At 48.6% G+C, this 62,245-nt stretch overlaps 1 protein-coding gene across 1 annotated transcript; it reads right to left on the reverse strand.

The window, feature by feature from the left end:
- Nucleotides 1-15,603: 15,603 nt before the first annotated feature.
- On the reverse strand, nucleotides 15,604-60,370 carry LOC132389971 (NACHT, LRR and PYD domains-containing protein 3-like). The gene is made up of 15 exons (XM_059962549.1): nucleotides 60,235-60,370; nucleotides 41,282-41,449; nucleotides 39,184-39,285; nucleotides 35,364-35,651; nucleotides 34,619-34,785; nucleotides 32,899-33,070; nucleotides 32,734-32,799; nucleotides 28,002-29,736; nucleotides 20,891-20,977; nucleotides 20,565-20,735; nucleotides 20,239-20,409; nucleotides 19,913-20,083; nucleotides 19,443-19,613; nucleotides 18,832-18,999; nucleotides 15,604-18,667 (listed from the first exon to the last, which is right to left on the reverse strand). The coding sequence occupies exons 3-15, from the start codon at nucleotides 39,191-39,193 to the stop codon at nucleotides 18,580-18,582; spliced, it is 3,465 nt and encodes a 1,154-aa protein (XP_059818532.1). The 5' UTR covers nucleotides 39,194-39,285; nucleotides 41,282-41,449; nucleotides 60,235-60,370; the 3' UTR covers nucleotides 15,604-18,579.
- Between the last annotated feature and the right edge of the window lie 1,875 nt (nucleotides 60,371-62,245).

A 62,245-nucleotide genomic window follows, 5' to 3' on the forward strand; every position in this document is an offset into this window, starting at 1 on the left:
AATACTTGTTCATTTTAAACTTAAATATGGAATGTAATGGATTACCGGAACTGTAGCGGTTGCAAACAGAATATTGAAATGAACAATGTTTAACTTTAATATCGAAAACAGCATTCAGCAATTAAATGTATTTCCCGAATAAACGATAATGTTAAGCAATGCCCACGCTGTCGTATCTTCTAGATGCCCAGCCTACTAATCCTCCTCTTCATTGATATGATATCTGTTTTGTAAATGATCCCTGAAAGGAAGATCTGTGAATGAGAGAGAGAATCCCGGATGTCTTCTCAACTCCAAGATGACAGATTGCGGGGTATTCCGGATCGAGTCCTCTGAATTTTAAGCTGAAGGGTGAACAGTCACGGGCTGTGGTACATTTGGCTACGAGTGACGTAGATATGAAGTGTGACGAAGCTCTGCAACATTGGTTCAGAGAGTTAGGGACTACCTTTGAAGAACAGGCCGTCCAGGGTTGTGATCTCAGGATTGCTACCACATGACAGTAGGGACATGCAATACGAAGAATATACAATTTAACACGGGAATAAGAAACTGGTGTAAGCGGCTTGGTCTCTTCGAGGGAAGGTGAGCCCTGTACCTAGGAGAGGGATTACAACTGAACTAGAGGGGGACAAATATTCTGCTGGGGAGAGCTGCTTTGCAGGGGACAGAGTGACAGAGTTAAACGAGAGTGCAAGGGATGGTAATCCGACTGTCAGAAAATATTTAAAAATGGATTGTGGAGACAGATGATGCTGAGACCTCAAGCATAAATCAAATATTTGAACATGTGCGACTAATATTCTTTCTCCCTTAATTGTTCACAAGCTCGAAAGTGGCGAGTAGGCCATCGATATCTCTGATCTCCATCGTCCATTTGGGGTTGGCCGTCTGGTTGGAAGTCATCAGCGCTCCATCAACTGTGCAGGGAATGGGCGTAAAGAGCTTTACCAGAGCCCCTTTGGCCTGTCTTATCCGTTTCAACTGTGGCTGCGGAGACATAGGCTTGGTCTGTGAGGCAAATGTGCATAGCAGCGCATGTTCCAATGCCGGAAATGTCGTAGGAAAGGCAGATGAGTTAAAGCCACCTGGAATTAAAATATAATAACGCAGTGATTAGTGAGAGTTGCTTGCAGGAGGGGCAGAAAGTTCTGGCAACTTAATATTCCCTTTCTTTGGACGTGACAGAGCGGGAGGGAGAAACGTGGGAGGGGCGGTGTTGTTAGTCACGGAAAATGTCATCTCACTGCTCAGTCAGCACAGATTGGAAAATTCGTCTAGTGAGGCGCTAACGGTGGAACCGGGGAAGAAAGTGGAGATGGCCACTATAATGGGGCCCTATTACAAATCACGTATCAGTCCTCGGGATTCAGAGGAACACACTCGCAGATAGACTGTAGCAAGAAACATAAAGTTGCTAGAGTAGGCGCATTTAACTTTCCATACATTTACTGAGATCCTCATACACTGCTATCTGTTTATATATTTATTTGCACAGTTTGTTGTTCATTAATCCTGTTTAGAGTTACGTTTCAATAGATGTTCTCAGGTGTGCCTCACAAGAAAACTACATTGGTATGCAGAAGTTTGAGTATCTCTGGTTTAAATTTCTGTTGATGTGAATAGCTAAGTGAGTAAAAGATGACCTGATTTTCAAAAGGTGTATAGTTAAAGATGTGATATTTCTTTAATTTTTTTAAGCAAGATTATTATTTTATTTTGTTTCAAACTTTGACAGGTTTCAAAATAACAAAAAAACGGAAAAGGCCCAAAGCAAAATTTGTGCATCCTGCATGGTCAGTACTTAGAACCACGCCCTTTGGCAAGTATCACAACTTGCAAACTCTTTCTGTCGCCAGCTAAATGTCTTTCAATTCTTGTTTGGGGGATTTCGCCTATTTTTCCTTTCAAAAGGCTTCTAGTTCTGTAAGATTCTCGGGTCGTCCTGCATGCACTGTTTTTGTTTTGAGGTATATGCACAAATTTTCGATGATAGGTCGGGAGACTGTGAGGGCCATGGCCAAACCTTCAGCTTGTACCCCGTGAGGTAGTCCATGGTGGATTTTGACGTGTGCTTCGGATCATTATCCTGTTGTAGAAGCCATCTTCGTCTCAACTTCAGCTTTTTTTCTTTTTTTACTGGCAGTGTGATATTTATTTCCAGAATTTGCTGGGATTAAATTGAATTCATTCTTCCCTCTACCAGGAAAGCGTTCACCGTGCCACTGGCTGCAACACAAGCCCAAAGCATGATCGATCCACCCCGGTGCTTAACAGTTGGAGAGGTGTTCTTTTCATGAAATTCAGTACCCGTTTTTCTCCAAATATACCTTTTCTCATTGCGGCCAAAAACTTATATTTTAACTTTTGCAGTCCACAGAACTTGCCAAAATGCATCAGACTTGTTTAGATGCTGCTTCGCAAACTTCCGACTCTGAATTTTTTGGACGCACTAAAAGTTTTCTTCTGATGACTTTTTCATGAAGGTCATACCTGTGCAGGTGTTGCTGCCGCACAGTAGAACAGTGCGCCAACGCTCCACAGTCTGCTAAATCTTCCTGGAAGGATTGATTTGCATTTTTAGAAATCTGTCGGAAAGTTTTCTTGGTCTTATAGACCTCAACTTGACCTTCGCCATTGCTGTTAACTACCATTTCTTAATTACATTACGAACTCAAGAAACGGCTACCTGAAAATGCTTTGCTGTCTTCTTATAGCCTTCTCCTGCTTTGGGGGCATTATTTACTTTAATTTTCAGAGTGCTAGGCAGCTGCGTAGAGGAGCCCATGGCTGATGATTGTTGGGACAAGGTTTGACAAGTCAGGGTATTCATTCAACTTTGAAATTTGTATTACCTGGCCGTTCCTAACTATTGCTTTGAACAAGCCCTAGCCTAAGAAGCTAATTAATGTCTGAGCCTTTGGTAAAAGTTATCTGAGAGCTCAAATCTCTTGGAGTGCGCAAACCTCTGCATGGTGTTCCTTTCCTTATTTACACTCTAAAAATGTAGAAAACAAAAATAATACACTACTATCACTTAAAATGTTGAAAAAATGTTTTATCTTTAACTTTAAGACTTTTGGAGATCAGGTCATCTTCTGGTTACTTAGCTATTCTCAGTAACAGAAATCTTGACTAGCGGTGCCCAAACTTTTACATGCCACTGTTGACATTCCTATGACATTTTCCAACATTCAGCTTGCATCGTTGAATATTGGGGAATGAGTTCACAACCGAACAAAGTTTCGGAAAATTTGAATTCAATTAAACAAATGAATACAACAAAACAATCCGCCCACTTTCTTAGAAAGTTAGTTACATAAGGACAAATAGTTGTTCATTTCATTTGGTTCACTAGGAAAGAACAGCCGTGTAACCTGTTCCAGGCCAAAGTCAACGTGACGACTTTCACTGCCTGCTGTATACAAGCAGATTATTCAGTTCGTTTCCCATTGGGATTTGAGATCATTGCAGAGCGTGTTAGCGATAACTCCCCCGTAACTGGAGAGAATTCACTGAGAGGCTGAACAACGTCACTGGAGAGCAAGGAACGGGAAACGTAAGTGCTCGACAGCGAACAACTCCGGAACACCTGGATTGAGTTCAATTTAACTGTTTTCAATGCCGCCTGTCAGGTCAGAATTCCATTGGTAATTATGATTCTCACACATTGTCCAGCTTTACTTGTCAGTTTTGATCTCGGAAAACAGTCTGATGGAATGTGTTTCTATATATTGCTCCTCACTGAGTCTCCCTAATTACAAAATTAAATAAAATTACAAAATTGTATAAAATTATTGTAGGGGTCTATATTTCCACTGGAGGATCTTTTGCCCAAACTGTTTAGTTTACAATGAGCATGTTTCACTCGATGGCCTTTAGCCTAATTTTCCCATGATGCAGCGCCATAATAGAACGAGTCCCCGCGTATCTTGGGAGCAGAATTTTAAAATGCGCAGCGGGAGACGCAGCAGATTCCAATAGATTCAACTTTTCAGATGTATTAGCCTGCATAGCTGCCTACACCAATGCATTCCACAGATTCACCGCTCTCTGGTTAAAGAAATAACTTCGGCCTCTGTGTTTTAATTGGATGTTCTCAATACTGAGATTCAGCACCTTGGTCCTAGCCTCAGTCACAATAGGAAATATTGTCTCCCCATATTCTTAATCTGGACTTTCCACTGTCCGATAGGTTGCAATGTGTTCTTCCCCAATTCTTCCAAACTCCAGCAAGCACAGACCCAGAGCTATTAAATTATCGTCATACATTACGATCCAACTCCTTGCGACACACGACATGACAAACCAGGTCACAGTTCAATGTCATTAAAGCAAAACAGCCCTGGGGTAAAAAAAGAAAGGAATCCCGGATTGCTTAATATTGGAATATAGATTGAATGACTGGGATATTAATAACTCGCACTTGAGTAAGAATTTTGAAGATAAGCATTTTAAAATAAGTGTAACGTATAAAGCGTAAGGTATTTTAATTTGCTTGAGTTCATCTTATTCGACATCCTAACTCTAAAAGAACTGTGTGTAAATCCGCTGTAGCAAGATCCACTTGTATTTACTGTGGAAAATACTGTTCGGCCAGTAGGGAAACTGTACCGAGGTGTTGTAGAATTCGAGTGAAACTGGACCAAGGCAAAGTTATATCTCATTTGTTCCGTGATTTTCAACATGTGCTGACGCTAGAAATTAATAGCCAGACAAAATAAGGGCAATAGATCAAACAGCAGCCGGTACAGAAGGCAAACTGAAACATTAAACAATGAAACACCACTGAAAGATAATTGATGTCCGGATCAGTAGACACGGACAGTTCACTCCAAAGATTTATGAAATGCAATCTTCGAGAATGGATCGATGAGTTTTCAGTACTGGATATTATGGTGATTTAATGTGGAAGGTAAAACACATCTTACAGAAGGAAATTAAGCAGACAATTTAATCTACAACAGAGTAAAGTAGTCTTTAAGTTAAAGGAAAGGAAAGACAGACTTGCTGGGAGCAAACAGATTGATTGAGAACTGCAACGTTTTCAGGGAGTTAAACTTTTCAATATGTTCGCAGCGCAGATGTGTCTTTATTTCCAAAAATTAGAAAATTACTGCAAAGACCCTCCTGCACCGTCGCAGCACACCCTACCGGAGTCAGCAAAATTACGAAACCCTCTCACTCCTCCGTTACCCAGCTTTTCGGGAGGAGAGAGGAGGCCAGGGACAGGGTGGTGAGTTTGCAGACACTGATGCAAGCCGTGCGGAAGCACATGACCGGCCTGTGCATGCAGATTTGTGGAGAGTTTCAGATCCTGGAGATCGATATCCACGGTACGGGGGGAGGTGAAACACCAGCCATTATCTCTTCCTCAAACTCGGCGCAATTGCCTGTGTCACAGAGTGGGAGGAGAGTGGAGGGATGACGTAGATGGGGAGCGTTTAGCGGGAGGAGAGTATCACGGAGACGGGGCGGGGCGTATGGATCGTATGCGATGACGGAGACGGCGAAGTGCGCAGGAGAGGATGTGGGTCACCGTGACGGGGCTGCTTGTGGGCGACGGTTGGGTGACGGAGACGGGAGTGGTGCACTGCAGTGTGTGTGACTGTGACTGGGAATGCTGTAGGAGCAGGGTGACGGAGTCGGGGAGAGAGTAATGCATACGGGGAGGACTGTATTCGAGTTACAGTGCAGGGCCTGACTCTGTGTTGGTATCGTTGAGTGGTGAGATCCTGCTGTGGTGCAGAGCCTGTCAGTGTGTCAGTGTCACGATGAGGGGCGTGTTCATGTCAGATGTGGTTTGTGGCAGTGACACCGAAACACTTTCAGTGTTTCATTGAAGAACATCTCCGTGTCACAGTGAGAGTTGTCCGTCCCGTTCATAGCTTATGCAAACGGTTCTGTCCCGCCTGCAATTTCGTCTCACTACTGTCTGCTGTGTCAGGCTGAGAGGCGTTGACCCCTGACCTGAGCGCAACGGCCCTTCAAACAATTCTTCCTGCATTGAAACGTACGCAGCTCAGAACATGAGTCCCGACAGGCTCGATTTTTTCCTTCTTGACTTTTTCAGAAGTCCTCACAACATCTGTCCCAACATCCATTCAACTAACTGAAATGGCGTTCTTATTTACATGTGCCTGCAACTCTAGTTTATACCAGCCCTCACCCCTTCTAATGGCAAACCTTACGGCTGGGATATTAGTTCGATTCCAGTTCAGGTGTAAATTCAGAGAGTTGCTCACGGGAGAGGCGCGTCCTCCAGGCAGGCGTCTGTGCTGTCCCCTAGTGTTCGCTCGGCAGAATGCAATCTGCTTTGTGAATAATTGTCGATTGCAATGGCATTCAAAATGCCCGGTGTGCTTCAAGCTGCATAAATGTGTGTGTGTGTGTGTGTGTGTGTGTGTGTGTGTGTGTGTGTGTGTGTACATAATACGTGATTGTACTTATATAAGTTTGCTATCTTTATCTTTTATATATATTATGTGCGTTTCAACCTGAACTCTTCAGCTACATTTTAAACTGAATGTTATTTATAATTTTGGTCCCACATGCAGATAAATAAGTTTGGAGAACCGGCTCCCTTTTCCTACCGATATCCCGGTGACGATAACGACCGCATACCATCGAGGAATCTCGGTATCGTCCACAGTACCGCTTTTCCGTTCCCCGAACAAAGACAACCCTATCGACACAGCTCGTCAAATTTCACCACTTATTCCCTGCAGAGCCACAGAACCATAGTCAGTGCCAGAGACCTGACCGGTGAGACTTTCCCCACTTGATCATTTGCACCTCTCTCCTCCCATCCAGAAAATCCGAAGTGGTCTACCTGTTATTGAGCGGGTTGGCCTCAAGGTGTCTCTGCATTGTTTCTGGCTGTTTATTCCTTTTCACCTTCCTGTCTGTCACCCAGATTCCAGTACCCTACACCGTGGGTGTAAATACCTCTCTATATGTCTTCACTATCTTACCTCAGTTTACCGAAAGATCCCGAGTTCATCCAGTTCGAGTTCCAGCGCTGTTCCGCAGAGTCTCACGGCGAGATGCGTGTGGGTGTCACGGTATGGGGTCGTTTAGAGTCCGGTCGGTGTTGTGTCCATGTCATGGTGAGGGGTGTGTAGGTGTCACAGTGACAGCTGTCTGTCTCGCTCACTACCTATGCTGTCTGGGAAGTGGTTGTTCTCGGTGTTTCGCAATCTATCGCCAAAGTCCTTGATCTACCCCACGGCCCTTCTCTGCCCACTCGATGAGTTTAAGTCTTTCTTTTTGCCCCTCTTTCAGAGCAGTGAATGCAAGTCACCGAACAGAACACACCCTTCGGCCCACAATGTTGTGATATACCAACTGGCCTAAATCTCTACTCACTGCACAACAACCATCCCCCTGCAATCCCTGCACGTTAACATCCCTGTCAAAGAGGAACATGAACACCTCTCTCCCTGAGTTTGTCAACGAACTTCATGTGACCAGCAAATCCGCCCCTCAACTTGGAATACTTCCCGCTTCATCACGAATAATGCACCCGAAACCGGGAACGTTGAGCTGACGCTCCTGCCCGCCCTGCAACGGCGTCTCACTAATGTCTACAATATCACAATTCCAGCCGTTGACCCCTATCCTGAGCTCATTGGTCTCTCGTACAAAACTCCCTGCATTGAACTGAAGGCAGCTCAGAACATGTGTCCCTGCAGGCACAATTTTTTTATTTCCTTGAATTTGTCGGTGTTCTGAAAACATCTGTCCTAACGGTCACCCAACTATCTGTAATAGAGTTCTTGTTTACATCCCCCTGCAACTTTAGTTTATACCACCACTCTCCCCTTTTAATGGCGAACTTACCCCTGGGATATTAGTTCCAATCTAGTTCAGGTGTAAACTTAAATGATTGCTCAGGGGAGACGAAATGAAGCAGCTGAGCAAGGTTGAGGCGGTCAGGCGCGGCCACCGCAGGAGTCTGTGCTGCCCCCTATTGTTCACTCGGCAGAAGAAAGCTCAGTTGTGAACAATTGTAGATTGCAGTGGCATGCAAAATACTCAGGGGCTCAAGTGCAGAGATGTGTGAGTGAGTGAGTGAGTGAGTGAGTGAGTGAGTGAGTGAGTGTGTGTGTGTGTGTGTGTGTGTGTGTGTGTGTGTGTGTGTGTGTGTCTGTGTGTGTGTGTGTGTGAGAGAGTGTGTGTCTGTTTGTGTGTGTGTGTGTGTGTGTGTGTGTGTGTGTGTGTGTCTGTGTGTGTGTGTGTGTGTGTGAGTGTGTGTCTGTTTGTGTGTGTGTGAGAGAGTGAGTGAGTGAGTGAGTGTGTGTGTGTGTGTGTGTGTGTGTGTGTGTGTGAGAGTGTGTGTCTGTTTGTGTGTGTGTGTGTGTGTGTGTGAGAGTGTGTGTCTGTTTGTGTGTGTGTGTGTGTGTGTGTGCGCGCGCGCGCTGGCTGTTCCCATCCAGAATACGTTTCTCCAGATATTCATAAATTCGCTCTCTAAGAATCTTCTCCATTTGCTTACCCACTACTGATTGAAGACTCACTGGCTTGTAATTCTCAGCACTATCCCTATTGCATTTCTTGAACAAAAATATAGCATTCGCTGTCCTTCAATCCCCTGGCGCCCAGTGATGACGCACATATCATGTCCAAAAGGGCAGTAATATCTTTGTCCGCTTTCTCTAATTACATGGGGGTATATACCTTCTATCACTGGTGAAAGGTTTATTTTAGTGTTTAACAAATTTCCAACGCATAAATCTTTACGTAAGTATGTCCCACTATACCCGCCTTTTTACGCTGGATGCACGTTCATCAAGGTCTCGCTTGCTGGTGAATACCGAAACAAAGTATCATTAAAGACCTTCAAAGCCTCCTTGCAATCCAGAGATATGTCCCACCCTTTCTCTCGTTACCCTTCTGTTCTTCATGTACCTTAATGCGACTCTCCAAGGCATTCTCATGTCCCTTTCTAATTCTTCTAATTCCTACTACTTTCCTTTCTGGCTACATTGTGACTTTCCAGAGCCTTGTCTGATTATTTCTTCCTGAAACTGAAGTATCTTTCTCTCTTCTTCTTCTTGACGATGTGATCCATATCTCTTGTCAACCAGGGGTTACTTCAGACTCGCTTCCGTTCCTAGCCACGATGAAACAAGCCGACACTGAACCGCAATCAACTTTTCCATCAGCAGCCATTCGTTGTGCATTTCAGGCAGCAAACAATTTTACAAATTGGACTCCATGTGCCTACCTGATAGCACCAATTAACTACATTCCATAGTATCATCTACTATCCAGTGTAAGGTTATATTACATATCGAATAGTTGACCCGCGAGAGGACTGTTAAAGTTTCTGATACTAGACTCTGAATGGACTGTTCTGTCGTTCGCCTGCAGACTTATGGAGAAATTTCTATCACATCTGAACCTTTTAACCTCAGGAAGTGCCAATGAATATTTGGAAAGTTTAAGTTGCCTGCGACAGGAACCACGTTAATATGACACACTGGCCAAAATCTATCTCCTGATCAGGACCTCGCTGTCTCCGGACTTTTTGTTCTTTTGAGATAGTCTGCGGGGTGTGCGGTCTCCCAAGCGAGTGATTGGTCAGTTTCTGCCTCTGCGTTCTACTCACAGTCCACCGGTAGACAATCTCTCCGCTGTTTCTTCCCTTTCAGCAGCTGTGTTACTATCACACTCTCTGTGTGATACTCTAATCACAGTCTCCCGATAGACAATCTCTCCGCTGTTTCTTCCCTTTCTGCAGCTGTGTTACTATCACTCTCTCCATGTGATACTCTAGTCACAGTCTACCGATAGACAACCTCTCCGCTGTTTCTTCCCTTTCTGCAGCTGTCTGACTATCACTCTCCCCGTGTGATACTCTACTCACAGTCTACCGATAGACAATCTCTCCGCTGTTTCTTCCCTTTCTGCAGCTGTGTTACTATCACTCTCTCCGTGTGATACTCTAATCACAGTCTACCGATAGACAACCTCTCCGCTGTTCCTTCCCTTTCTGCAGCTGTGTTACTATCACTCTCTCCGTGTGATAATCTAATCACAGTCTCCCGATAGACCATCTCTCCGCTGTTTCTTCCCTTTCTGCAGCTGTGTTACTATCACTCTCTCCGTGTGATACTCTACTCACAGTCTACCGATAGACAACCTCTCCGCTGTTTCTTCCCTTTCAGCAGCTGTGTTACTATCACACTCTCCGTGTGATACTCTAATCACAGTCTACCGATAGACAATCTCTCCGCTGTTTCTTCCCTTTCTGCAGCTGTTTTACTATCACTCTCTCCGTGTGTTTCAACGACACTCCCTTTACTCTCTTTTACCCGACTCTGTCAGTTTTGAAACATCTGGACCCGGGTAAGTACAGAAGCTATTCCCGCCCTTCTGTTTGTCAAGTCTCTGTGATAGTTTGGAGTGATTCACACAAAGTAACAATCACGCCAGTTTATTGAGCGTTTCCCGAATTTCCTACCTAAACTGTATAAAGTATGTCACCTTCCTTAATTTTGCAATTTCAGGGTTACCAGGCTGATAGTAGTCTGAATTCATGACCTACTCATTTTGTAAAACTGTTTGATTAGAAATTTCCGCTGAATTGCAATTGTAGCGGGCGTTATCTACATAGATGGTCATTTAATGTAAACACTTACTTCATTCCATTCTTCAGTTCCTTTCCGAATTTCCTCTGTGTCAGTGTGTAGATACTAGTATTGGTGCACATATTCAGAATTTGCAACATGAACCCAAGTTGTTGTAGTGTATATACCGGGGAATTCAAATATCTGTCCTGATACAAATAGTTTTCCGTTTGCTATTTCAAGGAATGACCTGCATAGGGTATCCAAAATAAAATGAATTTAGCTGATACAGCAAACAACAAAATCATCGATTTTCTGCGGTTTTCTCTCTCGGTATCCTGCTGATTTTCACTGCTGTTCCGAAGACCTCTGCGGACTCTATTTGCCACAATGATAGGTCTCACTGTTAACGCATTGAACACCAGAATTAAGCCGATAGGTAGCAACAGTGTTAAAATGCGGTCCAACACTTCGTATCCTCTCAACACGGGGGCGCACCGCCACGACGTGTTGTCAGTGATGACGTAAGGTTCAACAGCAAAGTTAAACGGGACACATCTCCCGCAGCTCACTATAACAACAGTCACCATGACGACTCTTGCTGTTCTCTCAGTGCAGTATCGTTCCCGAGGATTCCGGTTTATCGCGATGAAACGATCGAAAGTAAAACTGACTGTAAACCAAACAGAACAGTCCCCGGTGACAACGTGAAATACAAGAGCCAGAGGGCATACAGGAGTGAGGAGCAGGGATCTGGAATAAATGCAGATTTTGTTGGTCTGATCCACCAAAGCGAAACGGAGAACCACCATCAGATCCGCTGTCGCCATTCCAGCATGGTAACGGGTGATGCATTTGGAGAGTCCGCATTTTCCCCCGAGATAGGATCACGATCGCCGTTAAATTGACTGTAAGAAGTTTTCAGGGAAAAAAAAAGCATCAACACAGAATTATCTTCAGTTGCAACTATCTGAATACCCACCATTCTTCCAACGCTATGCAGGGGTTGTGATGGAAAATAACTGGTTCTTTGAGTCTCAACAGTAGAGGCCTGGACACACACAGTTTTAATAATAAGGGATTTATTTACAAGGGGAAGTCGGGTCAAGACAAGCAACTACAATACACAGGAAGTGGTGTGGGGACAGGGTACGGTTACACAAAGAACAAGGGAAAAACACTACGATAGCTATCCCCCTTGACCTTGGATAGCCGCGGCTCCCTTACCAGGACAAACGATAGACCTTCCCAAACATAAATCAATGCTCTTACCTGCAATGAGGTGGTCTGTAAGAGAGAGCGAGCCAAGGACAAGTCTCACCTTGTATAGCATGGGGCTGGGCGAGATAATCCAATTAAGGTGAACAATAATTTAGGTGTGCATTGATTAGTTGGGAGGGTCCAAATGTTCATGGGCATGTGCTGTGTCCTCCGACCAGCCAGCTGGCAGTGCACCAAATGTTGATTGGCATGTGGTGTGTCCTCCGAACAGCCAGGTGGCAGTGCAACAAATGTTGATTGGCATGTGGTGTGTCCTCCGACCAGCCAGGTGGCAGTGCACCAAATGTTGATTGGCATGTGGTGTGTCCTCCGAACAGCCAGGTGGCAGTGCACCAAATGTTGATTGGCATGTGGTGTGTCCTCCGAACAGCCAGGTGGCAGTGCCCCAAATGTTGATTGGCATGTGGTGTGTCCTCCGAACAGCCAGGTGGCAGTGCCCCAAATGTTGATTGGCATGTGGTGTGTCCTCCGACCCGCCAGGTGGCAGTGCACCAAATGTTGATTGGCATGTGGTGTGTCCTCCGACCCGCCAGGTGGCAGAGCACCAAATGTTGATTGGCATGTGGTGTGTCCTCCGAACAGCCAGGTGGCAGTGCCCCAAATGTTGATTGGCATGTGGTGTGTCCTCCGACCCGCCAGGTGGCAGTGCACCAAATGTTGATTGGCATGTGGTGTGTCCTCCGACCCGCCAGGTGGCAGAGCACCAAATGTTGATTGGCATGTGGTGAGTCCTCCGACCCGCCAGGTGGCAGTGCACCAAATGTTGATTGGCATGTGGTGTGTCCTCCGACCCGCCAGGTGGCAGTGCACCAAATGTTGATTGGCATGTGGTGTGTCCTCCGAACAGCCAGGTGGCAGTGCACCAAATGTTGATTGGCATGTGGTGTGTCCTCCGACCCGCCAGGTTTCAGTGCACCAAATGTTGATTGGCATGTGGTGTGTCCTCCGACCCGCCAGGTGGCAGTGCACCAAATGTTGATTGGCATGTGGTGTGTCCTCCGAACAGCCAGGTGGCAGTGCACCAAATGTTGATTGGCATGTGGTGTGTCCTCCGAACAGCCAGGTGGCAGTGCATCTGTCATGTGGCCGGTATCTCTCGATATAGCAGGGCAGAGTTTCTTTTTGGAAATAAATAAAAACGGAAATCCATAATGTCCCGGCTTCATCGGTGCACCCCGGCTGGAGGGACAGCAACGTACCGGAGTTGCCGACCTTCCGACAGTTTGGTGCGGGGCATCTGATTACCACGACGCACGTACCCCTGAACGGTAGATCATTTCATAATTAACACCATTTCAATTATCAGAGATGAAACAGCGGAAGGGTTAAATTAAAGTGAAATTAATGAGGTCCAAAGCACAAGTTACAATTTAGTGATAATGCAAGAACTGACCTGCGTGTCGATTTTCGACTGGGAGGTCGTTTGAAAAAAGCTGCCGATCTGGAAAAAGCGACCACTGTCGCTTCAGAAAGCCGAGCAAGATCAGTCTATGAAGCTGTGGCCATATCGGCAACAACGTATTTGACAAAAGAGAAAAAAAATCACCGTATCGGAAAAATAAGGACACCGAAACTGAGGGTAGCATTCGTGCTGATAAAATTCCGAACAGCGCAGCGAAACAAAAAGCAGGACGACGGCACCATATATTTAGTGACCAACTCCAGCATCTAACCAGGGACACCGATCGCTACAATTGCAGGATAGAAAATGCTCGGGTTGTAGTAAATCGCTGCCTATTCTATATTCCGTCACAAGCAGGGTTCAGTTGTCCGGAACGCTCCAACTGCTCATATTGACCGGTGATCAGTTTTACAGAGTTATAAGCAACAGAGAGCAATTCCACTGAGGTAATTATTCTGATTATGACGTCAGTCACATTCTGACCCCGGGAGTGTGTGATGGGACGGAGTGGAGGGAGATTCACTCTGTGTCTGACCCCGGGAGTGTGTGATGGGACGGAGTGGAGGGAGATTCACTCTGTGTCTGACCCCGGGAGTGTGTGATGGGACGGTGTGGAGAGAGATTCACTCTGTGTCAGACCCCGGGAGTGTGTGCTGGGACGGTGTGGAGGGAGATTCACTCTGTGTCTGACCCTGGGAGTGTGTGATGGGACGGAGTGGATGGAGCTTCACTCTGTGTCTGACCCCGGGAGTGTGTGATGGGACGGTGAGGAGGGAGATTACCTCTGTGTCTGACCCCGGGAGTGTGTGATGGGACGGCGTGGAGGGAGATTCCCTCTGTGTCTGACACTGGGAGTGTGTGATGGTACGGTGCGGAGGGAGATTCACTCTGTGTCTGACCCGGGAGTGTGTGATGGGACGGTGTGGAGGGAGATTCACTCTGTGTCTGACCCTGGGACTGTGTGATGGGACGGAGTGGATGGAGCTTCACTCTGTCTCTGACCCCGGGAGTGTGTGATGGGACGGTGAGGAGGGAGATTCCCTCTGTGTCTGACCCCGGGAGTGTGTGATGGGACGGTGTGGAGGGAGATTCAGTCTGTGTCTGACCCCGGGAGTGTATGATGGGACGGTGTGGAGAGAGATTCACTCTGTGACTGACCCCAGGAGTGTGTAAGGGGACGGTGTGGAGGGAGATTCCCTCTGTGTCTGACCCCGGGAGTGTGTGCAGGGAGATTCACTCTGTGTCTGACCCCGAGAGTGTGTGATGGGACGGAGTGGAGGGAGATTCACTCTGTGTCTGACCCTGGGAGTGTGTGATGGGACGGTGTGGAGGGAGAATCCCTCTGTGTCTGACCCAGGGAGTGTGTGATGGGACGGTGTGGAGGGAGATTCCCTCTGTGTCTGACCCCGGGAGTGTGTGATGTGACGGTGTGGAGGGAGATTCTCTCTGTTTCTGACCCCGGGAGTGTGTGATGGGACGGTGCAGAGGGAGATTCACTCTGATCTGTCCCCGGGAGTGTGTGATGGGACGGCGTGGAGGGAGATTCATTCTGTGACTGTCCCCGGGGGAGTGTGATGGGACAGAGTGGATGGAGCTTCACTCTGTGTCTGACCCCGGGAGTGTGTGATGGGACGGTGAGGAGGGAGATTCCCTCTGTGTCTGACCCCGGGTGTGTGTGATGGTACGGTGCGGAGGGAGATTCACTCTGTATCTGACCCTGGGAGTGTGTGATGGTACGGTGCGGAGGGAGATTCACTCTGTATCTGACCCTGGGAGTGTGTGATGGGACGGTGTGGGGGGAGATTCACTCTGTCTCTGACCCCGGGAGTGTGTGATGGGACGGTGTGGAGGGAGATTCACTCTGTGTCTGACCCCCGGAGTGTGTGATGGGACGGCGTGGAGGGAGATTCACTCTGTTTCTGACCCCGGGAGTGTGTGGTGGGACGGTGCAGAGGGAGATTCACTCTGTTTTGTCCCCGGGAGTGTGTCATGGGACGGTGTGGAGGGAGATTCACTCTGTGTCTGACCAAGGGAGTGTGTGATGGGACGGCGTGGAGGGTGATTCACTCTGTGTTTCACGCCGGTATTCCACCCTCCATCCGTCTGGTATTCGGGACCTCAGTGACTCACGTCTGATATTCTGGAGGATAATAACTGTCTGCGTGGTACAGGAGGGGTTAATTTTAGGCGAGATCCTGGGCACCCAGACTCTGCCAGTCTGACCTCCCTCAGCCTGGAGCTGAGACACTACTGTGTCAGTGTGAGGAGCTCCGACCCACTGTGGCGGTGCACAGAGTGCGGGGGGCAGCAGAAACCTCAAACAAACTCAAGTCCGACACCAAGGCAGGAAGTTACAGCGGTTTATTGATTTCATCATGATAAATGCAAATTAAACAGTATGTGAGCTGCTGTCTTGCGGGAGTAAATAAGCTGTTGTAGCGATGTACTACATACAGAGTTAGAGACAACGACACGCAGTCGGTCAGTCTGTTCCAGACTAGTTTATTCAAACTTCGCGGTGCTGGCATTTACTCCCTGGGTATTTGTGAGCCGGTGCGCCTGTGCAGAAAGTGGGTCGACACACTGTTCCCGACTCACTCACAGTCACTCACAATTAACTGACCGGCGACAACGGGTGACCGGTAGGTTAATCAGTCCCGTTCCTCCCCGTCACTCTGCATCCAATCACACTCCGGGGCCGTGTCCGGGATCGCTGCGGATCCAGGGTCATTGCCGAGGTATTTGTCAATTTAACACCATTATATAGGCCAGACAGCCGAATGCACCGTCCTCACTCACAGTCACTCACAATTAACTGACCGGCGACAACGGGTGACCGGTAGATTAATCAGTCCCGTTCCTCCCCGTCACTCTGCATCCAATCACACTCCGGGGCCGTGTCCGGGATCGCTGCGGATCCAAGGTCATTGCCGAGGTATTTGTCAATTTAACACCATTATATCGGCCGGACAGCCGAATGCCCCGTCCTCGCTCACAGTCACTCACAATTAACTGACCGGCGACAACGGGTGACCGGTAGATTAATCAGTGCCGTTCCTCCCCGTCACTCTGCATCCAATCACACTCCGGGGCCGTGTCCGGGATCGCTGCGGATCCAGGGTCATTACCGAGGTATTTGTCAATTTAACACCATTATATCGGCCAGACAGCCGAATGCCCCGTCCTCGCTCACAGTCACTCACAATTAACTGACCGGCGACAACGGGTGACCGGTAGATTAATCAGTCCCGTCCCTCCCCGTCACTCTGCATCCAATCACACTCCGGGGCCGTGTCCGGGATCGCTGCGGATCCAAGGTCATTGCCGAGGTATTTGTCAATTTAACATCATTATATCGGCCAGACAGCCGAATGCACCGTCCTCGCTCACAGTCACTCACAATTAAATGACCGGTAGATTAATCAGTCCCGTTCCTCCCCGTCACTCTGCATCCAATCACACTCCGGGGCCGTGTCCGGGATCACTGCGGATCCAAGGTCATTGCCGAGGTATTTGTCAATTTAACACCATTATATCGGCCAGACAGCCGAATGCCCCGTCCTCAGCAGAGGGGGCAAAAGGATTCTCTCCCGGGACACCGGTGTCCCAGACTGAGCCCCGACACCCCGGGCTCCTCCTGTCCGGGTAATTCCCTGGGGTGTCACGCGGGAGGGAGAGTCTCGGACCCGCACATCCGGCGGAAGTGGCGCCGCCGGACAGCGGGCGGAAATACGTCACGGCGGGAGCGCTTCCGAGATCACCGAGCTCGAGACCGGAGCCGGTTCCGTTAAAACCGTTGGGAATCTGCCCCGGCGCGTGGCCATTAAAGGTAAGGGCGGGAGTTAAAGGGGAGGGGTGAGTTAAAGGGGAGGGGGAGGGGTAGTTAAAGGGGAGTGTGAGGGGTAGTTAAAGGGGAGGGCGGAGTGTTAAAGGGGAGGGGTAGTTAAAGGGGAGGGCGGGGAGTCGGCTCCATCCCGCGGGCGGGGATGTTCACACATTCAGATGTTCACACGGTCACTCTCAGTCCGGGTCTGGGTTCCTGTAGAGATCTCAGTTCCTTCATCCCGGTCTCACTGAACCGATTCCCCACATTCAGATGTTCACAGATCCACTCTCAGTCCGGGTCTGGGTTCCTGTAGAGATCTCAGTTCCTTCTCCCCGGTCTCACTGAACCGATTCACCACATTCAGATGTTCACAGATCCACTCTCAGTCCGGGTCTGGGTTCCTGTAGAGATCTCAGTTCCTTCATCCTGGTCTCACTGAACCGATTCACCACATTCAGATGTTCACAGATCCACCATCAGCCCGGGTCTGGTTTCCTGTAGAGATCTCAGTTCCTTCATCCCGGTCTCACTGAACCGATTCTCCACATTCAGATGTTCACAGATCCACCATCAGCCCGGGTCTGGGTTCCTGCAGAGATCTCAGTTCCTTCATCCCGGTCTCACTGAACCGATTCCCCACATTCAGATGTCCACAGATCCACTCTCAGTCCGGGTCTGGGTTCCTGCAGAGATCTCAGTTCCTTCATCCCGGTCTCACTGAACCGATTCACCACATTCAGATGTTCACAGATCCACTCTCAGTCCGGGTCTGGGTTCCTGTAGAGATCTCAGTTCCTTCATCGCGGTCTCACTGAACCGATTCACCACATTCAGATGTTCACAGATCCACTCTCAGTCCGGGTCTGACTCCCTGCAGAGATCTCAGTTCCTTCATCCCGGTCCCACTGAACCGATTCACCACATTCAGATGTTCACAGATCCACTCTCAGTCTGGGTCTGACTCCCTGCAGAGATCTCAGTTCCTTCATCCCGGTCCCACTGAACCGATTCACCACATTCAGATGTTCACAGATCCACTCTCAGTCCGGGTCTGACTCCCTGTAGAGATCTCAGTTCCTTCTCCCTGGTCTCACTGAACCGATTCACCACATTCAGATGTTCACAGATCCACTCTCAGTCCGGGTCTGGGTTCCTGTATAGATCTCAGTTCCTTCATCCCGGTCTCACTGAACCGATTCACCACATTCAGATGTTCACAGATCCACTCTCAGTCCGGGTCTGACTCCCTGTAGAGGTCTCAGTTCCTTCTCCCCGGTCTCACTGAACCGATTCCCCACATTCAGATGTTCACAGATCCACTCTCAGTCCGGGTCTGGGTTCCTGTAGAGATCTCAGTTCCTTCATCCCGGTCTCACTGAACCGATTCCCCACATTCAGATGTTCACAGATCCACTCTCAGTCCGGGTCTGGGTTCCTGTAGATATCTCAGTTCCTTCATCCCGGTCTCACTGAACCGATTCACCACATTCAGATGTTCACAGATCCACTCTCAGTCCGGGTCTGACTCCCTGTAGAGATCTCAGTTCCTTCATCCCGGTCTCACTGAACTGATTCTCCCCCAGCCTGAAACAGATGGGAGAATGAAGATGGAATAAAGAGATCACACAACAGTGTCAGTAACAGGGGACCGGGGTTAATGTTTCAACAACACTCACAGACAAATATCACCAGAAAACCCGCGGATCCGCTGATATTTTATCACATTGAACATTAACACAAACACTCACCGGATCCACACCAGACTCGGGAGGGTCAGTATGAGGCGGCGGAGATCGGGGACAGATCGGTCTGTCAGAGAGTTGAATCCCAGGTTCAGCTCCGTCAGTGATGGTTTTGTACTGAGAGCGGAGACGAGATCCTCAGCACCAGAATCTGTGAGACCGACACCCCCCATCCTGAAGATGAGAGAGAGTGAGGGTGAAGGACACAGAGAGACAGGAGACGGTACAGATCCCCAGTGTTTATCAGTAACACAATTACTGATCACATTAATGTTCAGTGTCAGACACCCAGTGACTGTAAACACAATCTCCCACAGTCTGGAGATGAGAGAGAGTCAGGGTGAAGGACACAGAGAGACAGGAGATGGTACAGATCCCCAGTGTTTATCAGTAACACTATTACTGATCACATTAATGTTCAGTGTCAGACACCCAGTGACTGTAAACACAATCTCCCACAGTCTGGAGATGAGAGAGAGTCAGGGTGAAGGACACAGAGAGACAGGAGATGGTACAGATCCCCAGTGTTTATCAGTAACACAATTACTGATGACATTAATGTTCAGTGTCAGACACCCAGTGACTGTAAACACAATCTCCCACAGTCTGGTACTTACCACAGTTTCTGTATTTTACACTCCGCGTTCCTCAGAGCCGACAACACCAGTTTCACTCCTGAATCTCCCAGGTCATTAACACTCAGGTGCAGCTCCGTCAGTGATGGTTTTGTACTGAGAGCGGAGACGAGATCCTCGGCACCGGAATCTGTGAGACCGACATACCCCAGCCTGGAGATGAGAGAGAGTGAGGGTGAAGGATACAGAGAGACAGGAGACGGTACAAATCCCCAGTGTTTATCTGTAACACAATTACTGATCACATTAATGTTCAGTGTCAGACACCCAGTGACTGTAAACACAATCTCCCTCAGTCTGGAGATGAGAGAGAGTGAGGGTGAAGGACACAGAGAGACAGGAGACGGTACAGATCCCCAGTGTTTATCAGTAACACAATTACTGATCACATTGATGTTCAGTGTCAGACACCCAGTGACTGTAAACACAATCTCCCACAGCCTGGTACTTACCGCAGTTTCTGTATTTTACACTCCGGGTTCCTCAGAGCCGACAACACCAGTTTCACTCCTGAGTCTCCCAGTTTATTACCAGTCAGGTTCAGCTCCGTCAGTGATGGGTTTGTACTGAGAGCGGAGGCGAGTTCCTCGGCCCCAGAATCTGTGAGACCGACATCCCCCAGCCTGGAGATGAGAGAGAGTGAGGGTGAAGGACACAGAGAGACAGGAGACGGTACAGATCCCCTGTGTTCATCAGTAACACTATTACTGATCACATTAATGTTCAGTGTCAGACACCCAGTGACTGAAAGCACAATCTCCCACAGTCTGGTACTTACCGCAGTTTCTGTATTTTACACTCCGGGTTCCTCAGAGCCGCAGATACAAGTCTCAGTTTTGAATCTCCCAGTTCATCAACACTCAGGTACAGCTCCGTCAGTGATCGATTTGTTCTGAGAGCGGAGACGAGATCCTCGGCACCAGAATCTGTGAGACCGACTCTCTCCAGCCTGGAGATGAGAGAGAGTGAGGGTGAAGGACACAGAGAGACAGGAGACGGTACAAATCCCCAGTGTTTATCAGTAACACAATTACTGATCACATTAATGTTCAGTGTCAGACACCCAGTGAATGTAAACACAATGTCCCACAGTCTGGTACTTACTCCAGTTTCTGCATTTTACACTCCGGGTTCCCCAGAGCCAAAAACACCAGCTTCGCTCCTGAATATCCCGGTTCATAATAATTCAGGTCCAGCTCCGTCAAGGATGGTTTTGTACTCAGAAAGGAGACGAGATCCTCGGCCCCAGAATCTGTGAGTCCGACACGGGTCAGCCTGGAGATGAGAGAGAGTGAGGGTGAAGGACACAGAGAGACAGGAGACGGTACAAATCCCCAGTGTTTATCAGTAACACAATTACTGATCACATTAATGTTCAGTGTCAGACACCCAGTGACTGTAAACACAATCTCCCACAGTCTGGTACTTACCACAGTTTCTGTATTTTACACTCCGGGTTCCTCAGAGCCGACAACACCAGTTTCACTCCTGAATCTCCCAGGTCATTCTCCCCAAGTCTAAACACAAACAGACAAATTGGTGAACAAAGTGAATCAAACCGTGGGTCTGAGGGTAATTCTCTCACGCGGATATTTCAGGAAACATTAAAACCTTCCGTTAATCACTGATCGGAGTTCCCATCACTGTCAATGTCCCTCACTGCCCAGTTCCACGGTATTCAACCAATGTCAGTCATTTAGTCTGTTGCTGTGACCCTGTGAACTCCACATATTCTGTCTCGTTCTCTGTTGGCTAGAGAAGGGTTACTGACCACAGAGTGTCAGAAGGGGCAGGGATGAAGGTGATACAGCCCCACAGTGAGGAAGCTTTGTGAATCGGGATATGTCGATGGGAGATGGAGGAAGAGACCCCACCTGAGGGAACGGATGGAAGCACACAAGAGGGAAGGGATGGGGAAAAGAGTTCCCACAGGAGAAAGCGGGATGGGGAAGAGAGATCCCACAGGTGGAAGGGAGATGGGGAAGAGAGATCCCAAACGTGGAAGGGGTGGGGAAGAGAGATCCCACAGGAGGAAGGGGGATGGGGAAGAGAGATCCCACAGGAGGAAGGGTGATGGGGAAGAGAGATCCCACAGGAGGAAGGGGGATGGGGAAGAGATATCCCAGTCGGAAGCGGAATCAGCAAGAAGATCCCACAGGAGAAGGGAAAGGCGATGAGAGAACCCACAGGAGCAAGTTGGGAAGAGAGATCACATAGGAGGAAGGGGGATGGGACAGAGATTTACCACAGGAGGAAGCAGAATCAGGAAGAGAGATCCAACAGGAGGAAGGGGGATGGGGAAGAGCGATCCCACAAGAGGAAGGGGGATTGGGAAGAGAAATTTCAGAGGAGGAAGGGGGATGGGGAAGACAGATCTGACAGAAAGAAGGAGAATTGGGAACAGAGATCCAACATGTGGATGGGGGATGCGGAAAAGAGATCCCAGAGGAGGAAGGGGTACTGGGAAGAAACATCCCTCAGGAGGGAGGGGGACAGGAAAGAGAGATCCTGCGGGAGGAATGGGAATGGGAAGGAGAGATACCACAGGAGGAAGAAGATGGGGAAGAGAGATCCCTCAGGAGGAAGGCGAATGGGGGAGATACCACAGGAGGAAGAAGATGGGGAAGAGAGATCCCTCAGGAGGAAGCGGGCTGGGGAAGAGAGATCCTACGGGAGGAAGGGGAATGAGAAAGAGAATTCCCATAGGAGCAAGGCGGATGGAGAAGAGAGATCCCGCAGGGGGAAGAGAGATGGGGAGTAGAGATCCCACAGGAGGATGGGGGATGGGGAACAGAGATCCAACAGGACGGGGGATTGGGGAAGAGAGATCCCACAGGAGGATGGGGGATGGAGAAAAGAGATCCCACAGGAGGAAGGCGGATGGGAAGGGAGATCCCACACGAGGATGAGGAAGAGATATCCCAGTTAGAAGCGGAATCAGCAAGAGAGATCCTACAGGAGAAGGGGAAGGCGATAACAGATCCCACAGGAGCAAGTTGGGAAGAGAGATCACATAGGAGGAAGGGGGATGGGAAAGAGAGTTACCACTGGAGGAAGAGGGATGCGGCAGATAGATCCCACAGGAAGAAGGGGGATGGGGAAGAAATTTCCGGCAGGAGGAAGTGGATGGGGAAGAAAGATCCCACATGAGGAAGGGGGATTGGGAAGAGAAATCTCACAGGAGGAAGGGGATGGGGAAGAGAGATCCCACAGGAGGAAGGAGAATGGGGAAGAGAGGTCCCACAGGAGGAACGGGGATGTGGAAGAGAGATCCGACAGAAAGAGGAAGAATTGGGAACAGAGATCCGACATGTGGAAGGGGGATGCGAAAAAGAGATCCCAGAGGAGGAAGGGGTACTGGGAAGACAGATCCCACAGTTGGAAGGTGGATGCTGAAGAAACATCCCACAGGAGGGAGGGGGATAGGAAAGACTGATCCTGCGGGAGCAATGGGAATGGGAATGAGCGATCCCACAGGCGGAAGACTGATGGGGAAGGGAGATCTCACAGGAGGAAGGGGGATGGGGAAGAGGTCCCTTAGGAGGAAGGCAATGGGGAAGAGATATCACATATTAGGAACGAGAATGGGGAAGAGAGATCCAACAGGAGGAAGGGGATGAAGAAGAGAGATCCCTTAGGAGGAAGGGGGCTGGGGATGAGAGATCCCACAGGAAGAAGGGGGATGTGGAATTTCAACCTGAGGGTGAATTGGGAGAAACACTTTGGTGCTGGACCCCAGGATAGGGAGTTTGTAGAGTGCCTACGGGATGCATTCTTGGAACAGCTTGTACGAGAGCCGACCAGGGACAAGGCTATTCTGGATTTAGGCTTGTGTAATGAACAGGATTTGATAAGCGATGTTGAAGTTAGGGAGCCATTATGAGGTAGTGACCATATTATTATGGGGAAGAGAGAAATTGCAGAAGAATTTAATGAGTACTTTAGATCTGTTTTCACTAAGGAAGACACAAGCAATCTCCCAGATGTATGGATGGGCCAAGGACATAGGGTAACAGAGGAAATGAAACAGATTGACATTAGGATGGAAACGGTGACGAGAAGACTGATGGGACTGAAGGCTGACAGATCCCCAGGTCCAGACGGTCTGCATCCGAGGGTACTAAAGGAGGTGGCCCTGGAAATTGCGGATGCATTGTAATCATTTTCCAATGTTCCTTAGATTCAGGATCAGTTCCTGAGGATTGGAGAATGGCTAATGTTATCCCGCATTTTAAGAAAGGAGGGAGGGAGAAAACAGAGATCTATCGACCAGTCAGCTTGATATCGGTTGTGGGGAAGATGCTAGAGTCCATTATTAAGGAAGAAATAGTGGCATATCTAGATAGCAGTGATAGGATTGGGCCGAGCCAGCATGGATTTACCAAGGGTAAACCATGCTTGACTAATCTGTTGGAGTTTTTCGAGGATGTAACTAGGAAGTTAGACGGGTGAGATCCAGTGGATGTAGTGTACCCCGATTTTCAGAAGGCATTTGATAAGGTCCCACGTAGGTAACTGGTGGGTAAAATCAAAGCTCAGGGCATCGGGGGGAAGACATTGACATGGATAGAAAACTGCTTGGCAGATAGAAAGCAAAGGGTAACAGTGAATGGGTGTTTCTCAGAATGGCAGGTGGTGACTAGTGGGGTGCAAGAGGGCTCGGTATTGGGACCACAACTGTTTACAATTTACATCAACGATTTGGATGAAGGCATTGAGAATAACTTCAGCAAATTTGCTGATGATACTAAGCTGGGTGGCAGTGTGACATGCGATGAGGATGTTAGGAGAATTCAGGGTGACTTGGATAGGCTGGGTGAGTGGGCAGATACTTGGCAGATGGCGTTTAATGTGAATAAGTGTGAGGTTATCCACTTTGGGAGTAAGAACAGGAAGGCAGATTATTATCTGAACGGTGTAGAGTTAGGTAAGGGAGAAATACAAAATCTAGGAGTCCATGTTCATCAGTCACTGAAGGTGAATGAGCAAGTACAGCAGGCAGTGAAGAAGGCTAATGGAATGTTGGCCTTTATTACAAAGGGAATTGAGTACAAGAGCAGGGAAAAAGAGATCCCACTGGAGGTAGGGGGATGGGAAAGAGAGATTCCACAGGACGAAAGAGATGGGGATGAGAGATCCCACAGTATGAAGGGGATGGGGAAGAAATATCCCACAGGAAGAAGGGGGATGGGAAAGAGATATCCCACAGGATGAAGGGGATGGGGAAGAGAGATCCCACAGGTGGAAGGGGGATAGGAAAGAGACATCCTGCAGGAGGAAAGGGCATTTGTAAAAGTGATCCCATAGGAGGAAGGGGGACTGGGAAGACATATCTCACAGCAGGAAGGAGGATGGGGAAGAGCTCCCATAGGTGTTGGGGGTTTGGGGAAGATAGATCACACTCGAGGAAGGGGGATAGGAAAGAGTGATCCTACGGGAGGAATGGGAATGGGAAGGAGAGATCCCACAGGAGGAAGGCAGATGGGGATGGGAGATCCCACAGGAGGAAGGGGCTGGGGAAGAGAAATCCCACAGACGGAAGCGGGATGGGGAAGACAGTTCCCACAGGAGGAAGTGGGATGGGGAACAGAGTTCCCACACATCGAAGGGGGATAGAAAAGAGAGATCCTACGGGAGAAAGGGGATGGGGAAGAGAGATCCCACAGGAGGAAGGGGGATGGGGAAAATGATCGCTTGGGAGGAAGGGGGATGGGTAAAGGAGGTCACACAGGAGGAAGGGGGATGGGGAAGAGATATCCCACAGGAAAAAGGGGGATGGGGAAGAGGTATCCCACAGGAAAAAGGGGGATGGGGAAGAGGTATCCCACAGGAGGAAGGGGGATTCGGAAATGAATTCCTTCAGGTGGAAGTGGAATGGGGAAGAGAGATCCCACAGGAGGAAGGGGGATAGGTGAAGGAGGTTCCGCACGAGGAAGGCGGATGGGGAAGAGAGATCCCACAGGAGGAAGGGGATGAGTTATCGAGATCCAAGAGGAGAAAGGGGATGGGGAAGAGAGATCCCTCATGAAGAAGAGTGATGGGGATGAGAAATCCCACAGGCGGATGGGAATGGGGAAGAGAGATCCCACAGTAAGGGGGATGAGGAAAATGATCCAACAGGAGGAACGGGATGGGGAAGAGAGATACCACAGGAGGAAAGGGATCCGGAAGTGAGATCACACAGGAGGAAGGGGGATGGGGAAGAGAGATCCTATAGGAGGAAGGGTGATGGGGAAAGTGATCCGATAGGGGGAAGGGGATGGGGAAGAGAGATTCCACAGGAGGAAAGGGATCGGGAAGAGATATCCCATAGGAGGATGGGGATTGGAAAGAGAGATCCCACAGGAGGAAGGGGGTTGGTGAAGAGAGATCCCACAGGAGGAAGGGGTTGGGTTATCGAGATCCAAGAGAGAAAGTGGATGGGGAAGAGAGATCCCTCATGAAGAAGAGTGATGGGGATGAGGGATCCCACAGGAGGATGGGAATGGGGAAGTGAGATCCCACAGGAGGAAGGGGGATGGGAAGATATATCCTACACGAGGAAGGGGATGGGGAATAGTGATCCCACAGGAGTAAGCTGAATGGAAAGAGAGATCGCACAGGAGGACAGGGGATTGGGAAGAGAGATCCCACAGGAGGAAGGGGGATGGGTAAAGGAGATCCCACAGGAGGAAGGGGGATGGGGAAGATAGATCCCACAGGATGAAGGGGAAGGGTTATCGAGATCCAAGAGGAGAAAGGGAATGGGGAAGAGAGATTCCTCATGAAGAAGAGTGATGGGGATGAGAGATCCTACAGGAGAATGGGAATGGGGAAAGTGATCCGACAGGAGGAAGGGGATTGGGAAGAGAGATCCCACAGGAGGAAGGGGAATGGGTAAAGGAGATCCCACACGAGGAAGGGGGATGGGGAAGAGAGATCCCACAGGAGGGAGGGGATGGGTTATCGAGATCCAATAGGAGAAAGGGGATGGGGAAGAGAGATCCCTCATGAAGAAGAGTGATGGGGATGAGAGATCCCACAGGAGGATGGGAATGGGGAAGAGAGATCCCACAGGAGGAAGGGGGATGGGTGAAGGAGATCCCACACGAGGAAGGGGGATGGGGAAGGGAGATCCCACAGGAGGAAGGGGATGGGTGAACGAGATCCAAGAGGAGAAAGGGGTTGGGGAAGAGAGATCCCTCATGAAGAGTGACGGGGATGAGAGATCCCACAGGCGGATGGGAATGGGGAAGAGAGATCCCACAGTAAGGGGGATGAGGAAAGTGAACCGACAGGAGGAAGGGAATGGGGAAGAGAGATACCACAGGACAAAAGCGATCGGGAAGGGATATCACACAGGAGGAAGGGGGATGGGAAAGAGAGATCCTATAGGAGGACGGGTGATGTGGAAGAGGGATCCCACAGTAGGAAGCAGATTCAGGAAGAGAGTTCCAACAGGAGGTAGGGGGATGGGAAAGAGAGATCCTATAGGAGGACGGGTGATGTGGAAAGTGATCCGACAGGAGGAAGTGGGATGAGAAGAAATTTCCGGCAGGAGGAAGTGGATGGGGAAGAGGGATCCCACAGTAGGAAGCAGATTCAGGAAGAGAGTTCCAACAGGAGGTCGGGGGATGGGGAAGAGAGATCCCACAGGAGGAAGGGGTTGGGAAGAGAGATCCCACAGGTGGAAGGGGGTTGGGTGAAGGAGATCCCACACGAGGAAGGGGGATGGGGAAGGGAGATCCCACAGGAGGAAGGGGATGGGTGAACGAGATCCAAGAGGAGAAATGGGATGGGAAAGAGAGATCCCTCATTAAGAAGAGTGACGGGGATGAGAGATCCCACAGGAGAATAGGAATGGTGGAGAGAGATCCCACAGGAGGAAAGCGATCGGGAAGGGATATCACACAGGAGGAAGGGGGATGGGAAAGAGAGATCCTATAGGAGGACGGGTGATGTGGAAAGTGATCCGACAGGAGGAAGTGGGATGGGAAAAAAAATTCCGGCAGGAGGAAGTGGATAGGGAAGAGGGATCCCACAGTAGGAAGCAGATTCAGGAAGAGAGTTCCAACAGGAGGTAGGGGGATGGGAAAGAGAGATTCCACGGGACGAAAGAGATGGGGATGAGGGATGCCACAGGCAGAAGGAGAAAGGGGAAGAGATATCCCACAGGAGGAAGGAGATCGCGAAAAGAGATCCCTCAGGAGGAAGGGGTTGGGAAGAGAGATCCCGCAGTATGAAGCTGAATCAGGAAGAGAGATCCCACAGGAGGAAGGGGTTGGGAAGAGAGATCCCACAGGAGGAAGTGGATAGGGAAGGGAGATCCCACAGCAGGAACGGGTGTGTGGAAGAGAAATCTGACCAGAGGATGGGTAATGGCTAAGAGAAATCCAACAGGAATAATCGGGATGGGGAAGAGTGATCGCACAGGATGAAGGGGGTGGCATTTGTCACAATACATCTCAATCTGATTTACTGCAGTTTTACCCAAATCCGTTTACTTGGAAACAGCACAATGGAACAGTTTTAGAGTTCTGAGTGAGAGATAAACCAAGTTACCTCAACTCCTGGCACTTGTTCAGCCCGGGTCCCAGCCGCTGGATTCCTTCACACTGAATGTGGCAGCCCTGCAGGTCGAGTTCTTTTATAGTATCACAGAGTCCGATTGCATGAGACAGGACCGCGCAGTCAACCGGGGTCAGTGTCATTCCACGGAATGAAAGTGTTTTCAGAGATCCCAGTGCGGCCTGAGCCAGTCCACGATTCTGAGACTCAAACAGGTAGTGCAATGTGTTCAGGAGTCTCCTTCTCCCAATGTCATCAGTGTTTCCACTCTGGCCTTTAACCTCCTCCTTCACCCAGTCAATCACCCGGCAGGTTGTTTGATGAGGAAATGGACCCAGAAACTCCTCCAGGCCCCGAGCTGTCATTGGGTTGGAGAGACCAGCAACAAATCGGAGAAAGACCTCAAATCGCCCATCTGTTGTGTTGTGGGCTTCAGTGAGGAATTTCAGGATATCCTCGGGATGTACAGTCAGGAATTGTGCGACTGCAGCTACAAACTCTTGGATGGTGAGGTGTGGGAATGTGTACACCACACTGTGGGCAGAATCCTCTCTCTCCAAAAGCTCCATCAGGAACCCGGACAGGAACTGGGAAGGCTGCAGATTGAACTTGATCAAATCTCCGTCTGCAAACACAATCTTCTTCTCGGACACTCCTCTGTAGGCCATCTGACCCACCCTGAGAAACACATCACGGGGTCTCTCAATCTCACGGCCGTGATTTTTTAGGATATTGTAAATATAGTAGGAGTACAGTTGGGTGATGGTCTTGGGAACTCTCTGCGGGTCCCTGACTCTTTGTGTGAAGAAGGGGCCCAGTGCCAGAGCGAGGATCCAGCAGTAGGAGGGGTTGTAGCTCATAGTGTACAGGATCTCATTCTCCTGCACGTGTTTGAAAAGAGCTGCTGCCACCATCTGATCTTCAAAATGTTTGCTGAAATATTCCTTCCGTTCCTCACCAACAAATCCCAGGATTTCAGCCCGGACACCGATCTTCGCTTTTTCCAATAAATGTAACACAGAGGGGCGTGTGGTCACCAGCACTGAACACCCTGGGAGCAGCTTGCCCTGGATTAAACTGTACACAATGTCAGACACCTTGCACCGGAATTCAGGATCTGTGCATGAGGCCTGAGGGTCTATGTTTCTCCGGCTGTCAGCAAAATCAATTGTGTCGTTGAATTCATCCAAGCCATCAAATATAAACAGCATTCCCTCTGGGTTCTTCCACAGTGATTTCAGGACATTCCCAAGGTAAGGATAGAAACACAGCACCAGGTTCGAGAGATTGATTGTACAATTGATCGTGTTTAAATCTCGGAACTTGAAACTGAAGACGAACTGGAACTGTTGGTAAATTTTTCCCGTGGCCCAATCATAAACAATCTTTTGTACCATTGTTGTTTTCCCGATCCCTGGGACTCCGGCCACTGCTGCCGAACTCCCAGATTTGGATTTACTCCGGGAAAAGCTGCTCTGGAACAACTGATCAGTCCGGATTTTTTCCAGCTCTCTGCGGAGATGTTCCTCTCTCCACTCCTCGTGGTCTCTGCCTCTTGCCAGCAGCTCGTGTTCCACCAGTCTCCGATCTCGAAGAGTAGAAATGACCGTGAGCTTTGTGTATCGATCAACCAGCTGGAAAACCTTCACCTTCTCCCTCATCAGGATCGTGTTCACTCTCAGTGTTTCAGTTTGTGCCCGCAGAGTCTCCTTGTGTTTCTGTTGAACATCTTCATGGGAACAGAGAACACGGTCAAAATGTTAACTAGCTCAACTGACAAAGAACTTTATAACTACATTCCAATATTCAGTGTTTGAGATTACATGAATTAATTCAATGCTTCCATGGATATTAGGACAGAAAGTAAAATTCTGTCCACAGACATAGGAACTGACAGCGATGATTGTCTCAGAAAAATATCTAATCCTCATATTCTGACACTAATTACTGATGAAGGTGAACATTCCCCTGATATCCTATTGCAATCCTGACTGCACTCCCGTTACAAAGTTTCACTATATTTAAAGCATTGTTGCGTCATTAACAGATGATGTTAATGTTGATCTGGTGTGGAAATATGGAGAGCAGGACAACGTGCATTTTGGCAAAGCTACACACTGGGGTATCCCGGGTGTCCACTGCTCTTGCATCAAAACAAGAGCAGAATATGCCGGAAATGCTCAAGTCTGGCAGTGCCTGGGGGACAATCGCAGTGAACTTGCGGATCGATAACCCTTCGGAATGACAAGAAAGAAACTGGCTAGTTTGCAGTCACAGTGATGGAGGATTGGTGGGAAGATGGAATCTCTGTTAATGGAAGAAACCACAAGCGTCTGTCTCAGTGGTGTACGTCGTGTCTGTGGGAGAGGGTGGTGAAGTCTTGACAACTGCTACTCATCAGTCTTGCTGTGGGGGTGTGGGGCTCTGTCTAATGAGGCCTCCGTCTGTCAGAGTCGACTGAGGATGTCCTGCCCCTGCAAGCTGGGACACTCCGATATGGAGAGGAAGCTTCTGCCGATGTTGCAAGCTCCCTCTCTCCCTGCATCTGATGTACACAAAGGAACGGCAGAGACTGACACAGCTTGGCACCAGAGGTGTTTCAGGAGATGCCAGTCTGCGTTGAACACCATTTAAGACTGCCTCAGGGGATCCAGATCCACTGGGTTTACTCCCAAACTCTTCCCCATGAGGGGTACAGTTACAGAGTAGTGGATGTTTGAGGTCAGAGCTTTCCTGTTGCTGGGTGAGCTGCCAATCTCGGCCGACCAGACCCATCTGCCCAAAGGGACCGGTTGTAAGGAACCAGTAACCCGCCTTTACCCCTTCTCCTGTCGGAAGAAACGCTTCCCCCGGGCATAGTGGCTGAGCCAGACGCCTGCATCCCAGCTGCCCGTTTTCCTCTCTCTCTCTCTCTCTCCCCCTCCCTCCCCCTCTCCGCCTTTCTCCCTCTCCCCCTCTCCCCCTCTCCCTCTCTCCCTCTCTCTCTCACTCACACACACACACACACACACACACACACACACACACACACACACACACACACACACACACACACACACACACACACACACTACTGTTCTTATAGAACTTGGAACTTCTGTTAACCAACCAAGGGAGAGAATCAAATGTTTTTTGATACAGTATAACATTGAAAGATGTCTTCTTTCCCCAGTGTTTGACATAGAATTACATAATTGATTATCAGTTGTTCCTTAAATTCGTTCATAAGCTACAGGTATTCTTTCTGCTTTTCTGTATTTATTATGGTTATCTAAATAAGTGGTTATCGTTTATGAGTTACATAATGTTACAATTTTATATATAAAATGTTCTTATTTTTAGGAGCCAGTAATAACATAGTAGTTGACCAATCAGTAGTCATAAATGCAGAATTAAAGCTGTCCTTGAGGCTGGTGGGACATACCTTCAGCTTTTTATATTTTCTGCCACATGGGAGTATGAAAGGGAAAATGTTTGTGGGTTAATCAGCAAGGCTTTGGGTGGGGCTTGTGTCTGGCTAACTTAATTGAGTTCCTCCAGGAGGTGACAAAGGTGATGGATGAAGTCACAGATGGATGTTGTCTACTTGGATATTGGCAGAATCTTTGACAAGGTTCCCACAGGGTAGGCTCATACACAAGGTTAACATGCCTGGGAACTGTGATGAATTGCCCTGGCTGGCGGGGAACCATATTGGATATTGGCAGAATCTTTGACAAGGTTCCCACAGGGGAGGCTCATACACAATGTTAACATGCCTGGGAACTGTGATGAATTGTCCTGGCTGGCGGGGAACCATATTGGATATTGGCAGAATCTTTGACAAGGTTCCCACAGGGGAGGCTCATACACAAGGTTAAGATGCCTGGGAACTGTGGTGAATTGCCCTGGCTGGCGGGGAACCATATTGGATATTGGCAGAATCTTTGACAAGGTTCCCACAGGGGAGGCTCATACACAAGGTTAAGATGCCTGGGAACTGTGGTGAATTGTCCTGGCTGGCGGGGAACCATATTGCGAGAAATTGCTTTCGCTGACGGGTGGTCAATCTGTGAAATTATTGTCATAGTTGGCAGAGGAAGACAAGTCAATGGGTATACTAAAATGCAGGTCTATGTATATGTTGCTGATTCCGAAGAGCGTCAACATTTACAGAAGGCAGGATAATGGGGTTGAGAGGAATTGCAGAGCAAATTCACTGAGCTGGATGGCTTAATTATCTGCCTAAGTCTGATGGTTTTAGGGAGCATCTAGAGTATTGTGTTCACTTCTGATTGTCCAGCACTGGGGATGATTGGAGAGGGTGTAGAACAGGTTCACCAGGATGTTGCTTGGATTCGGTGGCATGTGAGGCAAGTAGAGGTTTGAGAAACTTGGACTGAGTGTAGCTGCTATTACGAAGGAGAAGGTGCTTCGGAATCTGAAAGGTCACCTGGACTGGGTCATACTGTGTGTCAGGAGCATGTCTGGGGTGAGTGGGGATTCCCAGAGCGTTGGGACCTGGAGTGGAGGGTTCAGAGACACAAGGGCTGGATTAATACAGTAACGGCTGGAACAGCTGGAAAAATACATTTTACAATGTTCAGGCTACAACGAGAGATGATCTGAATTGTAACCTGAAACCAGAGATCGGCGAATGATTGCTGGTGGATTTTCGTTCCCAGATTCTGACAAGTCACATTCTAACATTTGAGATGTGGTTTGAACGGAGCATTTCATCACTCACCTGTCAGTTCAGTGGGTAACTCAGACAACCCTTGTGCGATGTTCATGTATTCCTCTGGGTCAGGACCTGTTTTAAAAAAAGAAATAATTCATGAAAACAGAACTAAAATAATTATAACTATTTAGTTCAAAGTGTCTTTGTGTTCAGTGCATGGTTTTAACATACCGAGCTCCTGTATCTCCCTCAGTATCCTGTCCAGCTTCGGTAACTCAGTCCTCCACATCACAAAGGATTCCCACATCGCCCGTCGGGCCCGGGAGCCTTTGCCATTCACCAAACTGAGGAAGAGTCTGGAACTCTCTGTCCGGTTTCCCTTCTCTGTCAGTTCAGTGACTTTCTATAAAAGCAGAAATTAATTTATTTATTGTGGAGTAGATGGACAGACATGGCGAATCTCACAGTTTAATATTCATCCTGGATTAATGAGCTGAGGTGAATTTGACCGACGGTCCTGATAAGATGCAAAATTAATTTTAGACTGAATGCCTGTTCAACAGTACAGATATGCAGACCTTGCAATTATGTCATAGAACGATATGACGATTACAGCACAGTAACACAGTCCGTGCCGACCTGCACTCAGCCCATAACCCTCCATTCCTTCCCTGTCCATATACATATCCAGTTTTTAAAATGACAATATTGAACCTGCTTTTGCCACTTCTACTGGAAGCCAGTTCCACACAGTAACCACTCTCTGAGTAAAGAAGTTACCCCTAAACTCGTGTTACCCCTAAACTTTTGCCCCCGACTCTCAACTCATGTACTCTTGTTTGAATCTCGCCTACTCTCAATGGAAAAAGCCTATCCACGTCAACTCTGTCTATCCCCTCATAATTTTAAATGCCTCTATCAAGCTCTCCCCCCCCCCTTCAAAATTCAACGCTCTAAAGAATAAAGACTTAACTTGTTCAACCTTTCTCTGTACTTAGCTGCTGAGACTCAGGTAACATTCTAGTAAACCTCCTCTGTGCTCTCCATATTTTGTTGACATCTTTCCTATAATTTGGTGGCCAGAACTGTACACAATACTCCAATTTTAGCCTTACCAATGCCTTGTACAATTTATCTTTACTTCCCAACTCCTGTACTCAATGCTCGGATTTATAAAGACCAACATACCAAAAGCTTTCTTCAACACCCTATCCACACGAGATTCCACCGTCAGGGAACTATGCACCATTATTACTAGATCACACTGTTCTACTGCATTCCTCAATGCTCTACCATTTACCATGTATGTCCTATTTTGATTAGTCCTACAAAACTATAGCACCTCACACTTATCAGCATTAAACTCCATCTGCCATCTTTCGGCCCACTCTTCTAACTGTCCTAAATCTCTGTGTAAAATTTGAAAAATACATCATTATCCACAACGCCACCTATCTTAGAATCCTCTGTATACTTAGTAATCCAATGTACCGCCCCATCATCCGGATCATTAATGTATATGAGAAACAACATTGGACCCAGTACAGATCTCTGAGGCACAACACTAGTCACCGGCCTCCAACCTGACGAAGTTATCCACCACTACTCTCTGACATCTCCCATCCAGCCACTGTTGAATCCATTTTACTACTTCAATATTAATACCTAGTGATTGAACCTTCCTAACTAACCTTCCGTGCAGAACCTCATCACAGGTCTTACTGAGGTCCGGTACACTGATAAATACAGCAGGTGTGAGACGAAAAGGTGACGCTGAACCTGCAGTTCTCAGTGCTCCCCACCGGAACAGCTGAAACAAATCTACTGAGGACAAGTCAGAGATCAAAGTCTCCATTGCCATGTAGAACTCCTAGAATGTGCAGGAGATTAATATTGATCACTATTCCCTCTGATACCAGCAGTTCAGTGACAATACACTAAATACACTCACCTCATTTTCTTCTCGACTGAAATGTCCATCCTTTGTCAACATCCAACCGAGTCTTTCAACTTTCTCTTCAATTGCAAGTTTAAGTCTGTCCCTGTAGAACTTGGTCAGTTGGTACAGTCGATACTCGCCCCCCTCTTCCAGGAGGTCAGAGATTGTAAACTCTGGCTCTGTGAATGTAAAATGAGAATGTAGTCATAAACTCAAATATCACTTGTCTCCACTGCTCTCACCCAGCCCTAACAAACCAGTCAGGTCTTGAACCTCAATCTTCACCTGCTTTCAGCTGGAAACATGTATTTTGCCCTAATCTCCAACACTGGCCTTAAAAAACCGTCGCATCAATGCGCTGTGCTAGACGTTACCAGGAGGAACCCATTCACCAGAAACCTGTCTCTCCCACCGTCCCACCCACTCACCGATTTCAGTTTGAAATGGGCAATAAATGTTAAGACTGTCAATGATAGTCGCTTCCCAGAGATACTCTCTCTTTCCTGGCGAACACATTTCCCATAACTCATATCCTGGAAATACTCTCTTATCCGGATAGCTGCATTTCCTCCGATACACATCCTGGAAATCCTCAGAGCAGGTAGGACATTTCCTGTAGTGCGGTAACCGGTGCCACACTACACCGCATGCACCACGCCCACACTTTTCCCCTCTCTGACCAACCCTCCAACAAGGAATCACATTTACCCGCTTCCCACCGCATTCTGCGAACATATCACCCTCATGTTTCACTCACCCACTCCCTGTTGGGCACTCGACAATTCCGTGTTTAATGAGTTTCCGAGCTGACAGGCAGTCGCCTCACTTGTGCCGGTTCCAGGGTCCTGCTCAGTGTCTCTGACGTCACTGTCTCTGGGCTGAATTTGCTTCTCCTCCTCTGCGGCCGGACCGCATTCCATTGGGACATTGCTCTCAATCTGACCCTGCTTTGGAACCTTGCTTCCCGTGTCCCGATCATCTTCCCTCGATGAGTTGCCTGGTAAAAGCCTCTTGAGTACTTTCTGTACCCGATTTAATTTCCCACCTGCAGTAAATGATGAATTGCAGGTTTAGAGTGATTTATGCTCGAACAAGGATTCACAATGAGTGTCTGCAATGGAGCCGGGACTCCGGCTGACCGGATTTGGAGCGGGACTGTGCTGGTGAATGTGAACCACACCTCCTGCTAGGTGACCATCCCGATAAGCCAGTGAGTGGACACATCCACTCCCCGAAAAAGAACTGGATAGACGCAGTAATACTGATCACAGACTACACATTAGCTGAACACACCAATAACCAGCGGTTGTTAATGGAAAGACATTAGGTGATACCAGGAATTATCACGGGGATTATCTCCCACGAACATAAATCTCCCTGGATCACAAACTGTCCAGTCACCTGTGTCACTCACAGACAAGCCACTGGATTACTCGTGGTCCGATCCTCCAGATCCCACGTTCTCCGGTTGCTTTGACACACACTGTCTTGTCCCCCGGGTCAAAGGCTGACCACTTCCTTCAAATGGACAACGTCCAGACCCCTGAGTTACAGACTGAACATAACCTTGAAGCCCATGATGCCTGGTCCCCTGGGTCCCATCACGTCTCCTGGATAATAATTGTCACACAGCAACTATACAAGTCATTGGCAAAGGGAGAGTCTTGCGTGCAGTTCCAGTAGCTAAACAAAGTCTCGCTGAGAGAGCTTTGCATTTGCTAAGGATGCAGTTGCTATCAATCTACAGGATGGATGTGATTCAGCTGGGAAGAGTGTCGGGGAGATTCACAAGTACGTTACCGGAAGGGGTTGTTTGTTATCAGGTTCGGCTGGGACAGTTTGCCCCGGAACACGGGAGCTTGAAGGGTAAACTTCCACACGTAAAACAGAATCAGCATCAGGTTTATTATCACCGGCATGTGACGTGATATTTGTTAACTTAGCAGCAGCAGTTCAATGCAATAGGTAATCTAGCAGGGAAAAATAATGCTGAATAAATTTTAAGAGAAAGTAAAATATTGAATAGATTTTTTTTTTAAATGTGCAAAAACAGAAAGAATGTGTATTTTGAACAAAGTAAGGTAGTGTCCAAAGATTCAATGTCCATTTCGGAATGGGATTGCAGAGAGGACAAATTTGTTACTGAATCGCTGTGTGTGTGCATTCAGGCTTCTGTACCTCCTCCCTGATGGTGACAGTGAGAAAAGGGCATGCCCTGGGTCGGGGGTCGGCAACCCGCGGCTCCGGAGCCACGTGTGGCTCTTTTACGTCTGTGCTGCGGCTCCCTGTTGCTTTGGGAAATAATTGGTCAGTATTTAATTAAAATGTATTTTATGTTAGCTTGTTAGTTTTTGAAATGTAATTCTAAATTTGAAGATTATGGTGATCTTGTACAATCTAAATAAGACGTTGTGGCGACCCATTTCCTGACACATCCGAACCGGCTCACAACTAGCCAGCGTTCAGGCTAAGGGAGATAGCCTACGGGGGTTTGTGAGTATGTGTCTTTTGGAGCATCCGCGCTCATGGGGGGCGGGTTGAGGGAGGCTTAAAAGCAAGGCTGTTTAGTTCGAATAAAGCTATCTTTGACTGCAGTTTACTGACTGCGTGTAGCACACCGCTACAAAGTGTTTTTATCGCTAACACAGCTCTTCAGGGGAAAGGACGTACAGCCCTGCACATGTTGGAGGATGTTTTGGCATTCGAGCGCAAGTTGACAGTGCTTGCCAGAGATTTACAGAAAGGCACATTGTCTCACTTCCCCAATTTGAGAGAGTTCAAACAAGGTCACGACATGATAAATTCGGAGTATTTACATTCTGCAATCATCGCAATGCAAACATCGTTTGGGAAACACTTCTGTGAGTTCAGAGAGGAAAAAAACACATTATCCTTCCCGGTCACTCCCCTAAGCATCGATCCATCCCTACTGAATACGACTGCATTGTCAGGTGTGAGTCAACCTGATCAAGTATGATAAATATTTTAATTGCCTATTATTTTACGTATATTCATATGTTTTCATTGTTCAGTGAAATAGTCCTTTTATTTTTCAGGTTGACAGCTGGCTGACATTATTTTTGGTTTGCTGCTGGTGGCAAATCTATGTTTGGCGTTTTTCCTAAATACAAGAAGGACTCAAATAGACGTTGAGTATTTTACTTAAAAGTAACCTTCAACCCAACGTCTTTTTTTCGGAGTTCAAAATGTTTTTGTTGCATGCAGAAATGTAATTTCATTTTCTCTGCAGGAGTTCATCAATTTCATAAATGCAACACATTATAGTTTGTTTATACATAGCATAAAGGCAAAACAAAACGTTGTATGCAGTGTTATTTCATTTTAAATGTCAAACGGGTTTTGCGGCTCCCAGTGTTTTCTTTTCTGTGGGAAACGGGTCCAAGTGGCTCTTTCAGTGGTAAAGGTTGCTGACCCCTGCCCTAGGTGCTGGACGTCCTTAATAATGGATGCTGCCTTTCTGAGACACCGCTCCCTGAAGATTTACAACTTCCTGCAGCTTCTCTCGGTCCTGTGCAGTAGCCCCTCCATACCAGACAGTGACAGACCGATGCAGACCACAAATGAAGTGTCTCCTGATCCTCAGCCATTTCCAAGGCTGGCAATGTTCTCGGCTCGGCTACAGAAAACAGAGTTCGGAAAACTCCCCTCATCTACTTTGCGCAGCGAGGGGAGAGTTGAGAGCTGCCCTGACAAAACCTGAAGTGTTGTATTATCGCACAATCTTTGAAATCCCGGAAATGCCCTTATCACCTGCCTCTGAATTTTGTAAATGGAAGTTGAAGATGTCTTTCACCTCTAAACAAGCCCTGATCTGCAATAAACCCTGAACCTAGATAATGTTGTAGGGGTGGAACTGGGGTCTCTGACGGTGGTGTCTGAAAAGAGGATGCTGTCCAAGTTGCATGCATTCTTGGTCAATGTCCCCCATCCACTCAATAATGTACTGGTTAGGCACAGGTGTACATTCGGCCAGAGACTCATTCCACCGAGATGCAACACAGAGCATCATAGGAAGTCATTCCTGCCTGTGGCCATCAAACTTTACAACTCCTCCCTCGGAGTGTCAGACACCCTGAGCCAATAGGCAGGTCCTGGACTTATTTCCACTTGGCATGATTAAATTATTATTATTATTTAATTGTTTATGGTTTTATATTGCTATATTTCGACACTATCCGTGGTTGTTGCGGCTGTAATGAAATCCAATTTCCCTCGTGATCAATAGAGTATGTCCGTCTGTCTGTAGACTTTTCCGTAACAAACAACACCGCTGTCACATTCCTGTTGGTGTTTCACTCTCAACCTGCTGATTCAGGGACTCCGGCTCCTTTCACTCAGGTGAAGCTTTGCCTGGTGAGCGGAGTCATTCGACCATTTCTGGTGTCAGGTCCCTGCGCTGGAACTGTGGGACCGATCGATTACACAAAGGCACTTTACCAGTGGGATCAGTGACACTGCTCGATGAAACTTTTTCTCTGGCTGTGTAAGTTTCTTCATCTGAACTATTGTGCACCAACAGGGCAGAAGTTTAGTTATAAAGATCCAGGTGAACATACCTGTAGCCATTCCGATTCTGACAGACGGTTGCTGATTGTCGTCGTCTTGTTTACACTCTGATCCCGGTGCTGGACAGCGCCACCTTCTGGTGATGCTCTGAGCTACACAGAACAAGCAGACAGCGAGACAGAGAGAGTAGGATTACTTTGCAAATTAGGATCCAAACATCAACTCCCACACCATGACTGTATGTCCGTCCAGTGATACCTGGAGCATCATTTTGATTGAATCACAGAGCAACAGAGCACAGATACTGACCCTTCAGCCCATCGCGACAATGCTGACACACAGTTTAAACTGAGATGGTCCTAATTTTCTAAGTTGGACCCGTTTCCCTCCTGTTCTAAATTGCTTTTATTCTTAATACTTATAGTATTGAATTAAACACATTTCCAGCAGACTATATGATGCCCTGTTCACATCCAATCGTTCCACAGTCTCTGTGAACTTTGCATCTGCCTTTATATCAACTCTCCAATCACCTGACAAACACTCTGGTTCCCTTCCCACAACGACCGAGTTTAAACCGACCCCCGCAGCTCCTGCAGTCCTGGCTGCAAGAACATTTGTTATCTCCAGTACAGATTTAACCCAATCCTTTGGTACAGTGTCAAATGGGAACATAACTTCATTGTAAAACCTACTTCTGCTCAATCACAGATCCGTAGTGTTACGTACTCGTGACACATGACAGTGGTGCCCTTGTCACGTGACTGGGCTTGAAGCTTTACTGGACTTGAGGTAATGGTCTTGTGATGGCGGAGTGACGTCATTTCCCGCCAGTAGAGATCATGAGACAGGTCTTTTTTACAGGTTATAAAAGGTAGACCCCACCCTGTGAGGAGGGGCAGTTCGTGGCTGGATTTGCCAAGTTGACTTCATGCCACTGCGTGATTTAATGTGATGACGCAGTTTAGTTGAAGTATGAAGTTTTATGTAATGCCTGAAGTTTAAAAGGTCATTGCCAGCAAGTTCTTTACGATTCTGCTAGGAGTTCGAGACAGTGGAGAGTGAAGATCGAAGTTCGGGAGTTAAAGATCGAGGAGAATCGCTTTCTACGGTGAAACGGGTTTCGACCTTTGTTTGATCCTTACTTGGAAGGATTTCATTGACTATCTTTGCGTTAATCCCTGGGGTTTAACCAGAAAGGATTGAAGATAATGAGGAAGGAAAGGTCAGTGCCTTTAAGCCGTTTTGTTTCGTAAATTCTTCGTGGGAAAAGTTCGACGTCGGGGATCGAAGCCAAGCGACGTGAAAGAGAATTTAAATCGTCTTATAAAGTCTCTCCTTTTAAATGGTCTGTGAGCATATCGAACTTTTGGCAATACCACTTTAAAGAACTGTTTTTGCAATATCGCTTTAAGAACTGTTTGGGCTGCCGCACAGCAGCTGTTTCCGGTTACGTTAGTGTTTGTTTACTTTTGGGGGGTTTGTTTTCTGTGTTTAATAAACGTGTTTTTTGTTATAAAAAATACCCTTGCCGAACTCATATATTTATTGTTGCCTGAATACGTATCAGTAGGTTCTGACCATTTATTAATAGAAAAGTACTTCATGATGTCAGGGTATACAAATATAAATTATTATTTGGAATTTGCTAGTTAGGACTGAAAGAAATGTGGTGTTGGGACATTTGGCTTCAGGGGTGTTTGCACTTAGCAGAGGCTTGCACAACGATATACCCGAGGGCAAATATATCATTGCAGCTTGCAATAGACAGAGGAGTCAATGACATGTTGCTGTAGTTCATGGTGATTCCACTTCTCTGCAATCACTACAGCAGGAAAGAAATGCGGCACCTTCTAAAGGGGGGAAATTCTCAGCGTATTTTGAGATAATTGTGACATAACACAGAAAAGGAAGGAGACATCAGAAGAGATAATTTGGAAATGGGCAAACAATGTAAGGGAATGTGCGCGGCTTCACAGAGCTGATGCTGACAGCACATTAGCAGATCTGGAATGATTGCAACTGGGACTAACAGGGACATAAATGGTATTTCTAGGCTTATTCAGTCTTACTCCAGCTATTTTCTGCCTTCCTTGATACATAAATGTAATGTCTTAAAGGACTAATGTTTGAGTAAATGAGACTCACCAAACTTTCTCCTGAGTGAGTCAATGGAAACTCTGATTCAGACGGTTTCTCTCCAGTTGGTGCCCTCAGTTCTCGAACTGGTTCACTTGTTGCTGTTCCCTCGTCGTCAGTTGTGATTTCTTCCAGTCGTGGGTTTTCCTTCCAATAAATCTCTCAACACAGGTCTAACTTTGAGCAGAGAGATAATGAAGCGTGTTACTAATACAAATTAGAACAAAGCATTGAATTTAAATATTGAACGTAAATATAATGATTCGAGTGAAGAAATAGGTGACTGCTCCTCACACTTTACAAAACCTGACAGGGGATGCAAAAGAACAGACAGAAATGCTGGAGGAACTTATCTGTCGCATCTGTACGTCGACTCTGATCTCTTCCATAGACGCTGAGTTCCTCCAGCATTGTGTGTGTGCTGCTTGGATTTCCAGAAACTGCCGATTATCTCTTCTCCTGTGATAGGATACAAATAAGTCATCATTCAGTCATGGTAGAAGATACAAGTCATAATACATAGAAGTAGAATTAGGTGACTCTAGTCTTCTCCAGAATCAGTCATGGATGATTATGTTTCCAACACCGTATTCTTGCTTCCCTGCTGTAACACTCAACCTATTTAGCCATCTACACGAATATACTCAACTATTTTCCACTGAGGCCAGGGGAGAAAAAAGAAACAGAGGACATGGGTTAAGGGTGAAGGGGGGAAGTTTAAAGGGAACATGGGGGGGGGTTGCTTCTTCACACAAAGAGAGGTAGGAGTGTGGATGAGCTGCCAGATGAAGTGGTGAATGCGGGCTCCCTTTTGACATTTAAGAAAAACTTGGACAGATACATGGTTGTGAGGTGTATGGAGGGTTATGGTCCGGGTGCAGGTCAGTGCGACGAGGCAGAAAAATGGTTCGGCACAACCAAGAAGGACCAAAGGCATCTTTCTGTGCTGGAATGTTCTATGGCTCCACGATAGCCTCCACCACCCTCTGTGGCTTCAAACTCCACAGATCCACCAACACTTGGATAAAGTATTTGCTCTTGTCCCAGTTTTAAAGTGAACTTTCTTTATTCTGAGGCGGCACTCTCAGATACCAGATGCTCCGTCTGAACAAGACATCCCTTCCATTCCCACTGCGTCCAGACTTGTTGTTATTCGGTTGGTGTCAACAATCATCCCCGCTCTAACTATCCCCCCCACCAACCCCAATCGCAATCCCCCTGAACTCCATGGAACACAGGCCCAGGGCCATCAAATGCTCCACATGCATGGCAGGCAGTGACTAGTGGGGTAACGCAAGGCTCAGTGCTGGGACCCCAGTTGTTTACGATATATAATAATGATTTAGACGAGTGAATTAAATGCAGGGATCTCCAAGTTTGCGGATGACACGAAGCTGGGCGGCGGTGTTAGCTGTGAGGAGGATGCTAGGAGGATGCAGGGTGACTTGGATAGGTTGGGTGAGTGGGCAAATTAACGGCAGATACAACTTAATGTGGATAAATGTGAGGTTATCCACTTTGGTTGCAAGAACAGGAAAACAGATTATTATCTGAATGGTGGCCGATTAGGAAAAAGGGAGGTGCAACAAGACCTGGGTGTCATTGTACACCAGTCATTGAAGGTGGGCATGCAGGTACAGCAGGCGGTGAAAAAGGCAAATGGCATGTTGGCATTCATAGCAAAAGGATTTGAGTACAGGAGCGGGGAGGTTCTACTGCAGTTGTACAAGGCCTTGGTGAGACCGCACCTAGAGTATTCTGTGCAGTTTTGGTCCTCTAATCTGAGGAAAGACATTCTTGCCATAGAGGGAGTACAGAGAAGGTTCACCAGATTGATTTCTGGGATGACAGGACTTTCATATGAATAAAGACTGGATCTACTAGGCTTATACTCACTGGAACTCATAAGATTGAGGGGGGATCTTATTGAAACGTATACAATTCTAAAGGGATTGGACAGGCTAGATGCTGGAGGATTTTTTCTGACGTTGGGGAAGTCCAGAACGAGGGGTCACAGTTTAAGGATAAAGGGGAAGCCCTTTAGGACCGAGATTAGGAAAAACTTCTTCACACAGAAAATGGTGAATCTGTGGAATTCTCTGCCACAGGAAACAGTTGAGGCCGGTTCATTGTCTATATTTAAGAGGGAGTTAGATATGGCCCTTGTGGCTAAAGGGATCAGGGGGCATGGAGAGAAAGCAGGTACAGGGTTCTGTGTTGGATGATCAGCCATGACCTTACTGAATGGCAGGGCAGGCTCGAATGGACGAATGGCCTACTCCTACACCTATTTTCTATGTTTCTATAATGCTTATCTTTAATGCTTATCTATAATGCTTATCGCTCCCTGTGATGGATGGAATGGGGACTCATTTTCTAATGTCACTTTCTGGACAGACAATCAATGTCAGTCTCCATATGTCCAGACACTCCAAAATACTTGACAGATATGATGTCCTCTTGTGCAGTGGAGAGGGTGATTTCCCCATGACTAATGCCCAGACGCCCGAGACTTCAGCTTCACTCCATACTGAGAAAATTCCGATCCCAGCTGTGGAATTACCAACCCGCATACTGCCGGTTCCATATCCTCAGAGTCAGCGGCCCAATATCATCACCCATACACAGACGCTTTGGAGCCGGCGATGTGCTGTGGTGTTCCTGCCATGTCTGATTCACAAACTGACGTGGAATTGGAACCTAATGACCCTCTGACGGGGCCGGGGCCGAGGCTCAAACTGGTTCCCCGGTCTGTGTGGAGGATGCGGATACACTTCAGCCTGACCCCAGCAGCAAAACCGAACACATTTGATCACAATCTTCCTGCTGTGTGGGATCTTGCCCAGCACAGCTGGCTGCCATGTTTCCCGCAGTGTAGCAGGAACAAATTTTAAAATTACAAAGTAGAAAATGCTGGGGTTCAGTACATCAGACTACATCTCTGAAAGGTGAAATGGTGGAAGACCCAGTTCCAGAACTGAGACTGTCCGAGATCTGCTGAGCATCTCCAGTAGTTTTTCTCCTCCTTTCTTTAAATTTCCTGCAACTGTAGTATTTCCTCCCTCTTCATTTTAATGCACAGATGGTAACTGATTGCTACCCTTGACTGTGAATGCCTCCCCACCCTAAACAATCTGTCAGTTCTCAGTTCATTCCGACCCTGGTGTAACACGGCCCATACAGTCAATGGTCACAGCATCCTTTCCCCCCTCTATCAATGTGTCAGTTCTCAGTTCATTCCGACCCTGGTGTAACACGGCCCATACAGTCAATGGTCACAGCATCCTTTCCCCCCACTATCAATGTGTCAGTTCTCAGTTCATTCCGACCCTGGTGTAACACGGCCCATACAGTCAATGCTCACAGCATCCTTTCCCCCCTCTATCAATGTGTCAGTTCTCAGTTCATTCCGACCCTGGTGTAACACGGCCCATACAGTCAATGGTCACAGCATCCTTTCCCCCCTCTATCAATGTGTCAGTTCTCAGTTCATTCCGACCCTGGTGTAACACGGCCCATACAGTCAATGCTCACAGCATCCTTTCCCCCCTCTATCAATGTGTCAGTTCTCAGTTCATTCCGACCCTGGTGTAACACGGCCCATACAGTCAATGGTCACAGCATCCTTTCCCCCCACTATCACTGTGTCAGTTCTCAGTTCATTCCGACCCTGGTGTAACACGGCCCATACAGTCAATGGTCACAGCATCCTTTCCCCCCTCTATCAATGTGTCAGTTCTCAGTTCATTCCGACCCTGGTGTAACACGGCCCATACAGTCAATGGTCACAGCATCCTTTCCCCCCTCTATCAATGTGTCAGTTCTCAGTTCATTCCGACCCTGGTGTAACACGGCCCATACAGTCAATGGTCACAGCATCCTTTCCCCCCACTATCAATGTGTCAGTTCTCAGTTCATTCCGACCCTGGTGTAACACGGCCCATACAGTCAATGCTCACAGCATCCTTTCCCCCCCTCTATCAATGTGTCAGTTCTCAGTTCATTCCGACCCTGGTGTAACACGGCCCATACAGTCAATGGTCACAGCATCCTTTCCCCCCTCTATCAATGTGTCAGTTCTCAGTTCATTCCGACCCTGGTGTAACACGGCCCATACAGTCAATGCTCACAACATCCTTTCCCCCCACTATCAATGTGTCAGTTCTCAGTTCATTCTGACCCTGGTGTAACACGGCCCATACAGTCAATGGTCACAGCATCCTTTCCCCCCTCTATCAATGTGTCAGTTCTCAGTTCATTCCGACCCTGGTGTAACACGGCCCATACAGTCAATGCTCACAACATCCTTTCCCCCCTCTATCAATGTGTCAGTTCTCAGTTCATTCTGACCCTGGTGTAACACGGCCCATACAGTCAATGCTCACAGCATCCTTTCCCCCCTCTATCAATGTGTCAGTTCTCAGTTCATTCCGACCCTGGTGTAACACGGCCCATACAGTCAATGGTCACAGCATCCTTTCCCCCCTCTATCAATGTGTCAGTTCTCAGTTCATTCCGACCCTGGTGTAACACGGCCCATACAGTCAATGGTCACAGTATCCTTTCCCCCCACTATCAATGTGTCAGTTCTCAGTTCATTCCGACCCTGGTGTAACACGGCCCATACAGTCAATGGTCACAGCATCCTTTCCCCCCTCTATCAATGTGTCAGTTCTCAGTTCATTCCGACCCTGGTGTAACACGGCCCATACAGTCAATGGTCACAGTATCCTTTCCCCCCACTATCAATGTGTCAGTTCTCAGTTCATTCCGACCCTGGTGTAACACGGCCCATACAGTCAATGGTCACAGCATCCTTTCCCCCCTCTATCAATGTGTCAGTTCTCAGTTCATTCCGACCCTGGTGTAACACGGCCCATACAGTCAATGGTCACAGCATCCTTTCCCCCCTCTATCAATCTGTCAGTTCTCAGTTCATTCCGACCCTGGTGTAACACGGCCCATACAGTCAATGGTCACAGTATCCTTTCCCCCCACTATCAATGTGTCAGTTCTCAGTTCATTCTGAGCCTGGTGTAACACGGCCCATACAGTCAATGGTCACAGCATCCTTTCCCCCCTCTATCAATGTGTCAGTTCTCAGTTCATTCCGACCCTGGTGTAACACGGCCCATACAGTCAATGGTCACAGCATCCTTTCCCCCCTCTATCAATGTGTCAGTTCTCAGTTCATTCCGACCCTGGTGTAACACGGCCCATACAGTCAATGGTCACAGCATCCTTTCCCCCCTCTATCAATGTGTCAGTTCTCAGTTCATTCCGACCCTGGTGTAACACGGCCCATACAGTCAATGGTCACAGCATCCTTTCCCCCCTCTATCAATGTGTCAGTTCTCAGTTCATTCCGACCCTGGTGTAACACGGCCCATACAGTCAATGGTCACAGCATCCTTTCCCCCCTCTATCAATGTGTCAGTTCTCAGTTCATTCCGACCCTGGTGTAACACGGCCCATACAGTCAATGGTCACAGCATCCTTTCCCCCCTCTATCAATGTGTCAGTTCTCAGTTCATTCCGACCCTGGTGTAACACGGCCCATACAGTCAATGGTCACAGCATCCTTTCCCCCCTCTATCAATGTGTCAGTTCTCAGTTCATTCCGACCCTGGTGTAACACGGCCCATACAGTCAATGGTCACAGCATCCTTTCCCCCCTCTATCAATGTGTCAGTTCTCAGTTCATTCTGAGCCTGGTGTAACACGGCCCATACAGTCAATGGTCACAGCATCCTTTCCCCCCACTATCAATGTGTCAGTTCTCAGTTCATTCCGACCCTGGTGTAACACGGCCCATACAGTCAATGGTCACAGCATCCTTTCCCCCCTCTATCAATGTGTCAGTTCTCAGTTCATTCTGACCCTGGTGTAACACGGCCCATACAGTCAATGGTCACAGCATCCTTTCCCCCCTCTATCAATGTGTCAGTTCTCAGTTCATTCCGACCCTGGTGTAACACGGCCCATACAGTCAATGCTCACAGCATCCTTTCCCCCCTCTATCAATGTGTCAGTTCTCAGTTCATTCCGACCCTGGTGTAACACGGCCCATACAGTCAATGGTCACAGCATCCTTTCCCCCCTCTATCAATGTGTCAGTTCTCAGTTCATTCCGACCCTGGTGTAACACGGCCCATACAGTCAATGGTCACAGCATCCTTTCCCCCCACTATCAATGTGTCAGTTCTCAGTTCATTCTGAGCCTGGTGTAACACGGCCCATACAGTCAATGGTCACAGCATCCTTTCCCCCCTCTATCAATGTGTCAGTTCTCAGTTCATTCCGACCCTGGTGTAACACGGCCCATACAGTCAATGGTCACAGCATCCTTTCCCCCCTCTATCAATGTGTCAGTTCTCAGTTCATTCCGACCCTGGTGTAACACGGCCCATACAGTCAATGGTCACAGCATCCTTTCCCCCCTCTATCAATGTGTCAGTTCTCAGTTCATTCCGACCCTGGTGTAACACGGCCCATACAGTCAATGGTCACAGCATCCTTTCCCCCCACTATCAATGTGTCAGTTCTCAGTTCATTCTGAGCCTGGTGTAACACGGCCCATACAGTCAATGGTCACAGCATCCTTTCCCCCCTCTATCAATGTGTCAGTTCTCAGTTCATTCCGACCCTGGTGTAACACGGCCCATACTGTCAATGGTCACAGCATCCTTTCCCCCCTCTATCAATGTGTCAGTTCTCAGTTCATTCCGACCCTGGTGTAACACGGCCCATACAGTCAATGGTCACAGCATCCTTTCCCCCCTCTATCAATGTGTCAGTTCTCAGTTCATTCCGACCCTGGTGTAACACGGCCCATACAGTCAATGCTCACAGCATCCTTTCCCCCCTCTATCAATGTGTCAGTTCTCAGTTCATTCCGACCCTGGTGTAACACGGCCCATACAGTCAATGCTCACAGCATCCTTTCCCCCCTCTATCAATGTGTCAGTTCTCAGTTCATTCCGACCCTGGTGTAACACGGCCCATACAGTCAATGCTCACAGCATCCTTTCCCCCCTCTATCAATGTGTCTGTTCTCAGTTCATTCCGACCCTGGTGTAACACGGCCCATACAGTCAATGGTCACAGCATCCTTTCCCCCCACTATCAATGTGTCAGTTCTCAGTTCATTCCGACCCTGGTGTAACACGGCCCATACAGTCAATGGTCACAGCATCCTTTCCCCCCTCTATCAATGTGTCAGTTCTCAGTTCATTCCGACCCTGGTGTAACACGGCCCATACAGTCAATGGTCACATCCTTTCCCCACTCTATCAATGTGTCAGTTCTCAGTTCATTCCGACCCTGGTGTAACACGGCCCATACAGTCAATGGTCACAGCATCCTTTCCCCCCTCTATCAATGTGTCAGTTCACAGTTCATTCTGAGCCTGGTGTAACACGGCCCATACAGTCAATGGTCACAGCATCCTTTCCCCCCTCTATCAATGTGTCAGTTCTCAGTTCATTCCGACCCTGGTGTAACACGGCCCATACAGTCAATGGTCACAGCATCCTTTCCCCCCTCTATCAATGTGTCAGTTCTCAGTTCATTCCGACCCTGGTGTAACACGGCCCATACAGTCAATGGTCACAGCATCCTTTCCCCCCTCTATCAATGTGTCAGTTCTCAGTTCATTCCGACCCTGGTGTAACACGGCCCATACAGTCAATGGCCACAGCATCCTTTCCCCCCTCTATCAATGTGTCAGTTCTCAGTTCATTCCGACCCTGGTGTAACACGGCCCATACAGTCAATGGTCACATCCTTTCCCCCCACTATCAATGTGTCAGTTCTCAGTTCATTCCGACCCTGGTGTAACACGGCCCATACAGTCAATGGTCACAGCATCCTTTCCCCCCTCTATCAATGTGTCAGTTCTCAGTTCATTCTGAGCCTGGTGTAACACGGCCCATACAGTCAATGCTCACAGCATCCTTTCCCTCCTCTATCAATGTGTCAGTTCTCAGTTCATTCCGACCCTGGTGTAACACGGCCCATACAGTCAATGGTCACAGCATCCTTTCCCCCCTCTATCAATGTGTCAGTTCTCAGTTCATTCTGAGCCTGGTGTAACACGGCCCATACAGTCAATGCTCACAGCATCCTTTCCCTCCTCTATCAATGTGTCAGTTCTCAGTTCATTCCGACCCTGGTGTAACACGGCCCATACAGTCAATGGTCACAGCATCCTTTCCCCCCTCTATCAATGTGTCAGTTCTCAGTTCATTCCGACCCTGGTGTAACACGGCCCATACAGTCAATGGTCACAGCATCCTTTCCCCCCTCTATCAATGTGTCAGTTCTCAGTTCATTCCGACCCTGGTGTAACACGGCCCATACAGTCAATGGTCACAGCATCCTTTCCCCCCTCTATCAATGTGTCAGTTCTCAGTTCATTCCGACCCTGGTGTAACACGGCCCATACAGTCAATGCTCACAGCATCCTTTCCCCCCTCTATCAATGTGTCAGTTCTCAGTTCATTCCGACCCTGGTGTAACACGGCCCATACAGTCAATGGTCACAGCATCCTTTCCCCCCTCTATCAATGTGTCAGTTCTCAGTTCATTCCGACCCTGGTGTAACACGGCCCATACAGTCAATGGTCACAGCATCCTTTCCCCCCTCTATCAATGTGTCAGTTCTCAGTTCATTCCGACCCTGGTGTAACACGGCCCATACAGTCAATGCTCACAGCATCCTTTCCCCCCTCTATCAATGTGTCAGTTCTCAGTTCATTCCGACCCTGGTGTAACACGGCCCATATAGTCAATGGCCACAGCATCCTTTCCCCCCTCTATCAATGTGTCAGTTCTCAGTTCATTCCGACCCTGGTGTAACACGGCCCATACAGTCAATGGTCACAGCATCCTTTCCCCCCTCTATCAATGTGTCAGTTCTCAGTTCATTCCGACCCTGGTGTAACACGGCCCATACAGTCAATGGTCACAGCATCCTTTCCCCCCTCTATCAATGTGTCAGTTCTCAGTTCATTCCGACCCTGGTGTAACACGGCCCATACAGTCAATGCTCACAGCATCCTTTCCCCCCTCTATCAATGTGTCAGTTCTCAGTTCATTCCGACCCTGGTGTAACACGGCCCATACAGTCAATGGTCACAGCATCCTTTCCCCCTCTATCAATGTGTCACTTCTCAGTTCATTCCGACCCTGGTGTAACACGGCCCATACAGTCAATGGTCACAGCATCCTTTCCCCCCTCTATCAATGTGTCAGTTCTCAGTTCATTCCGACCCTGGTGTAACACGGCCCATACAGTCAATGGTCACAGTATCCTTTCCCCCCTCTATCAATGTGTCAGTTCTCAGTTCATTCCGACCCTGGTGTAACACGGCCCATACAGTCAATGGTCACAGCATCCTTTCCCCCCTCTATCAATGTGTCAGTTCTCAGTTCATTCCGACCCTGGTGTAACACGGCCCATACAGTCAATGGTCACAGCATCCTTTCCCCCCTCTATCAATGTGTCAGTTCTCAGTTCATTCCGACCCTGGTGTAACACGGCCCATACAGTCAATGGTCACAGCATCCTTTCCCCCCTCTATCAATGTGTCAGTTCTCAGTTCATTCCGACCCTGGTGTAACACGGCCCATACAGTCAATGGTCACAGCATCCTTTACCCCCTCTATCAATGTGTCAGTTCTCAGTTCATTCCGACCCTGGTGTAACACGGCCCATACAGTCAATGGTCACAGCATCCTTTCCCCCCTCTATCAATGTGTCAGTTCTCAGTTCATTCCGACCCTGGTGTAACACGGCCCATACAGTCAATGGTCACAGCATCCTTTCCCCCCTCTATCAATGTGTCAGTTCTCAGTTCATTCCGACCCTGGTGTAACACGGCCCATACAGTCAATGGTCACAGCATCCTTTCCCCCCTCTATCAACGTGTCAGTTCTCAGTTCATTCCGACCCTGGTGTAACACGGCCCATACAGTCAATGGTCACAGCATCCTTTCCCCCCACTATCAATGTGTCAGTTCTCAGTTCATTCCGACCCTGGTGTAACACGGCCCATACAGTCAATGCTCACAGCATCCTTTCCCCCCACTATCAATGTGTCAGTTCTCAGTTCATTCCGACCCTGGTGTAACACGGCCCATACAGTCAATGGTCACAGCATCCTTTCCCCCCTCTATCAATGTGTCACTTCTCAGTTCATTCCGACCCTGGTGTAACACGGCCCATACAGTCAATGGTCACAGCATCCTTTCCCCCCTCTATCAATGTGTCAGTTCTCAGTTCATTCCGACCCTGGTGTAACACGGCCCATACAGTCAATGGTCACAGCATCCTTTCCCCCCTCTATCAATGTGTCAGTTCTCAGTTCATTCCGACCCTGGTGTAACACGGCCCATACAGTCAATGGTCACAGCATCCTTTCCCCCCTCTATCAATGTGTCAGTTCTCAGTTCATTCCGACCCTGGTGTAACACGGCCCATACAGTCAATGGTCACAGCATCCTTTCCCCCCACTATCAATGTGTCAGTTCTCAGTTCATTCCGACCCTGGTGTAACACGGCCCATACAGTCAATGGTCACAGCATCCTTTCCCCCCTCTATCAATGTGTCAGTTCTCAGTTCATTCCGACCCTGGTGTAACACGGCCCATACAGTCAATGGTCACAGCATCCTTTCCCCCCTCTATCAATGTGTCACTTCTCAGTTCATTCCGACCCTGGTGTAACACGGCCCATACAGTCAATGGTCACAGCATCCTTTCCCCCCTCTATCAATGTGTCAGTTCTCAGTTCATTCCGACCCTGGTGTAACACGGCCCATACAGTCAATGGTCACAGCATCCTTTCCCCCCTCTATCAATGTGTCAGTTCTCAGTTCATTCCGACCCTGGTGTAACACGGCCCATACAGTCAATGGTCACAGCATCCTTTCCCCCCTCTATCAATGTGTCAGTTCTCAGTTCATTCTGAGCCTGGTGTAACACGGCCCATACAGTCAATGGTCACAGCATCCTTTCCCCCCACTGTCAATGTGTCAGTTCTCAGTTCATTCCGACCCTGGTGTAACACGGCCCATACAGTCAATGGTCACAGCATCCTTTCCCCCCACTGTCAATGTGTCAGTTCTCAGTTCATTCCGACCCTGGTGTAACATGGCCCATACAGTCAATGGTCACAGCATCCTTTCCCTCCTCTATCAATGTGTCAGTTCTCAGTTCATTCCGACCCTGGTGTAACACGGCCCATACAGTCAATGCTCACAGCATCCTTTCCCCCCACTATCAATGTGTCAGTTCTCAGTTCATTCTGACCCTGGTGTAACACGGCCCATACAGTCAATGGTCACAGCATCCTTTCCCCCCTCTATCAATGTGTCAGTTCTCAGTTCATTCCGACCCTGGTGTAACACGGCCCATACAGTCAATGGTCACAGCATCCATCCCCCTCTATCAATGTGTCAGTTCTCAGTTCATTCCGACCCTGGTGTAACACGGCCCATACAGTCAATGGTCACAGCATCCTTTCCCCCCTCTATCAATGTGTCAGTTCTCAGTTCATTCCGACCCTGGTGTAACACGGCCCATACAGTCAATGGTCACAGCATCCTTTCCCCCCTCTATCAACGTGTCAGTTCTCAGTTCATTCCGAACCTGGTGTAACACGGCCCATACAGTCAATGGTCACAGCATCCTTTCCCCCCTCTATCAATGTGTCAGTTCTCAGTTCATTCCGACCCTGGTGTAACACGGCCCATACAGTCAATGGTCACAGCATCCTTTCCCCCCTCTATCAATGTGTCAGTTCTCAGTTCATTCCGACCCTGGTGTAACACGGCCCATACAGTCAATGGTCACAGCATCCTTTCCCCCCACTATCAATGTGTCAGTTCTCAGTTCATTCTGAGCCTGGTGTAACACGGCCCATACAGTCAATGGTCACAGCATCCTTTCCCCCCTCTATCAATGTGTCAGTTCTCAGTTCATTCCGACCCTGGTGTAACACGGCCCATACAGTCAATGGTCACAGCATCCTTTCCCCCCTCTATCAATGTGTCAGTTCTCAGTTCATTCCGACCCTGGTGTAACACGGCCCATACAGTCAATGGTCACAGCATCCTTTCCCCCCTCTATCAATGTGTCAGTTCTCAGTTCATTCTGAGCCTGGTGTAACACGGCCCATACAGTCAATGGTCACAGCATCCTTTCCCCCTCTATCAATGTGTCAGTTCTCAGTTCATTCCGACCCTGGTGTAACACGGCCCATACAGTCAATGGTCACAGCATCCTTTCCCCCCACTATCAATGTGTCAGTTCTCAGTTCATTCCGACCCTGGTGTAACACGGCCCATACAGTCAATGGTCACAGCATCCTTTCCCCCCTCTATCAATGTGTCAGTTCTCAGTTCATTCTGAGCCTGGTGTAACACGGCCCATACAGTCAATGCTCACAGCATCCTTTCCCCCCACTATCAATGTGTCAGTTCTCAGTTCATTCCGACCCTGGTGTAACACGGCCCATACAGTCAATGCTCACAGCATCCTTTCCCCCCACTATCAATGTGTCAGTTCTCAGTTCATTCCGACCCTGGTGTAACACGGCCCATACAGTCAATGGTCACAGCATCCTTTCCCCCCTCTATCAATGTGTCAGTTCTCAGTTCATTCCGACCCTGGTGTAACACGGCCCATACAGTCAATGGACACAGCATCCTTTCCCCCCTCTATCAATGTGTCAGTTCTCAGTTCATTCTGAGCCTGGTGTAACACGGCCCATACAGTCAATGGTCACAGCATCCTTTCCCCCCTCTATCAATGTGTCAGTTCTCAGTTCATTCCGACCCTGGTGTAACACGGCCCATACAGTCAATGGTCACAGCATCCTTTCCCCCCTCTATCAATGTGTCAGTTCTCAGTTCATTCCGACCCTGGTGTAACACGGCCCATACAGTCAATGGTCACAGCATCCTTTCCCCCCTCTATCAATGTGTCAGTTCTCAGTTCATTCCGACCCTGGTGTAACACGGCCCATACAGTCAATGGTCACAGCGTCCTTTCCCCCCTCTATCAATGTGTCAGTTCTCAGTTCATTCCGACCCTGGTGTAACACGGCCCATACAGTCAATGGTCACAGCGTCCTTTCCCCCCTCTATCAATGTGTCAGTTCTCAGTTCATTCCGACCCTGGTGTAACACGGCCCATACAGTCAATGGTCACAGCATCCTTTCCCCCCTCTATCAATGTGTCAGTTCTCAGTTCATTCCGACCCTGGTGTAACACGGCCCATACAGTCAATGGTCACAGCATCCTTTCCCCCCTCTATCAATGTGTCAGTTCTCAGTTCATTCCGACCCTGGTGTAACACGGCCCATACAGTCAATGGACACATCCTTTCCCCCCTCTATCAATGTGTCAGTTCTCAGTTCATTCCGACCCTGGTGTAACACGGCCCATACAGTCAATGCTCACAGCATCCTTTCCCCCCTCTATCAATGTGTCAGTTCTCAGTTCATTCCGACCCTGGTGTAACACGGCCCATACAGTCAATGCTCACAGCATCCTTTCCCCCCTCTATCAATGTGTCAGTTCTCAGTTCATTCCGACCCTGGTGTAACACGGCCCATACAGTCAATGGTCACAGCATCCTTTCCCCCCTCTATCAATGTGTCAGTTCTCAGTTCATTCCGACCCTGGTGTAACACGGCCCATACAGTCAATGGTCACAGCATCCTTTCCCCCCTCTATCAATGTGTCAGTTCTCAGTTCATTCCGACCCTGGTGTAACACGGCCCATACAGTCAATGGTCACAGCATCCTTTCCCCCCTCTATCAATGTGTCAGTTCTCAGTTCATTCCGACCCTGGTGTAACACGGCCCATACAGTCAATGGTCACAGCATCCTTTCCCCCCTCTATCAATGTGTCAGTTCTCAGTTCATTCCGACCCTGGTGTAACACGGCCCATACAGTCAATGCTCACAGCATCCTTTCCCCCCTCTATCAATGTGTCAGTTCTCAGTTCATTCCGACCCTGGTGTAACACGGCCCATACAGTCAATGGTCACAGCATCCTTTCCCCCCTCTATCAATGTGTCAGTTCTCAGTTCATTCCGACCCTGGTGTAACACGGCCCATACAGTCAATGCTCACAGCATCCTTTCCCCCCTCTATCAATGTGTCAGTTCTCAGTTCATTCCGACCCTGGTGTGACACGGCCCATACAGTCAATGGTCACAGCATCCTTTCCCCCCACTATCAATGTGTCAGTTCTCAGTTCATTCCGACCCTGGTGTAACACGGCCCATACAGTCAATGGTCACAGCATCCTTTCCCCCCTCTATCAATGTGTCAGTTCTCAGTTCATTCCGACCCTGGTGTAACACGGCCCATACAGTCAATGCTCACATCCTTTCCCCCCTCTATCAATGTGTCAGTTCTCAGTTCATTCCGACCCTGGTGTAACACGGCCCATACAGTCAATGGTCACAGCATCCTTTCCCCCCTCTATCAATCTGTCAGTTCTCAGTTCATTCTGAGCCTGGTGTAACACGGCCCATACAGTCAATGGTCACAGCATCCTTTCCCCCCTCTATCAATGTGTCAGTTCTCAGTTCATTCTGAGCCTGGTGTAACACGGCCCATACAGTCAATGGTCACAGCATCCTTTCCCCCCACTATCAATGTGTCAGTTCTCAGTTCATTCCGACCCTGGTGTAACACGGCCCATACAGTCAATGGTCACAGCATCCTTTCCCCCCTCTATCAATGTGTCAGTTCTCAGTTCATTCCGACCCTGGTGTAACACGGCCCATACAGTCAATGGTCACAGCATCCTTTCCCCCCTCTATCAATGTGTCAGTTCTCAGTTCATTCCGACCCTGGTGTAACACGGCCCATACAGTCAATGGCCACAGCATCCTTTCCCCCCTCTATCAATGTGTCAGTTCTCAGTTCATTCCGACCCTGGTGTAACACGGCCCATACAGTCAATGGTCACATCCTTTCCCCCCTCTATCAATGTGTCAGTTCTCAGTTCATTCCGACCCTGGTGTAACACGGCCCATACAGTCAATGGTCACAGCATCCTTTCCCCCCTCTATCAATGTGTCACTTCTCAGTTCATTCCGACCCTGGTGTAACACGGCCCATACAGTCAATGGCCACAGCATCCTTTCCCCCCTCTATCAATGTGTCAGTTCTCAGTTCATTCCGACCCTGGTGTAACACGGCCCATACAGTCAATGCTCACAACATCCTTTCCCCCCTCTATCAATGTGTCAGTTCTCAGTTCATCCCGACCCTGGTGTAACACGGCCCATACAGTCAATGGTCACAGCATCCTTTCCCCCCTCTATCAATGTGTCAGTTCTCAGTTCATTCCGACCCTGGTGTAACACGGCCCATACAGTCAATGGTCACAGCATCCTTTCCCCCCTCTATCAATGTGTCAGTTCTCAGTTCATTCCGACCCTGGTGTAACACGGCCCATACAGTCAATGGTCACAGCATCCTTTCCCCCCTCTATCAATGTGTCAGTTCTCAGTTCATTCCGACCCTGGTGTAACACGGCCCATACAGTCAATGGTCACAGCATCCTTTCCCCCCTCTATCAATGTGTCAGTTCTCAGTTCATTCTGAGCCTGGTGTAACACGGCCCATACAGTCAATGGTCACAGCATCCTTTCCCCCCTCTATCAATGTGTCAGTTCTCAGTTCATTCCGACCCTGGTGTAACACGGCCCATACAGTCAATGGTCACAACATCCTTTCCCCCTCTATCAATGTGTCAGTTCTCAGTTCATTCCGACCCTGGTGTAACACGGCCCATACAGTCAATGGTCACAGCATCCTTTCCCCCCTCTATCAATATGTCAGTTCTCAGTTCATTCCGACCCTGGTGTAACACGGCCCATACAGTCAATGGTCACAGCATCCTTTCCCCTCTCTATCAATGTGTCAGTTCTCAGTTCATTCCGACCCTGGTGTAACACGGCCCATACAGTCAATGGTCACAGCATCCTTTCCCCCCTCTATCAATGTGTCAGTTCTCAGTTCATCCCGACCCTGGTGTAACACGGCCCATACAGTCAATGGTCACAGCATCCTTTCCCCCCTCTATCAATGTGTCACTTCTCAGTTCATTCCGACCCTGGTGTAACACGGCCCATACAGTCAATGGTCACAGCATCCTTTCCCCCCTCTGTCAATGTGTCAGTTCTCAGTTCATTCCGACCCTGGTGTAACACGGCCCATACAGTCAATGCTCACAGCATCCTTTCCCCCCTCTGTCAATGTGTCAGTTCTCAGTTCATTCCGACCCTGGTGTAACACGGCCCATACAGTCAATGGTCACAGCATCCTTTCCCCCCTCTATCAATGTGTCAGTTCTCAGTTCATTCCGACCCTGGTGTAACACGGCCCATACAGTCAATGGTCACAGTATCCTTTCCCCCCTCTATCAATGTATCAGTTCTCAGTTCATTCCGACCCTGGTGTAACACGGCCCATACAGTCAATGGTCACAGCATCCTTTCCCCCCTCTATCAATGTGTCAGTTCTCAGTTCATTCCGACCCTGGTGTAACACGGCCCATACAGTCAATGCTCACAGCATCCTTTCCCCCCACTATCAATGTGTCAGTTCTCAGTTCATTCCGACCCTGGTGTAACACGGCCCATACAGTCAATGGTCACAGCATCCTTTCCCCCCTCTATCAATGTGTCAGTTCTCAGTTCATTCCGACCCTGGTGTAACACGGCCCATACAGTCAATGGTCACAGCATCCTTTCCCCCCTCTATCAATGTGTCAGTTCTCAGTTCATTCCGACCCTGGTGTAACACGGCCCATACAGTCAATGCTCACAGCATCCTTTCCCCCCTCTATCAATGTGTCAGTTCTCAGTTCATTCCGACCCTGGTGTAACACGGCCCATACAGTCAATGCTCACAGCATCCTTTCCCCCCACTATCAATGTGTCAGTTCTCAGTTCATTCCGACCCTGGTGTAACACGGCCCATACAGTCAATGCTCACAGCATCCTTTCCCCCCTCTGTCAATGTGTCAGTTCTCAGTTCATTCCGACCCTGGTGTAACACGGCCCATACAGTCAATGGTCACAGCATCCTTTCCCCCCTCTATCAATGTGTCAGTTCTCAGTTCATTCTGAGCCTGGTGTAACACGGCCCATACAGTCAATGGTCACAGCATCCTTTCCCCCCTCTATCAATGTGTCAGTTCTCAGTTCATTCCGACCCTGGTGTAACACGGCCCATACAGTCAATGGTCACAGCATCCTTTCCCCCCTCTATCAATGTGTCAGTTCTCAGTTCATTCCGACCCTGGTGTAACACGGCCCATACAGTCAATGCTCACAGCATCCTTTCCCCCCTCTATCAACGTGTCAGTTCTCAGTTCATTCCGACCCTGGTGTAACACGGCCCATACAGTCAATGGTCACAGCATCCTTTCCCCCCTCTATCAATGTGTCAGTTCTCAGTTCATTCCGACCCTGGTGTAACACGGCCCATACAGTCAATGGTCACAGTATCCTTTCCCCCCTCTATCAATGTATCAGTTCTCAGTTCATTCCGACCCTGGTGTAACACGGCCCATACAGTCAATGGTCACAGCATCCTTTCCCCCCTCTATCAATGTGTCAGTTCTCAGTTCATTCCGACCCTGGTGTAACACGGCCCATACAGTCAATGGTCACAGCATCCTTTCCCCCCTCTATCAATGTGTCAGTTCTCAGTTCATTCCGACCCTGGTGTAACACGGCCCATACAGTCAATGCTCACAGCATCCTTTCCCCCCACTATCAATGTGTCAGTTCTCAGTTCATTCCGACCCTGGTGTAACACGGCCCATACAGTCAATGGTCACAGCATCCTTTCCCCCCTCTATCAATGTGTCAGTTCTCAGTTCATTCCGACCCTGGTGTAACACGGCCCATACAGTCAATGGTCACAGCATCCTTTCCCCCCTCTATCAATGTGTCAGTTCTCAGTTCATTCCGACCCTGGTGTAACACGGCCCATACAGTCAATGGTCACAGCATCCTTTCCCCCCTCTATCAATGTGTCAGTTCTCAGTTCATTCCGACCCTGGTGTAACACGGCCCATACAGTCAATGGTCACAGCATCCTTTCCCCCCACTATCAATGTGTCAGTTCTCAGTTCATTCCGACCCTGGTGTAACACGGCCCATACAGTCAATGCTCACAGCATCCTTTCCCCCCACTATCACTCTGTTACATTTGCCCCTGAGGCCGCTCTCTCTGCGCTGAGAGGCCGTGACCACAGAACCAGTGAAACACTCGCTACAGCTCCGACGAGCTGTCACCATGGAAACACAGGAAGTGGCTCACTGAAAATAACCGAAAAAGGAAAGAACAAACTCCTCATGTGATACAAGTGCCGTTATGACAAAGACGAACACTGCAGCCATTTTGTAGGGGTGAAACTAAAATTGACATGGCCGCTTTTACCCCGCCGCATAATGATTTCAAATAAACCTCTGTCTGAAAGGGGGAAACATGCTTCTACTCATACATTTGGAGCAGTGTCCCGAGGGTGAGATCACTCTGTTTAACCCTCGCCGTCTGGAAAAACACAGCAGGCCGAACGGCCGCTTCCGGTGTGATGGAAGCATGTAAAACAATTACCGACCCCAGGATCCGCTACCGGGCCGGGTGATGGAGGTAAAGTTCCCCAGGTGCATCTTAATTCGTGTGTTTAATCTCGGCATCACCACCTCATCCCGCTCCTGGGGCCAGAACACCAGGGGCTGAGCGGCGGCTCATCTCGGGCGGTCCGGCGTGAAAGTCCCATAACCCGGACCGACCACGACAGGTTGGATCCAGGAAGCGGGACGAGGCCGCCAGTTCGAGGAAGTTAACGGGACTCTCTGCCCGACATCAGGTACCCTCAAACACCCCCCTCCCCGAATCGGCTTCGGTACTCACCGATGGGAAATTGTTGGTCGCGTTCACCCTGATGACCGGTCTCAATGCTCACCGATGAGAACCTGATCAATTTGTCCCGCAGACAGCGATGGGTTCTCCAGCTCGCCGCCGACGACCCGCTTCAACAGAGGACGGAAAGAAAAGCACCGCCCATCCGGAGACTGTGAGAGCCGGGCGGGGCCTCGGAAGCGAGAGCGTCAGATGCTGCAGATCTGTGTTTGAAATGGGAGCCAGACGCTGGATCACATGACCGGTGGAGGGACTCCCTCCTGAACCGGCGACTCTGCTCCTCGCCCCTCACTGCCCGACCTACCTGCCGCATTTTAAACCTTAGTTCATACTTACACCAGCTACATTTTTAATTTTCCCCTCTGTATCTTTCCCGTCCCCATCGCTTCGCCTCCCGTTTCCTGGAGCTTTCCGGGTTCGATTCCCTCCCGGTCCGGTACACAATGCCCACCCGAACAGGAATTGAGCGGGTTTCATTGAAATCACTTGTATGTTTATAAACAGTAATTTCTATTCACCATCCTCCGGAGCCTCACTGGACAGGAACACTGTAACATCAAGTGAGAAACAGCAGGAGGAGGTCATTCAGCCCCTCCAACCATCAACAAGATGGCGGCTGCTCTCCCATCTCAGCCCACATGTTTCTGCCCGATCCTCATTTCCTCGATCCCTTCGGTCTCCACACATCCGCCGGCCTCTGTTTTATGTGAAGATGATCACTGAGACTCCATCGTCCTCCAGGAAATAGTCTGGTGAATCTCTGAAGCAAACACTCTCGAACTTCTTATAATCCTCCATGGTATTAAATTCTATTTCTGCAGCCCCGTGTTGCCCCCACAACTCACATTCCCCCCCCCCGTCACTATTTCCACCTCCCCCTCACCTGGATCCATCTCTCTCTCCGCAGCTCTTGCCCCATCCCCACCCGTCACCGCTTTTCTCTGAATATTTCCTGTCTACTCTCAGTCCAGTGGGAGGGTCTCGGCCAGTAATTGTGACGGTCCATTTCCCTCCAGAGTCGCTGCCCGACCCACTGTGTTCCTCCGGCAGTATGATCCTTGGTCAGTATAACCCGTGTTAGTACGGGGAGCGGGATTTTACACCAAATACTCTCAGATGCTGGGGTCAAAAGAAACACACACAACACGCTGGAGGAACAAAGCAGGTCGGGCAGCTTCCGTGGAAAAGAGCAGTCAACGTTTTGTGCCCAGAACCTTCGGCAGGACTGAGAGGGAGGGGGCAGGGGGAAGGGTGGGAAGGAGATGATTTTTAGGTGCCAGGTGAAAAACCGGTAAGGGGAAAGATCAAGGGGTGGGGGAGGGGACGCAGGGAGGGGTTAGGCAGGAAAGGTGAAGAAGGAGTGTAAGGGGAAAGCACTATGTGTAGCAGAAGAAGGCAGAATCATGAGAGGTGATATGTGTGGCAAATATGATTATACGATATGTATGTACAGTATCTGATGTATACGCCGGACTCAAAGAGGACGCTTTCGGAATAGTAAATAAAACTATCCAGACTTCCGTATGGACTCTCACATGACTTGGAAGGGCCTCATTAAATTGGCTAGAGTCACCCTGCAGTCAGAGCTGTTCTTGTAAACATGCCGGAATTAAACTGGCCTCTCGCCCACTGAGACTTCTGCCGCACACAGTGAAATAATGGCTTGCGTTCCGCAACGCCGCCTGCCGCTTTCTGTCACTGGTCACCTCCACTGTTTGATATGTATCGGGTCTGTCAACAGAATCAAGCAACTCACGCAAAATGCTGGTGGAACACAGCAGGCCAGGCAGCATCTATAGGGAGAAGCGCTGTCGACGTTTCCTGCTGAGACCCTTCGTCAGGTCTCGGCCCGAAACGTCGACAGCGATTCTCTTAATAGATGCTGCCTGGCCTGCTGTGTTCCACCAGCATTTAGTGAGTGTGTTGCTTGAATTTCCAGCCGCTGCAGAATTCCTCATGCTTGCCTTTGAACAGAATCATAGCATTTGCTTCGACGGGACGT

This window comes from Hypanus sabinus, unplaced genomic scaffold (genome assembly GCF_030144855.1).
Source record: "Hypanus sabinus isolate sHypSab1 unplaced genomic scaffold, sHypSab1.hap1 scaffold_725, whole genome shotgun sequence".
Classification (NCBI taxonomy): Eukaryota; Metazoa; Chordata; class Chondrichthyes; order Myliobatiformes; family Dasyatidae; genus Hypanus; species Hypanus sabinus.

Coding starts and splice junctions, on each gene's coding strand:
- LOC132389971 (XM_059962549.1), bottom strand. Junction 19,614..19,912: donor TGTAAAATACAGAAACTGCG/GTAAGTACCAGG, acceptor TCTCATCTCCAG/GCTGGGGTATGTCGGTCTCA. Junction 18,668..18,831: donor CCGAGTCTGGTGTGGATCCG/GTGAGTGTTTGT, acceptor CATCTGTTTCAG/GCTGGGGGAGAATCAGTTCA.